Below are 72,089 nucleotides of genomic sequence, written 5' to 3' on the forward strand. Positions count from 1 at the left end.
AATTCTAATTGTTGTGCATGTTGATCCTGTGGCACTGATAGAACGAGCCAATGCATTGCTTGTTTTAAGAATAAATTTCTATTAAAGCTAATTAAATTTAAGTAAAGTGACCACTAACACTTGTTATTACAGTACCAATACAAACCCGCTCGTGAACCGACGTGTGGCCGGAATAGGTTTCTTTAAGGAGGCGTTTGAATGCGCCGAGGGTGCATGTTCTGCCGGGCGTGCAGTGGATGAGGGAGGGGTAGTAACTGTTGTCGCCTGTACACACTCAGTTTACTGTTGAATCCAGTTCCCCAAGAGCTGAAAAACGAACTGCTGCCGCCACCTATCCACTCGTTCACTTGAAGAGACTCCAATGGCGATCCGAGGAGTTCACCTTTGAGTTCACCGTTAAGTCCCATGGCTGCACCAAGTTGAATGTTATGTACACCAACGATCCAGACTCGGTGAAGCTCTGCCTCGCTGAGTTCATGTAGTACCTACAAGACGAGAAAGCACAAGGTCGCAGGACTAGACCTGGTGCCCATCCATTCATCTCCTGACAGGGACCAGCGGATCACGGTCGCCCATGTATGTGTGCGAGACGAGGTTCTCGTCTACCACTGTTTTAGGGCCATCAGAGGTTCTGGAGCATCCGCCCGTTTCATCGGCAGCACTGAGTGCACCTTCACTAAGGTGGAGAGAAGGAAGAACGCGACGATTCGGCCATCTGGTGCAACAAGCTTGTCGACATCCAGAAGCAATACAAGATCATCGGCAACGGGCAGGAGAAGGACTCGTTGGTTGACCTCGCCGAGACCATCATCAACCCCTGCTACGCCAACATGAAAGAAGACAATGGTACCAAGGACCTGAACACGTGGGAGGTACCTCTGAATCTAGCCTACATAACCTACACGGCCAAGGACGCATACGCATGCTACGACATGTATAGGCGGAGCTTGGACAGGAGGGCGTGTCTGCTTCCCGTAACCGACGAGTACACAGACAGCCGCATCGTCTTGATCAAGTGTGCCAGGAAGGTCTAGATGTTGTACTTTATCTGTTTATAAGCACCTTTATCATGTGAGTGTTTCATGCATTAGCCTATGTGTCGTAATTATCTATTTTGTCCGAAATATTTCTTCTAAGAACCCATTAACATGTTTGCTTTTTTAGTGGCTATTTGTTTATGTATGTAATAAGTTCACTCGTCCGTTTAAAAAATAGTTCACTCGGTTGCCGTGCTTTGAATCTCCTTCCTAGCCACATATTCCCCTTCTCAGGTGGACCCAGCAGGTCTCGTACACAGACATATGGGACCAACCACCTATCCATTTGTATTTCTTTATTTTGTTCAATCTTTCGTCCTCTTCCTATACAGCGGCTGGCCATCATAGCCTATGGCGTTGGCCAGACCATCCCTCTACTACCACACAGTGTCCGGCGGCGGCTCCACCGGCCCACCCTGCACCAAAACAAGTCAACCCTCGTACTCCCCTCCGCCTGCGTCTTCCCCCGGTCTGGTTCGTTTGGTCCGAGGTCTCGACGTCGTCCTTCGCCTTGGTGCTCTTGCCGCGGCGCCGCCGTCTGTCGTTCCCAACATGGTCAGCAAAATAAGAGGAATCGGGAGACAACTGTTCGTCGAGAGGCTGACAGTCCCGCGCCCACCAGGTACATGGCCTAGGTTTTGTTGTTTAACATGGGCAGCCCACATGTTTCAAAGTTTTTTGGATCCAGCAGGTATCAAGCAGCCTCTGTGCCTCCCAACCTAGCTTGTCTATAACATCAACAGCCCAAGTTATGTTTGTTTTTTCAAGACCACGCACAGCTCAGTTCTATTTTTTATAAGAATCCAAAACTGAAACTATGTTTTCCCTTCCATAATAGTATATATATATATTCATATTTTATATCTTATTTAATTACATATATATATAATAGAAACAACATAAGGTTCCATTAAACATGTCGTTCCTCCAACCATTTTATAGACCTTCCCATTTCCTTTATTTTTCGTTTTCATTAATCCAATATCTGAATTTTCTCCCACTTTCTTTTTCGATAGTTTTCTCCCATTACTTTTCCCTAGAACCAACTCAACTATCGCACGTCTAGCCTAAAAAATAATAATACCCCACGTCCTATTAACTCATCAAATTAAAAAAGATATTTTATCTCGTAAATCGAAAGTTCTTACAAAATAATAATAATAATTGTTTATATATAACTTGGCACGTTAACTCCTAGTGATTGCATACATAAGCTTGCAAAGATTTTAGTGACCAATGCAGTAATAGATGTGCAATCATGTGTTTATGTTTTTATAACATTTCTCCGTCCAACCCAACATGATATTTTCACCCAGCCCAGCAAGTCTGCGGATTTCGAGAAAAATGCAAATGGGCTTTAAATTCTACCATATATATAAATGGGTTGCATAGATGCTACATCATTGTTTCACTTAGCCCACCAATGGACTAAAAAAATGAACTGGCTAACATGTGGGCCAGTAGGTCGAAGCCTAAGCAAGGCATTGGATTTACATCCAACGACCGACATTCTTCTTCAATCTCTCGTATTCTTCCCCCAGCGCTATCGGGACCGCCTGCTCAAGCCTCCAGTGTCCAGTGGCGTTGTTTTGCACGCCTTGCAGCGAAACGATACCCCGCCGACGGCCAGGCCATCCCTCCACTCCGCACCTCCTGTTATTCTCTGCCGAGTGTAGGACCACCCCGCACCCGAACCAGTCGAGTTTCCCACTCCTCTCCGTCTGCGACTCCACTGCCGCGTCTTCCCCATCTCAGGGTCATTCCAGTCTGGGGCCTCGCCGTCGTCCACTGCCTCGCTGCGCTCGGCGCGGCGTGGTCAACAAAGGAGAGTCATCGGAAGAGGACTGTACATGGAGAGCCTGACGGCTGGGACCCACGAGGTCCATGGTCGCCCGCAAGGAAAGTTCCTCCTTATTAAGCCGTTTCCTCCCCTTGACAGCTGGGACCCACCGGCTGTATCTTCGCATGGAAGGAAGTGCCTCCTTGTTATGCGAAAAGAACTATTCCTCCCGATGACAGCTGGGACCCGACAGATTTGGTGTCTGACTTGTGGGCCTACTAAGCAGACGTGTACGCAGGGCTTTGTCAACTTAATCAACAAATGATTCTAGCAGCTGGACCGTTTGATGTTAATCCAATAGCCGTGCTCCTTCTTCAACCTATGTTCTTGCTCCTGTCTCCCGTGGGCGGCAGTGCTGCCGCGCACCCGAACCAGTCAAGTTTCCCACTCCTCTCCATCTGCGACTCCACTGCCGCGTCTTCCCCATCTCCGGGTCATTCTAGTGTGGGGCCTCACCGTCATCCGTCGGCCTTGGTGTGCTCAGCACGGTGTGGTCAACGTGGTCAACAAACGAGAGTCATCAAAAGATGACTGTACGTGAGAGGCTGACAGTGGGGACGCACCACGCCCATGGACGCATGCATGCAACTGCATCCTTTTTACCCTGAAAATAATGTTTTCTCCCCCTGACTGCTGGGACCCACTGTCGGTGTCAAAACCGGCGGATCTCGGGTAGGGGGTCCCGAACTGTGCGTCTAAGACGGATGGTAACAGGAGGCGGGGGACACGATGTTTACCCAGGTTCGGGCCCTCTCGATGGAGGTAATACCCTACTTCCTGTTTGATTGATCTTGATGATATGAGTATTACAAGAGTTGATCTACCACGAAATTGTGGAGGCTAAACCCTAGAAGCTAGCCTATGGTATGATTGTTGTTGTCCTACGGACTAAACCCTCCGGTTTATATAGACACCGGAGGGGGCTAGGGTTACACAGAGTCGGTTACAAGGAGGAGATCTACATATCCGTATTGCCAAGCTTGCCTTCCACGCCAAGGAGAGTCCCATCCGGACACGGGACGAAGTCTTCAATCTTGTATCTTCATAGTCCAACATTCCGGCTAAAGTATATAGTCCGGCCGTCCAAGGACCCCCTAATCCAGGACTCCCTCAGTAGCCCCTGAACCAGGCTTCAATGACGATGAGTCCGGCGTGCAGATTTGTCTTCGGCATTGCAAGGCAGGTTCTTCCTCCGAATACTCCATAGAAGATCTTGAACACAAGGACAGTGTCCGACTCTGCAAAACAAATTCCACATACCACCGTAGAGAGAATAATATTTCCACAAATCTAATCTGCTGACACGTTCGGCAGCATGACATCATACCCGGCCCGGTCATTATTCGAACCGTTTTTCTCAACCAGCCACTGCACATATTGCGAGGCGGTTTTCTTGGCACGTCTTGTCGAAGCAGAGATCATGTCCCCTTATCACGGGATTCTCATCAATACGGATGTGGGTAACCCAATCGCGCCATCAATTACGGCGCTTGGGGAATAAGCGAGTTTTACTAGGCAGGTGGGGAGGCGTATAGTTTCTTCCGCCCTTATAAAGGGATAAGGATTCCTCTTTTTACCCACGCCTTCTTCCTCCTTGCTCATCCAATCTTGCGCACTCGAGCTCTAGCACCCAAGTTCGTGTTTTTCTCCTCAAACCACTCCAAGCATGTCCGGAGCGGGAGGCAAGTGGATGGTCTCCTCCGTCACGGAGGAGAACATCACAAAGCTACGGGGAGCCGGATATCTGGCCGCGGACATCGCACACCGGCTGCCAGAGGCGGGGCAGATCATCCCTACTCCAGAACCCCATGAGAGGGTGGTTTTTCTTACCCACTTCATCCGCGGACTGGGATTTCCCCTCCACCCGTTTGTCCGCGGGCTCATGTTCTATTACGGGCTGGATTTTCACGATCTGGCCCCCAATTTCATCCTCAACATCTCGGCGTTTATCATTGTGTGCGGGGCCTTCCTCCGCATCAAGCCCCACTTCGGCCTGTGGCAGAAGACCTTGAATGTTAAGCCGAAGGTGGTGGTCGGCCAGCAAGCGGAGTGCGGAGGCGCCATGGTGGGCAAAATGCCTAACGTCACCTGGCTCGAAGGTTCCTATGTGGAGACCATAAAGGGGTGGCAATCGGGGTGGTTCTACATCACCGAGCCGCGCGACACCAACTGGGTGGCGGCCCCCGAATTCCGATCCGGGATCCCCACGCGGCTCACCTCCTGGAAAGAGAAGGGCCTGTCCTGGGGTTCATCGGTGGAGCTGACCGGACTCCAGAAATGTATCAGAAACATGATGAGCAAGAAAATCAAGCTCGTCAACGTGGTCCAGGTCATGCTCTTCCGCCGGATCCTCCCGTGTCAATGACGGGCATTCAATCTGTGGGAGTTTGACCAGGCCGAGCACCAGACGCTGCGAGAGCTCTTCGACACAACGCACAAGGATGTATGGAAGGTACTGTTCAAGGGCGCCGCGGTACCTCCTCCCCTTACCGAGGACCGCGGACTCAGCGCAAAGCGCCCTGCCAACCCGGTAAGTTTTTTATATCTCATAGGATGTTTATTTTCCCAGTTTAATCATGTGCGGGATCTAAGCCTCCACGCCATTTAACAGGACTGGGTAGAGACAGCGGAGCAGATCGATTGCCCAGCCCCCCTGCCTGAAGATCCAGCAAATGCTCTCCTAACGGAGATGCTGGTTCTGGCGCCTTATGAGGTGCCGGTGAAGAAGGCCAAGAAGAAGGCCACGGGGACCCGGAAGGGTCTCCGGCGCAAGGTTATATCGGACTCATCGTCCGAAAACACCGAGGCGCACTCCTCCCACGAAAACGAGGAGGAAGAGGAAAGTTCACCCCCCCCCCAGCCGGGGGAGACAAGAAAAGGAAGGCCGCCCCATCCGAGGAGGCCGAAGGGTCCAAGAAGGGAAGGACCCTCCTCCCGGACTGCTCCATGACGGCCGCCTACAGTGACGACGAGTGGTTGCCCAAGGACAAGCCCCTGGCGAAGTCGTAAGTATCCGGATACCATAGTAATTCATGGTATGTTTTATTGCGCTGCTTCTCATCACGCCGAACATGATTAAGCAGTCCGTCCCGAGCCCATATCGACGTATCTTCGTCGGATGGTTCTTTGGACCCGTCGGATATGAATAGCGATTCACTTCCAACCACCTCCACCCCTCGCCCTACGGACAACGTCGAGGTGTTTTCTCAAAGGGCACCGAGCCGAGGGGAGGTAGTCCTGGAGGCGCCTCAAGGCGACATTCCGGACCCTGGGCGCAAGGGGAGCAAGACTCCCATGGGCTCCGAATTCGGCCCCCAGCCGAACACTGTGCCGGAACCTCCAGTGGTTCTGGACTCTGTCAGGCGATCCCTCGTTAAGAGGGGCAAGCCACCTGTGTTGGTGGCCTCTGTCCATCCAGAGGCACCGGACAACTTGCTGGAAGCGCTTCGCGGCGCTTCCATCGACGAAGAGCACCGCACTATCATGAGTGCGGTGATCGAGAAGGTTCAGTCCGCCAAAGGCGGACTAACTGAAGCATGTGCCAGCCTCCTAACAGGCTTTCAGGTAAGTAATCAAAATTATAAGAAAATATTACCGCATAGACAGTAGCCCATGATGCTCTGTTTGCCGTTCACGAAGAAAGGCCGAATAGAGGATCAAATAATGACCGCAGGAGTCTAATCAGAATATGTCTATGTGTGTATGCAGGCTTCACTGCTGGCCGCTGCCGCACGCACTGCGGAGGTTGCTGCACTGAAGCAGGACCTTGAGCGGTCCAAGGAAGAGCTCGGCCTTACCAAGAGGCAGCTCGAAGAGAACAAAGGTAAGTCATACCCCGTCTGTACATTATTAAGATTTGGTTTTAGAATAATGGGATCGCCATGAATGTTGCTAGGGGCCACGACCGAAGTGGCGACCCTGTAGAAGGCGCTTTCCGAGGCCGAAGACAAAGCGTCCAAGGAGCGCATCGAGCGAGAAAAGCAAGAAGCCCGGGTGGGCGAGGTGCAGCAAGAGCTCCAGGCTCTCGCCAAAAAACACGAGTCCTTGGAGCTTGACTCTAAGACGCGAGAGTCCGAGCTTGCGAAGGCCCTCGAAAGCACACAAAACGCCAAGGCCGAAGCCCAGAAGGCCCTCTAGGAAATTGAGGCAGATAAGAAGATAGCAGCGGGTAAGGCATTCATTATGCAAAGCAAGCATGTGAAGGAAACTTTCCTTTTACTTACCCGAGTTCGGAGCTCTCCAGGAGCGTTCGCAGATCTTCCCCGCAGTGTGTTGGATGCTGCGGAGTTCTACCGGGCTGAGGAGGGGAGCTCGACGGAGAAGTTGTTCTGGTCTCAGTATACTGGGACCAAACACCCAATGCCCTTGAGCGACCAGCTAAAGCAACTGGTCGAGCTTCGCAAGGCGGCCGAACAGGCCATGATGGGTCTTATAGTCCGGATGTGGCCCGGCGAGTCCCTGCCTGATAGCTACTTCGGTCTCGTGAGGCGGCTTGTGAACGCCTGCCCATGGCTTGAAGTCATAAAGCGGTCCGTCTGCATCGAGGGTGCGCGCAGGGCTTTTGCCCGGGCGAAGGTGCACTGGGCGAAGCTGGACGCTGTAAAGCTGGTGAAGGAGGGGCCGCCAGAAGGCAAGGAGCATCGCCACCCCGAAATGTATTATGACAATGTCCTGAAGGGTTCTCGCCTTGTGGCGGAGGAATGTGGTAAAGATGTAATATTCGAATGAATGTACTGATGTGATCCTGCAATGTGAAACGAGTTCATTTGTGCTATGCAACACTTGTTAATTTAAAATACTACCTTCTGTGCGGCCGTTTATGAAATCTGAGGGTTGGCCAGTCGTTGGCTTCTGCCCCCATGTAACTAGTACTGGGGTGTTCGGGTTAAACCTGAACACTCTTTATCCCAATTTTGGGTCCTTCGAAGGAGGTGTTCAGCACAGCGAACCAGGCAATCGGACTATAAAGCTTTATCACCCTCACTTAGCCATAGAAGTCTACAATTTTAAATTTTGGCGAAGCCCCTAGTACTCGGAAGGCCGAATTTGGGGTGCTATATATGCCTAAGTCGGGCAAGGCCGACTCCTCGCCCGAAGCGGAAAAGGTCTTTAAGGACTTGAGACCTCTCGAACAGCGACCGGCTCTCGCCTTATCATGACAGTCAGTTTTTGGCTTTCTCTACTGAGGTGCTCGTCCGGAAGAACCGGGACACAATCGCAGTAGTTCTCCCAGCGCTACCTTAGCCGATATTGCGGAACGTAAGGTACCAAAACATGGGAGCCGGGCAAACCCAACTATTGACCCAAGACATGATTCGGAGCTGATGCATATAGTGCTATAAGTTCGGGGTGCCGCACTATCGAAAGTGTTCGGACTTTTCTCGCCGTGTTTATGGGGTATACTGAAGCCCCTGGCGTACTGGTCGTACCAGAATGTACGGTGCAATCTGTCGTAATTAAGCAGACAAGAGAAAGAAGAAAAAGAAATGGTAATGCAATAATAGGCTAACGCTACGCATTGTTATTAAATAGTACGTCAAAGCGTACGGATACGAGTAGTGCAATAAGCAAGAAATAGGACTATTTGACATATCCTATCCAAGGGCAAGCTGCGTATGGGTATTTAAAACAGGTATTTCGATCGTTATCAGAGACCACCTGGGGATTCCCTTGTACGTCAGAGCTTCTTGCTTCCTTGGTATTTTCTTCTCGTAGTGCGTCCAGCAATCAGACTGCCGAAAAGGGCTTGCAGAGAGTAAGGTCCTGAAAGAGAAAATGATGAAGGTATACGGCTCCTGGGGCGGTTGAGCCGCATTGTGGGATGTGCCGTAGTGGTGCCTCCGCCTATGCCCATGGTATCTTTAGTGCGTAGTTATGTACGCGTGGCACGAATTTCGCCACTTGACTGGGACTAGGACGGAGGCCGAATTGCTAGTCGAGCTCAAAACGTGCCTGTCGATCCGCCTGCGGGGTACTGCGGACTCACTTCAAGGTGTCCGGGGTCTTTTTCTCCGAATTGGTGGTTTGCCTAATAAGGCAGCTTTGCGCTTCTGCTGCGAGGGCTGCAGTGTGCTCCTCCGTGCGGAGCGAGCGCTCTGTGTTTCCGTTGACTGTTATTACCCCATGAGGTCCTGGCATTTTGAGCTTGAGGTATGCATAATGCGGTACCGCATTGAATCTTGCAAATGCGGTTCACCCGAGCAGTGCGTGATAGCCACTGCGGAACGGGACGATATCGAAGATTAACTCCTCGCTTCGGAAGTTGTCCGGAGATCCAAAGACCACTTCCAGTGTGATTGAGCTCGTGCAATGGGCCTCTACACCTGGGATGACGCCTTTAAAGGTGGTTTTAGTGGGTTTGATCCTCGAGGGGCCTATACCCATTTTGCACACTCTATCCTGATAGAGCAGGTTCAGGCTGCTGCCGCCGTCCATAAGGACTCGAGTGAGGTGAAATCCGTCAATGATAGGGTCGAGGACCAATGCGGCAGATCCGCCATGACAGATACTAGTGGGGTGGTCCCTGCGATCGAAGGTGATCGGACAAGAGGACCATGGGTTGAACTTTGGGGCGACTGGCTCCATCACATAGACGTCCCTTAGTGCACGCTTCCGTTCCCTCTTGGGAATGTGGGTTGCGTATATCATGTTCACCGTTTTCACTTGTGGGGGGGACCTCTTCTGTCCTCCTGTGTTCGGCGGCTGGGGCTCCTCCTCGTCGTCGCTATGCAGCCCCTTGTCCTTGTTTTCGGCATTCAACTTGCCGGCCTGCTTGAACACCCAGCATTCTCTGTTGGTGTCATTGGCTAGTTTTATCGGGGGTGCCGTGAATTTGACACGAGCGATCGAGTATGCGGTCCAAACTGGACGGGCCCGAAGTACTTCTTTTGAATGGCTTTTTCCGCTGACCGGATTTAGAGCCACTGAATCCGGCATTGACTGTCGTATCTTCGGCGTTACCGCCGTTGTTGCGGCGCTTGTGTCTGTTGCGACGTGGTCTGCCGTTAGTATCTTTGGTATCTGAAGTGCCAGGATTCCTTGATGTGTTGTTGCTGCGATCCAGCCAGCTATCCTCGCCCACGTAAAAGCGGGTCATGAGTGTCGTGAGGGCTGCCATAGACTTCGGCTTCTCCTGGCCGAGGTGCCGGGCGAGCCACTCGTCACGGATGTTATGCTTGAATGCCGCTAAGGCCTCTGCATCCAGACAGTCAACAATTTGGTTTTTCTTAGTTAGGAACCTGGTCCAGAATTTCCTGGACGATTCCCCTGGCTGCTGAATTATATGGCTCAAGTCATCAGCATCTGGTGGCCGCACATAAGTGCCCTGGAAGTTGTCAAGGAATGCATCTTCCAAGTCCTCCCAACTGCCAATGAAGTCTGCTGGCAAGCTATTCAGCCAATGCCGAGCTGGTCCTTTGAGTTTTAGTGGGAGGTACTTGATGGCATGTAGATCATCACCGCGAGCCATGTGGATGTGGAGGAGGAAATCCTCGATCCATACCGCGGGGTCCGTTGTACCATCATATGATTCAATATTTACGGGTTTAAAACCCTCTGGGAATTCGTGATCCATTACTTCATCAGTGAAACATAGGGGGTGTGCGGTGCCTCTGTGCCGGGCTATATCACGACGCAGTTCATACGAGTCTTGTCTGTTGTATTCGGCCCGGCCGGATTTGCTTTTGGTATATCCGGCGTGACGATCATCGTCCCGCATTGGGGCGCGACCCCGTGATCCGTAGATCGATCTTGTATGCCCTGCTTTGTTTTCCAATACGTCTCGCAGGTCCCGCGTGTTGCCCCGGGCCTTGGTGTTTGTGGTTGAACGGCGGCGGGGTGCGGTCTGGACTTCGGGCTGATATGCCTCTCTGTCTCGGCCACGAGGTGGCCGATCAGCCGCATCATACGCTGGTGATGTGGGTTTTAATGCTTCCTCCTCGAGTCGGGGTAGCAACCTGCGCTTTGGATAACTCTTGGAGGGGCGTTCGAGTTCGTATTCCTCGGCTGCAAGGACTTCGGTCCATCTATCCGCTAGCAGATCTTGATCAGCTCGAAGCTGTTGTTGCTTTTTCTTCAGGCTATTTGTTGTGGCTATAAGCTGGCGCTTGAAGCGCTCCTGCTTGACGGGATCCTCAGGCACGATAAATTCCTCGTTGCCGAGGCTCACCTCGTCTTCGGAGAGAGGCATGTAATTGTCATCCTCCGTTTCTCCATCTGCTGCCTGTTCTGGAGGGCTAGCTTGTTCATCCTCCCGCTCTAAATCTTGCTGGAGGGGATTGTCGTCGTCTTCGGCACTATCCGGAGTGTTATTGTCTCTTGTGCCGGTATCACTACTTTTGCTATGGCGGGACTTAGAGCGGCGCCGCTGACGTCGGTGCTTGGGTTGCTTCTTGGAGGGGTCATCCTCCGTTGTCTTATCGCCATCGCCTTCTTTGGGGGTATCCACCATGTATATATCATATGATGAGGTGGCGGTCCAGCGCCCTGTGGGCGGTGGTTCCTGTTCGTCTCCTGCATCGTCGTCCATACCGTCGATGTCTTTGGAATCGCAGTCGAGCATGTCGATTAAATCGTCGACAGTGGCTATTAAGTGGGTGGTGGGCGGGGAGCGAATTTCTTCGTCGTCCGCATCCCATTCTAGCCGGACATAGTTCGGCCAAGGTTCTCCTGACAAGGAGAGAGACCTTAATGAATTTAGCACATCGCCAAAAGGCGAGTGCTGAAAGATATCCGCGGAGGTAAACTCCATGATCGGTGCCCAATCTGATTCGATAGGCACGGACGCAGGCGGCTCGGAGCCCGTGGCCGGGGACGAATCCAGTGGTTCGGCAACACGGCTCTCGTAGGAGGTGAAGTCAGTATTCGGCTCTATCGCCACTGAGAGTGCGGCCTTCATGGTGGGGTCTATCCACCCGTCCTCAGATGCCGCAATTTGTTCCGGATTGAGGGCCGGGGTAGTTGCAGGTGTGATCTCCCGAACACTGTCCAACAACAGAGTTAAGTCATGCTCGTCGTGATTGTGCGGCGCACCTGACATGGGTTCGAATCCGTCGAAGATTAAGTCTCCGCGGATGTCAGTAGTATAATTCAAGTTTCTGAACTTGACCTGGTGGCCAGGGGCGTAGCTCTCGATCTGCTCCAGATGGCCAAGCGAGTTGGCCCGCAGTACGAAGCCGCCGAATACGAAGATCTGTCCGGGGAGGAAAACCTCACCCTGGATCGCATCGTTGCCGATGATCGAAGGAGCCATCAAGCCTTACGGTGACGGCACACTGGAACTCTCAATGAAAGCACCAATGTCGGTGTCAAAACCGGCGGATCTCAGGTAGGGGGTCCCGAACTGTGCGTCTAAGGCGGATGGTAACAGGAGGCGGGGGACACAATGTTTACCCAGGTTCGGGCCCTCTCGATGGAGGTAATACCCTACTTCCTGCTTGATTGATCTTGATGATATAGTATTACAAGAGTTGATCTACCACGAGATCGTGGAGGCTAAACCTTAGAAGCTAGCCTATGGTATGATTGTTGTTGTCCTATGGACTAAACCCTCCGGTTTATATAGACACCGGAGGGGGCTAGGGTTACACAAAGTCGGTTACAAGGGAGGAGATCTACATATCCGTATTGCCAAGCTTGCCTTCCACGCCAAGGAGAGTCCCATCCGGACACGGGACGAAGTCTTCAATCTTGTATCTTCATAGTCCAACAGTCCGGCTAAAGTATATAGTCCGGCCGTTCGAGGACCCCCTAATCCAAGACTCCCTCACCCACCAGCTACATCTTCACACTCAAGAAAGTGCGTCCTTATTATGGGCAAAAAAATACCCCCTGACAGCTGGGACCCAGCAGCTATATCTTCACACGCAAGGAAGTGCGTCCTTATCCTCCCTGACAGTTGGGACCCACCCGGTCAAAGCGTACGTACCGTTGTCTCTCTTGTCGGAACGTGTATGTACATACTGGTCGATCGGTCACTCTGCAACAATGAACCGTGGCCGAGTAAGTAGCAGCACATGTCATAGTAGAGCCCCCCCACGTAGCATTTCAGGCTGTCCCGTCTAAATCGTGTACACGTACATACAGCCACACGCCAAAAAATACGGCCACGTACGTACATACGGGCGGGGTCTCGAACGCCTACTCGCTCATACGTAGGGCCTGGGCTCGTGTACATGGCTGGGTCGGAACGGAGAAACTGCGTCGTCGTGTTCATCGGGAGGCAACGGAATGTGTCGTGTTCATCAGGAGGCAACGGAATACGTCGTGTTCATCGGGAGCCAACCGGTTTGGACGGAACAGCCGATCGAAACGAGGCATGGCGTACCGCAGAGCGGAGGAAACGGCCTTGTGTTCGACCGGCCACGATCAAAACGGGATCCTATTCATCGAGATTGGTCTGGCGTACCGCAAAACGGAGGAAACGGACTTCTCTTGGACCTCCTACGGTCGAAACGGAGTCCTGTTGATCGAGAGGGGTGTGGCGTACCGCAAACAGAGGAAATGGACTTGTGTTTAGCACTACGATCGAAACGGGGGTCCTGTTCATCGGGAGGGGTGCGGCGTACCGCAAAACGGGACTCCACGGGATATTGTTCATCTCCACCGTCGACCTCCTCCAGCCTTCACGGGCTACTGTTCATCCACCGTCGACCTCCTCCAGCCTCCACCTGCGACTGCCCATCCACGGGCTCCTGTTCATCCAGCCTCCACCGCTCCTCCACCGGCTACTGTTCAACCAGCCCTCTCCACGGGGTCCTGTTCAACCACCCCTCCACGGGCTACTGTTCATCTAGACCTCCACCGTCTACTGTTCAACCAGCCTTCCACGGGGCCGTCCTGTTCATCCAGCCCTCCACGGGGTCTTGTTCATCCACCCCCAACCGGCTCGATCGATCGGGGTCCTGTTCATCCAGCGGCAACGACCTCTACTACCACGGGGTCCTATTCGTCCAACCCCCCACCAGGAACTGTTCATAAAAACTCCCCCAACCACGCTCATTGTTCATCAAGGGAAGGAGGCAGCAGGGTTCGATCGGCTTCAGTTAGCAGCAGTAGCGAAGGAATCGCTCGCTTGGGTTCAGTTAACAGCCATCGATCGATCGCTCGAGTTCAGTAACGCGTAGCCTACAGTGCAATCGCTCGGGTTCAGTAGGCGAACGCCTCGCTCGGGTTCAGTTAGAGCCCAATCCCTCGCACCCACGCGCGTACATGTACGAGAGAAACGCGCATCGCTCGGCCCCCGACCATCCACCGTAACTGGGAACTCCCCGATATTTTCCTCGCCCTTGCTTCTACCACGGTTTTTTCCATCATGGACGACCCAAAGAATGTCATGCAGCTGCATCTCCGGCCCGCCCAGGACGAAAAGCTCATTTTCTGTCATGATTTTTTGTCATAGAAGTAGGAGCCCACCACATCTATGAGGATACCGGGTTTTGTCACAATTATCGTCATAGAAGTGTCATAAGCATGACAGAAAAAAAATCGTTCGGCCCAAAATGTCACGGATATGTCTTTTTTTGTAGTGTGTAGAGCGGTACTGCCGCTTAGCCTGTTCTGACAAGGTTCAAACATAAAGAGGGACAAGCTCAATTGACGGGAAAGAACAAGGGTGCAAAGATATAGTGTACATGTTGATTCCACCCAAACCTTTCCGAAGCAGACCCTCTTAATAGTACAGTGTTCCTACTACTGAAGTCCACCTAAAAAGAAACGCAAGAAAACACCGTCTTCATAAATATCCAGAGGGAACTTCAGCCCATAGCCCCTAGCCCCCCGCTCCCTAGCCCCGCCGGCGGCCACTCTGGCCTCGGCGTCCACCCCCCCCCCCCCTCCTCGCCGCTGGCCATTCCGGCCCCAGCGCCCACCCCCTCTCCTACCGCTGACCTCCCTGGCTCCGGTGTACTTCCTGCTGGCGGTTCCTCATGGCTTTGGGCTCGAGCAGTCCTCCCTCGGTCTCCATGATCCGGCACCGGGAGCAGCCAATTGTTTATGGGTTGGGGATGTCGACGTCCTCGGGCTCTGCGCACTCATCCACGGCGGCGGTGGCGGGCGTGGCCTGGAGCAAGTCGGCTCCTTCCCGTAAGGCCATGTGGTGGCGCCAGCGGGCTCTGCGTCGCCAGTAGGAGGCTGGTGGCCTCGGCGGCCGTGACTCGCCCACGTCCTCGGAGAGGCGCCTCATCCCGCCGGACCTCTACGGGCTCTACTTTCGTTGCTTCAAGGACGGGTACCACAGGCAAGATTGTACCAATGACCCGATGTGCATTCGATGCGGGTTTCCTTGCCACGTTTCCTCCCAGTGCAAGAGGCCTCGGAGCCCCATCTCTAAGGATGAACTCCGGCGGCAGTGATTGCTAAGGTTTCAGCTTCCTTGCCAGGGCGGGAGGATGGGGTGCTGGGCAGGGGAGGGCCGTTGATGGAGCCTAGACAGAGCGTGTCGAGGGCGTCGCCTCTGTCAGTTGCGCCCAACTTCCCTCCGCTGCTTGCAGGACCCTCTTCCCTTCCCCCGGTGGCTGCCTTCGCACCGGTGGTGGCCTTGCCGGAGGTCTGTGTCATGTCTCGGGTGCCGGACATGGATGATCTGGAGCGGCGTCTTCAGTTGGCGGTGGTGATGTATGTGGGTGGCTCATGGCCGTAGGTTTCTTGTGTGGCAGTGGCGGAGGCCATTGCAGGCCAACTTGACATCCAAGGCACCGCTTTTCTGTTCACAAGTATCACCCGGAGGATTTTCTTGTGGTGTTCGCGTCTCATGAGGTCAGGAAGAGGGTGCTGAGTGTGCCGGTGATTCATCATGTCGGTTTCAATCTGCATGTCAAGCCGTGGCTTAGGCAGGCTCAAGCAACGTCTAGATTGATGCGCACTCAGGTGGATATCATGATAGAAGGGGTGCCGTCTCATGCTTGCTCGAGGAAAATGTGGTTGCAAAACTGCTGGGAAAGGCCTGTTTGGTGGAGAGTCTTGCGCCGGAGACGGAGAATAGGGAGGACCTCTCTCTCTCTTCAAGCTTCGCGCCTGGTGTGTGGATCCGGAGGAGATTCTGGTGAGTCGTAGGCTGTGGGTGCTGGAGCCGCCGGAGGTAGATGGGAATGCGGCAGTGAGGAGACCATCTTTCCGTCAACTACTAGAATATCCCACCATCATTCATGTTGGGTGGATGCGGGAATTCTCGGAGCCGCAGCTTTGTCATCGTTCGGGCAGTTCGGATGGAGTAAGCGGCCAAAGCAGCTTCCCGGATAGTTCCAACCGGTCCTTTGCTGGAGGAGAGTGGGTGATTTCACCATGGACACGAGGTGTCTGCGGTAGAATGGTGGCCGGAGCTACTCTGGTGGCGGTGGTGGCCCTGGGAGGTCGTACAAGAAAGTGTTGGAAGGTAGGGTGGGGCCCTCGGACTGGCGCATCCCTCCGATGATGCAAGTGGGGCCCCGCTTGTCTGCGGTAAGCAGGTTGGACTACGGGTCCAGGAATAAGGAGATTCAAACTGAGCAGCTGGCCAGAGCATCTGAGAAGGTTCCGTTGGCTAATGAGGGGTTGCCAGCTGGCTTGGAAAGTGCAAAGGATTTGACTGATATGTCAGGCGAGGGAGCTAGGCAGACCGAGGTGAGGCCGCTGATTAGGAAAGGGGAGGTTGGCTCAGATCCCAATCCGGAAAGACAAGAAGAGTTGGTGCAGGAGGTGGCAACTGAGCTTGTGCCAATAATGCGACCGGCAGCGGATGTCATTGATGGCGCGCTGATCGAGGAAGGGCCCCAGCCATTTCAGGCCACTTGCAATAGGGATGGTGCAGTGGATCGTCTGCGACCAGTTTTGGAGGATCCCCAGGAGGTGTTGCCTGCGCCAGACACGTCTGTGGTTCAGAAAATCTGTTTGGAAGTGCGTGAAGTGGATCAAGACGGATACAGCGGGAATATTCGGAGCGCGGATGGCTGGGATCCGGTGGCACATGTGATTGCCCTGGCCAATGTGTTGTCGGATGCACAGATTTCTACCTCTGATTTGAGGGATCAAGGGCTCGGGAGGAGGCGGATACTACTTTGGATACCGATTTGGCGGGTTCTGCTTTGGAGCCTACTGCGGGCTGCACTGTTGCTGCATGCGAGCGTGATGTGACCACGTCCAGCGCCATGTAGCAGGATGGGCACGTCGATTTGGTGGTTGCCCAGGTTTAGGAAGACAGGCTCTCGAACAAAGAACAGATAGCGATTGGAAACATCAAGTCCTTCTGCGCTGGACTTCTGAAGAAGCTGGCCCCACCGCTGCTTAAGGAGATTAAAACTATGAAAGGAGTTAGGGCAGGGCAAGATCCTTTCACCCCTCGGCGCAACACGAGGTCAGCATGTAACTCGATCAGGTCGAAGTCTAAGGCCACGGCGGTAGAGACAGTGCTTCTTAAAACTTTAGGCATTGCACACGACAATCTTGCGGTGTCGGAGGGGGCTTTGGACATACTCCGCAACATGTTTGACTCGCCCCTCCAAGAATCGCAACTTCGTGCTATTGCGGCCATATTTGGGAAGGCAGTTCTGATTAACCTTTCTGGAGAGTTTGACACGTTGGTGGCCATGTCGGGCTAGTTTGGGAGTGTGGGTTTGTACTGACATTGGAGTCCATCATTCCAAATGTCGTACATGCCGTTGGAGTTGGTGTGTTGGAATGTGCGTGGTCTAAATAGTTCGGCGAGGAGAGATGCTCTTAGAGAACTAGCGGACACGATGAAGGTCGCTATTTGGTGTATATTGGAGACTAAACTTGAACTTGTAGACCAGTTTGTGATCATGCAATATCTTGGGCCATCTTATGATGGTTTTGCCTATCTTCCTGCCTTGGCGACTCGGGGTGGTATTTTTGTTGCTTGGGACACCTCAAGGGTGAGGCTGTCCAACATGGTTAATGACACGAACTTTCTTACGGGCTACGTGACACCTTTGGTTGGGGAGCCATGGTGCATGTCGGTGGTATATGGTCCTCAAGAGGATGCTCAGAAGATTACTTTTCTTCATGAGCTGTCGGAGAGAAGGCAGCTATGCCCGGGCCCGTGGATGGTTATAGGAGATTTCAATATGATCCTCTGTGCTGCGGACAAGAACAATGCTCTTTTGGACAGAAGGATGATGGGGAAGTTTAAGAGGTTTGTGGATGACAATGCGATGAAAGAACTGCATGGGCGCAAATTTACCTGGAGCAACGAGAGGGAGAACCCAACCATGACCAATATTGACCGGGATCTCATCTCTCTGGATTGGGAGCTAGCATACCCTGATTGCTTGCTACAGGCGCTTTCTACCTCCTCCTTAGATCATTGCCCTCTTTTCCTTTCTCTAGAGGACCGGCTGCTGCATCGCAAGCGTTTTCGTTTTGAGACGTTCTGGGTTAAGATAGATGGATTCATGGAGGCAGTACAGGAAGGATGGGTGTGCGATGAGGCCATCACGGACCCATTTGTGCGGCTTGACTCGCTGTTGAGGAACGGTGCTAAGCATTTGACCGCGTGGGGTCAGAGGGAGATTGGCAACATCAAGATGCAAATGGCCGCTGCAAACTTGGTGATCTTAAGGTTTGATTGCGCGCAAGAAGCTAGGGTGCTGACTGAACAAGAAAGATGGCTTCGGAGCTCGCTGAAATGATTGGTGCTAGGTTTGGCCTCGCCGGAGAGGACGATTGCAAGACAGCGGTCTAGGATGAGATGGTTGTAGTCTGGTGATGCTAATACTAACCTATTTCATCTCGTGGCCAATGGAAGGAAGGCTAGGAATTTCATCCCGGCGATATCTATGGCGGGCCAGACCATTACTAATCAAATAGGCAAGGAGGAGGCATTTCATGAGGCCTATAGCGAGTTGCTTGGTAAGACCACACCAAGGCAGCACACATTGGACCTGGACTTTCTAGGCATCGAGGCAATTGATCTATCAGACCAGGATCAGATGTTTCAGGAGGAGGAGATATGGAATGTTATTAAGGAGATGCTTGTCGATTGTGCGCCTGGCCCGGATGGGTTCACAGGCATGTTCTTTCAGAAAGCCTGGCCGATCGTGAAAGGAGATGTGATTGCTGCAATTCACAACTTGCTTCTTGGCGATGGAAGGGGGTTTGATAGGCTCAACCAAGCTTTGATTTCGCTGATCCCTAAGAAGGCAGATGCTAGCCAGATCAATGACTTTAGACCGCTGAGCCTTGTCCATAGCTTGCCTAAGTTCACTTCAAAGCTTTTGGCAACGCGGCTGAGATGGCGCATGGGGGAGTTGGTGAGTGTGAACCAGTCGGCCTTCATAAAGCGGTGCAACATCCATGACAACTTCTTGCTAGTGAGGCAAATGGCGAGGAAATTGCATAAGCATAGGACAAAAGGTGTGTTGCTCAAATTGGACATATCTCGCGCCTTTGACTCTTTGTCCTGGCCATTCCTTTTTGAAGTTCTTAGGGCCAAGTGTTTTTCGAGCACATGGAGATCGTGGATTGCCACTATGTTGAGAACAGCGAGCTCTAGAGTGGTGGTTAATGGCAGCGTTGGGGAGAAAATTATGCATGTCTGTGGCCTCCGACAGGGTGAACCCCTATCCCCACTCCTCTTTGTGATTGCTATTGATGTGCTCACAGGGATGATGATCAAAGCTCAAGAGGGACAGGTTCTTAGCAAGATTCCTGGATGTTTACCTATGCAGCGTCTCTCGCTTTATGCGGATGATGTTGTGTTGTTTATTAGACCGTCGAGACCTGACCTGATGTTTGTCAGCGAGGCAATCATGATGTTTGGAGAGGCCTCGGGTTTGAGGATTAACTTTGCAAAATCGTCGGCCATCATGATTAGAGCGGAAGAGGAAGACGAGGAACTAGTCAAGTAAGATTTACCGTGGAAAATGGAGAAGTTTCCTTTCAGATATCTTGGACTACAATTGGGCATCAGGCAACTCACGCGCTCGGAATGGCAGCCGATTGTGGATAATGTGCTGAGGATTGTTCCAGGTTAGCGGATTGGTCACGAGGCCGGGTCGGCTCATTCTGGTAAATCAAGTGGTTCGAGCTCGCCCCACTCATCACTTAATGGTGGCAGAAGCGCCCAAATGGGCAATTGAGAGGGTGGACAAGGGGTGTCGTGCTTTCTTTTGGGCTGGGCCTGACACTGTCCATGCGGGAAGTGTGTTGTAGCATGGCAACGGGTTTGTCGCCCTAAAGGACTGGGAGGACTTGGTGCGATTGATTTACATAAGCATGGGATTGCGCTTCGTTTGCGGTGGGAATGGCTCAAACGTTCTGACAGCTCGCGGCCTTGGCAGGGTCTGAACTTTTCTTCTGACAAGCAAGTGCAGATAGCGTTTGACAGTTTGGTCAAGTGGCAGCTTGGGGAGGGCTCCAACGTGCTGTTTTGGAGAGATCACTGGCTAAACGGAGCTCGTATTTCTGAAATTGCTCCTCTGGTTGTGGGAAAGGTCAGGACCCAGGTTGTGAACAAAAGAACTGTCAAGGACGCGATGCATCTTCATGCCTGGACCTTGGATATTGTTGGTGAGATGTCGACCGAGGGGTTGAGTCAGTTCATCCATCTCTGGGATAGACTGATTGAAGTGGAACTCACCCCCGATGTGGAGGATAGGCCGATCTGGCAATGGGATGCCTCTGGCACGTATACGGCGAAATCCGCGTACAAGATGTTGTGTGAAGGGGGCATAAAATTCCAATGTGCATCCGCGGTCTGGCGGTGCTGGGTGCCGCTCACCTGCAAGCTTTTCATCTGGCTGGCCTTGCGCTATCGGTTATGTACGTCGGACCGGAGATTCAGACATGGACTACAGGATCAGACCTCTGTCTGCTATCTGTGTGACCAGGAGGACACTGTGGACCACATTCTACTTCAGTGCGTTTTTGCTCGACATGTTTGGTTTCTCAGCTGCACGAGACTCGGCATTGATGTATCCATCTTGCCAACTATGACAGATAACCTGGAGGAGTGGTGGACTAGGTCGAGTAAAAGAATTCACAAGACCTACCGCAAAGGATTTGATGCTTTTTGCATCCTAATTTGTTGGAACTTGTGGAAACAGAGAAATGGTAGGGTTTTTGCGTCACAGGCCATTGCCAACGAATGGGGCACTGCTGAGCTGATTCATCAGGAGCTCTTGCGATGGGTGCTAGTAGGAGGGAGAGGAGTCCAACATCTAATTGAGGAGTAGTGTGTATGTGTTGGAGTGGTGTGTTTGATGTGCCAACCGTTTGTGGATGGCCGTCTATTGTAATTCTTGTATATAACCTCTGCCTTCTATAAATCAATGGTACGCAATTTGTGTACTCTAAAAAAATATCTAGAAGGGTTGAACTCGTCTTGTGCCATAAGATAAATTATTTGAAATACTCAATGCACACACTTATTTCGTAAAAGCATTGTCTTCAATCACCAAAACCACTAAGAAAGTAATATGCCCTAACACCTTCAAATGTGGACTTTTACTTCTCTAACCAGTTTCAAGTTATCAGCTAGAGATGCTCTTAAGTCAAAAAAACAAAGATTCGGCAGTAATTATTTCTGTCTTATGTACGTACAGTAGTACGAAAGCTGACGAAGAACCGTACGTACGTTTGCTGTAGCGAAGTGACAGTATTATTTAAGCCTGAGTAAAACTGTAGTTCCACATCAATCACCAGCTGGCTATGGAGCAGCATGCACGCATAAACACAAAATCTGCCTTCGCACTGACATGTGAACGCTGAAAAGGGCGTAAATCATGAAGAGGTTTGGCCCATTTGGTAGTATTAATATGCGGCTGTCAAGCTCACGCGATGTCACGTTACGCGTAATCATCGGGTAGCTTGACGTGCCATCGGACGTCAGGGAGGCTAATCCAGCCGTGTGTCCACGATCGATCGGTCTGCGCCACGCGCGTCGCCGTCCAGGACTCGAGAGCCATCGCCATGCACGTCGCTCTCGCATAATCTCATTGCTTGGGTACCCTGACGACATGGGCACGTACGGTTACTTAGCCTAAGTAACTTACGCGTGTGCATGTATATATAGGCCATCCGCCAGCCGACTTCTTGGAGCGTTCCCAAATCAGGCCATCTCTTCTTCGTCGGCTCCGGCTCCGAGCTAGTGCGGATCGATCGGTGATGGAAGAAGGGTTTGTGTTTCGGGGGTGCGAGCTGCCGCCGGGGTTCCGGTTCCAGCCCACGGACCAGGAGATCATCGTCTGCTACCTCAAGAGGAAGGTCGCCTCCGCCGCCTCCGCCGTCACCTCCATCATCGCCGACGTCGACATCTACAAGTTCGACCCGTGGGAACTGCCCGGTAAGCATGCACGCATGCATACGTACTGCATACGTAGCCACGCCATGCAACCAATGCAAAGTTTTGTTTCTATCTCTTTGACTCTCGTCCATGCACGAGCTTCCAAGAAAAAAATACCGTTAGCTGCCGACCGGCTATCTACACCCATTTTTAATGTATATATCATCGTGAGGAACAAGAGACAAGGATTATAATGCTGATTGAATATACTGGTAAATGGATGGAAGTTTGACATTTTTGTGCGTGCGTGCAGACAAGGCGCAGTTCGGGGAGGGGGAGTGGTTCTTCTTCAGCCCGAGGGACCGCAAGTACCCCAACGGCGCGCGGCCCAACCGCACGGCGGGCTCGGGGTACTGGAAGGCCACCGGCACCGACAAGCCGATCCTGGCCGCCGGCGGCGCGCGCTGCCTCGGGGTCAAGAAGGCGCTAGTCTTCTACCAGGGCCGCTCCCCGCGGGGCACCAAGACTGAGTGGGTCATGCACGAGTACCGCCTCCTCCACGCCGACGCCGGCGCCGCCACCCGCCACAAGCCCCACGACTCCATGAGGGTACGTACTATTTCCGTAAAAAAAAAATACAAGAGCGTTTATATATCACTAAAGTTAGCAAGGGAGTACCAAACAAACACGCGTGTATTGATGAATCTACGGTACGGACACAGTTGCCGGTCAACTGAATTTCATACTTACATATATACGTTGGGTGCAGCTGGACGACTGGGTCCTGTGCCGCGTCCGCAAGAAGGGCGTCGCCGTCGCGCCGGACATGGATGGCAACCCCGGAGCGCCGAGCCACGCGGAGGTTCAGGCAATTGATAGTACCACCGCAGCGGCACACGGCGCCTTCGGCGACGACTGGACCGACGGCCAGCTCCTGCAGTACCTGATGAGCGGCGGATCCGGACAGGTCGACGGTGCCGGCACCATCAGCGGGGCGGCGGGTCACGTCCATGACGGTGCGCGCCGCGAGAGTGCGCCGGAGGTACAACTGGCGTCGGTGCTGGAGAACATCAAGAGGGACCTCTCCTTCCATGCCATGGACGACGTGTATTTCCTCCAGTCCAGCAAGCGGGCCAACTGCATGGGAGGAGGCGCGGGCCACCACACCGACGGCGACCAGCTGTCGCCGCCGAAGTCCCTGTCCATGTTCGAGGACGATTAGTTAGGTGTTGCCTTGCGCACGAGGGATATGCATGCACACGTAATCTACAGTCGACAGTGTGCGTGCTTAATTCGGTAGCCACGATTGGGAGTGTTTCTACTCTTGCGGATATCAACTGTGATCGATTTTATTTCCTCCACACTTGCAGAACAACTTAATTTATTCTCTATCAGTGCAGCCTTGCTGTGAACCAAAATAACGACGGGCATGTGTGCGTCACCTCTAACAAATACTGCTCACAACTCATAACTCAGGTGGCTATCCGTGCTATGGCACGTGGCATCACTTTGAACTCCTAATCATCATCAAGGTTCTTCCCGCGTCACTTTGAGCTCCTAATAAGGTTCTTCCCGCAAAACAAATACTTATAACGGAGTATGAAATTTTTGTCAAGGCGTCAGTCACGTACTTATAGGGGTTGAAAATAGATGTGCAAGATTGATACTTCCCTATTTTTTTATACACTTAACTCATGGGCGGCAAGTTTCTTTAACCAGCTTTTCCAAAACTAACCTTAATCAGACGGTTCAGATTTAAACTTCCCTATTTGAAGTGTATCCACACGCCCTCGATGACACTAGAAGCACCAATGAGACGGGGGGCGCTAGGTGGAGAGAACCTTATTCCATCTTCAGAGAGCCGCCGCCGCTTCGTCTCTCTGAGCAGGACACAAACCCTAAGAAAACTCGGAAAAACATCCAAAAACGAAGCCCTCCCGCCAGCAAAGGCCGAGATCCACCACGCCTTCATGGCCCTAAAGCCACATGAGACGAGGCAGACCGGGGCCGGCACCGGCGGGAGGCAAGAGGAACCCTAACGGCATCTGGGTACGAGCGCCTCCTGAGAGCGGATCTCTTATTTTATTCCTCTATGACTGTTCATATATAAGTATATGATTGGATCATTTTCTTTTTGTGTTCTTGGTAAACATGTAGGAGTATACAATTTTTTTGTTAGAGCAATGCTAAAGAAAATTATGAATGATTTGGGGATCTTTTTAGTTACATGCTAGCATGGACGTAAAATATGGCGCATATTTGAAAATAATTATTGCTTCTCAAAGAAATATGATATCACGAAACAGAGAAGTTGGATTTGGGCTACAAACAACATTGATAACAGACAAATATATTTGAAATGTGTCTAACAAGTACGAGATAATCAAGCATCATCTGAAAACATAATAGTCCGACAAATATTTGCTAAACTTAGTTCAAAATTTTATAAATAACTCCTTTAGCACAACTAAAACGAAATACCTAACATGTTTTGTACATGCGTATAGATTGATTCAGATTTGGTTCTTTCCCCCTATAAATAAATTGTTTACATGTAACTCATGACAGTTAATAGCAAGTAATGATGTGCAAAAACATCCATAGCCTTGAGAAGGTCAATCGTAATTACCTCTTACCATCTAGATCACCCTAACCATTACATCAAAATAAACAGACGATCCAGAATCATTTGGAACCATCTTAGAAGTTCTCTAATCATTCAGAATCATATTAAGGACATCTTCCTTGCAGGATATAATCATAAGTCATCCAGCAGCGAGTGAGATCGAGCTATTAAAGCGTACATAGATTCATTACACAACAAGATAATTAGAGTCCTCGCATCTTGTTGGAAACTACAACTACTAAATTAGCAAGGGTACGTAGATAGAACCAAAGAGGCCGCAACCAAAAGGACAAGACCATCTTGAGGGACTGGAGACTAAGATAGTACAAAGTTATCTCTCCACGGAGACCCATTGCCTTGCTGATCATACGAGGTATATGCTACCTCAAGATCCCTCCTCACCCTCCTCAAACTCGATCTGCAGATTCACCGCTTCCTCCTGCATGGAGAACACAACAGAAAACCACTGTCATCATCGTTGCTGTGGAAGACAAATATCCGTGTGGTGTGGTGATCGACATCAATAACAAATCTCTGATGAAGCTCACCCGGGAAACAGATGACGCCGGTGGAGTAGACTCTTCGCCGTTGGAACCGCGGCCAACATCAGATGGAAGCGAACCTGCATAAACAGCAACTCGCACACTGTCAAACTAAAAAGTACTTGATCAACATAACCATTGTTGGGATTGCCACCAATATGGAAATAATAACTTGATTGGCATGAACTGTTAACATAACTAATTTTGAAATATATCAATGCTTTATATTATTTTATTTTATTTTACGGGAAAATGCAGCGGGTTAGAAATATGTGAGTATAACTGATAAGTATTTTTTTTGCGGGTTAACATAACTAATAATAACTAATTTTGAAATATGTCAATGCTTTATATATCCTGTTAGAAATATAGTAATTGCATAGGAAAAATGAAAACCAAATCATAAAAAATCAATCCATGTGTCCCTTTGTCAAGTCTCTGATGGCATGGTGACCCATGTTCCGGAAAACCTGTTTGTTTGAAATTAACTGGTGGCACTATTTTGTACATGCAAAGACTAATTGGGTGTATGTATAATAGCCATAGATGAACAAAATAGATGAGATAGTGGCTGCAGGTTTGTACACCTGCAGATATGCTAAGAACAATTGAATGTCTATTACAGTGCCATGAGAAAGAAAAGTATTTACAGTCCACCACTATCCAAATTGATAACAAACAATCAAGAGAATATACGTTGTGACAACTACAAGCTGTCTCCAATATGACAAGTTTAACAGCCTACAAGATAAATTACTTATGCATTGTGAGTTTGTGACCCAGCGTAAACCCTTCTCAAGGAACAATCTGAACCATATGAGCTCTATACTATTCTCATTTACGATGCATCATCCTAAATGTTACAAAATGAGAGTTATAGATGTGGGAGTGCATACTAAACTTCCAGATCTGTTACAAAATGTCCATACTGCTAGATGTGTGCAGGCCCGGTCCTGATGGGGGGGCAGGGGGGGCGGCCGCCCCGGGCCCCCGGAACGGAGGGGCCCCCACCCAGGGACGTACGTGATATATAGAGATATAGCCATATAGGCCTGCCGCTGCGTGCGTCTGCATGGACTGAAAAAACGCACTGCTTGGCCCAAGATTAGTACTATGTGAGGCTGGCCCAAGATGGAGTAATAATTACGCATGGCCGTCGATCATGGATCGAATCAACCTTCTTCGAGAGGCGCATCAGTTACGCACGCACGCGAGGCACGGTGTCGGTGGCCGCCGCCGCCGAACGCCCGGATGGCTTTTCGGCTCTTCGGCTCGAGACCGCGAGAGCCAGTTGAACGACGGCGGACGAGGGACGACCCTTGAGCATGAGCCATGCAATCGCTGCAACTTTAGCGGAGACGCCCCATCAACGATTGCAGAAGTAGATTCTAGATAAGGTACTGTGCCCTATTCCTTTTGCTTTTCCTATGATAATTATTACAAATTATAAATGATAATCAATATTCCCTATTTATTATTGTCATATGGCATTGATAATTCTTTGATTGGGCATGGTTACTGTAGATTTTAGAGGCATTGTCATTACCTCCCTCCGATCCAAAAAAAATGTAGTGGCTTTAGTTCAACTTTACTTCTAATTTGAACTAAAGTCATATGACACTCTTTTTTTTTGAATCGGAGGGAGTAAGATTTTTTGTCCAGTTAATATAGTAGTTTTTTTATAGCTCTGCACTAATTTTCAAATACTAGCGGCACTTCCATAGGGACCTTGATGTGACGCTTACGAAAAATATATAAATAAAGAATAATGTGGCATCTGTCTATGAGCCACTACGTACCTCAGGTTCTAATTGCAATGTATATATGCTTTCCCATTAAATTGATTGGATTGCATCTGTTCTTTGCAATGTCCTATGGAACACGGAGATGCTAGCACTAGTCTAGAAAATACACTAGTCCATGATTATGGTTAATTTGATAGCTCTTCCAATTCCGCATCCTAGTGTATACAATAATTTCATCGGGTATTGAAGGCGAGATTGAATATTGGGATCAACGGAAGCGGGAAAGACCTACAAAATCGATCCCTAAGGCAACGCTCTAAGGGCCCCGAGCTCAAATTTCGCCCCGGGCCCCTAAAATCCTAGGACCGGCCCTGGATGTGTGTGCCAATGCTGATGTGATACCAGTAACGTTAACTGAATTTTGTTTGCATAACAGATAACAGTGAATCTTTTGGGATTTAAAAGGAATGTAGACACGAAGTAAAGGTATTTTCTCTCTCGTTTTAGGCACATTAAGGCAATATAGTTGTGGCTTACTAGAAGATCAATCAGAGGTGAACACATGTATGTCTTTTTCTCGTAACAATTTCAGTTGGAAGCAAACAGAGCATAGGAGCCGAGTAAGCATTAAATGTGCTGTCTAGTATACTTACTAATTTAAACAGATGAATATCTGCCACAAAAAAAAAGAGAAATACAAGAGAAAAATACAACCAAATAACTAGTATAGAAGGATCACTGTAGAAGGCGTACAGAGCTTAAGGACTGCGTCACAGTCAAACGTACGTGAGCAACAGCATAACAACTTAATTAGCACATGTGAATACTAATCCCACAGATGAACTTTGATTGAATTGGGCAAAGTCAGTCCAAAAACTTAGCAAACGAGGGGAGCAATTGAAATGCGATTGCTTGCACGTGTCTAGTGATATTCCAATGCAAATAAGTTAAGTGTTCAACAGCATAGAGGGTAGAAACCATGGAAGGTGTGATGGGTGGCTACCTGCTGAAAGCGCGATCGGCAGCTCCAATGCGCGGACGGAGAAACAGTTGGGGGGCTTCCCTGACGGTGGCACCACCATCTCGTACACGCCGCACTCCACAACCCTCTTGGCGCGCAGGTCCACGCCGAAGAGGTGCTCCTCCAGGAAGAAGTAGAGCACGTCCGGATTCATGGGGTGGACGAGCGCGAACGTGGGGTTCTTCTCCGTCAGGCCGGCAGCCCTGTAGCTGTCGTCGGCCCAGATCTCCTGAAAGCTCACCTTGTAGTCCAGCACCCACTCATTGGCCTCCGGATCACTCAGCGTCCACATGCTGACCGTCATGGGAGCCTCGTCGTCGCTGCGAGAGCTCCACTCCGCGCACCGGAACTTGCCAGCGCTCACCTGCACGAACCGGCGGTGGGCCACCGATCTCCCGGCGCAGTGGGCGCACGAGGCACGAGGCAGATGGCAGTCGCTTTCTGGGAGCGGGATGACGTCCAGCACCGGGGCATCCGCGAAAGCGTCGCAGAAGATGAGCCCCCCGGCGAGATCCACCCACTCGCCGGTGTCGGAAGAGAAGCAGAGGAGCGTGGCGTGTTCGTCTGCAAACATGTAGCGGAACTCGACGACCATGTAGCGCTAGGCGCCGCCTCCGGCTCCGGGGGCGGCGACGACGCCGAGGTTCAGCGCGTTGATCTCCGTAGGTAGCCCGCTAGGGTCGCGGCCGGGTTGCGGGAGGCGGAAGGCGGTGGCGGACGCGACGTCGCAGACGAAGTAGGTCGGCGGGTGGCGCCTGATGTAGGTGACAGCGGGGACCAGCACGCCGTTGCGGAAGGTCGGCGGGGGAGTTGGAGAGTCAGTGGGAGGGGGTGGCGGGGCGCGGAGGAGGAGGAGGCCGGAGGCAGGGTCCGCGGTGACCACCCAGGGGCAGACGCCGCTGGTGGGGTCGGCCTGGACGGGGGACACGCGCCGGGGCACGTTGAGGACGGAGACGCGCGGCGGCGCGGCGAGCTCGAGGGAGAGGTCCGCGTCCTGCTGCTCCGACACGCGCGTGTCGGCGCCCAGGATGATCCACGCCGGCGGAGCCATTTTGGTGGCAGGAGAGCGGAGCGAAAGCAAGCGGGGAAGGGTGGAGCAGTGCAAATGCCCGTGAAGGATGCGAAATATGTGTGGGAGGAAGGGTAGTACTCCAGTAAGTAGTAGTAGGGTTTTAGCCGCCTAATTTCCAGGGGTTTAAGGAATTAAGGCCACTTCTGCCCCGTGTTTTTCTCTCTCACGACGAGAGGCGGAATGATGGGTTGGTACGAGTTTGAATCGTTCAGCTCTCTCTTCTCTTTCGTGGATTTCTGTCGTGGCTTGCAGCGGCACAGCTAGCAGGATGCTGCTAGGTGTTAGAGTAGTCATTATGGTATACGACTTCTAGTTCAAGTCAGTTTTGTACCTCTATCTCAAGTCGGTTTGTACCCTCTTATATACTCTTGTATGCCGCACCAAATAATCAATAAGCAATAATTTTATTCAGCTTTCATGGTATCAGATACCGGTCCCAGGGTTTAGGGTATGGCTCCGCCAACGCCACCGCCGCCGCCGCCGCCCGGCTACTTCAAGCGCCGGGCCGCGCTGATCGCCAAGGTTGCCAACGCCGCGGCCGCTTCTCTCTCGGCCCTCACCATAGCTCCACAAAACTACCCTGCACCCATCCTCGCCGCACCAATATCTCTTGCTGACACAATCTCCGACGTCAGCCCCTACATCCCCATAGTTCTTGATCTCGCCGCCCACAACTACTACCATTGGAGACATCTCTTCGATCTCCACCTCGGCCGCTGCAACCTGCGCTCGCATGTCGCCGCCAACTGTCTTCCCCGCCCCGATGATCCGCAATGGTTGAAAGACGATCTCGCGATCGTCCAGTGGTCTACACCCGCATCATCACCGAGATCTTCAATATGCTCGATCACGACGGCGCCACCGCTGCCAACATCTGGCACTCCCTCCGTCAGCTCTTCCAAAGCAACACCGACGCTCGGAAAAACGCTCTCCACACCAAGCTTCGCAATATGGTGCAAGGAGACGCCCCGGTGAACCTGTTCTGCCAGCGCGTTAAGACCATTGGTGATGAGCTCCGCGAACTCGGCGATACAGTTAGCGACTCACAGCTAATCAATATCGTCGTCGTCGGCCTCAGCGAAGACTTTGACAAGCAAGCCTCGTTCATACCGATGATATGGCCCCCTCCTACCTTCGCTGAAGTTCGTTCCTTGCTACAACTCGCGGCGGAAACACAAGCTCGCAAGGACTCGCGCCCCAAGGTCTTTCATGCTGCGGCTCATCCTCCTCTGTCGTCTACACCAGCGCCGCCTTCCAGGCCGGCTCCTGCCGCCAGGCCGTCCGCATCGTCATCTGTTGAACCGCCCCCAGGCTGGCGTCCTAGTCCGAACTACCGCGGCAAAAACCCTATCTACAGGCCGCCGTCGACTCGTTCGGTTCCGCCTACGACATCACCAGCACCGAGTCCTGCACCACCCACCAGTGCTCCATCTGCGGTTGCATGGCGGCCTCCTCATGATCCTTGGACGGGGCTTGTTCAAGCATGGCCCATGCCCTGGTCCGCTCCGTCCACCCTCGGTGCTCCGCTGGCATACTCAGGTGCCTGGCAACCCGGCCTTCGGCCGCCTACTGGTGCTCCCGGGGTTCTCAACCCCCGACAGCCGGCCAATGCCTATCACGCCGCCCCGACGTATGCTCCTTATGGTCATTACAGCACCGACAGCGGCGCCTACTACACACCTCAGCCGGCCCTGCTCCCGACGCCACCCCCACCACAGCCGGCCAATGCCTACTACACTCCCCAGCCGGCCCTACTGCCTTCACCATCGTATCCGCCGGCACCGCTTCCGACGCCACCCTCACCTGCGACGCCGAGCTGGGATCAAGCTGCCTTTCTCCAGGCCATGAATAACTTTGCTGCACAAGGAAACTCAGGTACGGATTGGATCTTTGATTCAGGGGCCTCCAGTCATATGTCTGCATCTAGTAATTGGTTATCTTCTTGCACTAAATCTCCTTTCCCTTCCATTATCCTTGGAGATGGATCATCTATTCCTATATATTGTGTTGGTCAGGCTCAACTTCCCTCTTCCACCAAACCTCTTTTACTTCGCGATGTTCTAGTTGCACCCGCCCTCATTAAAAATCTTATCTCTGTTCGCCAATTTACTTGCGACAATCTAGTTTCGGCTGAATTTGACCCTTTTGGTTTATCTGTGAAGGATTACCTGACCAAGGCCGAGATCGCTCGCTTCAATAGCTCCGGTGATCTTTATTCTCTTAATGGAGTTCCTGCCGCCACCCCTCCAACATCCATGCTGGCCTCCGTCGATCTCTGGCATCGTCGCTTGGGCCATCCCAACCCCGCCGTCTTAGCTTCTATGCTTAGTGAATTTACCATGTAATAGGGACTCTCATAATTCTGTGTTTTGCGAGTCTTGTAAATTAGGCAAACATGTGCGTCTTCCCTTTAGTTCCTCTAGTTCTTGTAGCACTTATCCCTTTGAATTAATACATTGTGATTTATGGACCTCTCCCATTGCAAGTGTTTCGGGTTTTAAATACTACCTTGTTATCCTAGATGATTTCACCCACTTTGTCTGGACTTTTCCTCTACGCAACAAATCCGAGGTCCATTCTCTTTTCCTTAATTTTCAACGCTATGTGTCTGTTCACTTCTTCCTCCCAATTCGCTTTATCCAATGTGACAATGGTCGCGAGTTTGATAACATTAAAAATCGTACTTTCTTCTTACAACATGGCATCCTGCTTAGGTTCTCATGTCCCTACACCTCCCCTCAAAATGGTAAAGCAGAACGCTCTCTTCGCACCCTCAATGATATAGTTCGCACTCTCCTCATTCAATCATCTATGCCTCCCAAGTTTTGGGCTGAAGCCCTACACATGGCCACCTTCCTTCTAAGTATTCGACCTTATAAAACTAAACCCAACACTACTCCCTATTATTCCCTCTTTCTTTCCCACCCCGACTACTCCGCAGTTCGTGTTTTCGGCTGTCTCTGTTTTCCCAATGCCTACGCCACTTCTGCAAATAAATTGTCACCACGCTCTATCCCATGTGCTTTTCTCGGCTTCTCTGACGAGCACAAAGGCTATCGCTGTCTCGACCTTCACACCGGACACGTTCATGTCTCTCGTCATGTCATGTTTGCTGAGCACATTTTTCCTTTCTCACAACGCACTACTACACCATCCAACACCCCTAGCTCCGCAAACACCCCCTCTCCCCGTCCTTTCCAACTATATACTCCCCTACCTGCCGAACACAACTTATCACCACCACCATTAACACCCACCATAGCCAATCCCAACCATACACTCACCCCACCCGAGACGTCTCCAACACCCCCGACCCCTGCTTCCTCCCCAACACCCCCGGCCCCTACTCCCACTCCACCACCCAGCCCTGCTCCCACTCCACCACCCAGCCCTACTCCTTCGTCCGACTCTTCCGCTGCGCCGGACTCACCAGTACCCACCTTACCCCTTCGTGCTATTCCTACAGCAGCCCCGATTAATGATCATCGCATGCGTACTAGGGCTAAATCAGGATTTCATCAACCCCAAGACCGCCTAAACCTTCATACCTCCGTATCTCTCACTTCTCTTCCAAAGAATTACAAAACTGCTCTACTTGATCCCAATTGGGCCGCTGCCATGCAAGAAGAATATAATGCTTTACTTCAAAACAACACTTGGCAACTTGTTCCTCGTCCTCCCAATACAAATATTGTTTCTGGCAAATGGATTTTTCGCCAAAAGTTCCACTCTGATGGGAGCCTCTCACGATATAAAGCCAGGTGGGTTTGTCGTGGCTTTTCTCAGCAACAAGGAATTGTTTACGAAGAAACCTTCTCTCCTGTTGTTAAACCTAGCACCATTCGCACCGTTCTTAGTGTTGCTGTCTCCTCTTCATGGCCCATTCACCAACTTGATGTTAAAAATGCTTTCCTCCATGGTTCCCTTCAAGAAACTGTCTACTGCCAGCAACCTCTGGGTTTTGAAAATCCATCCTTTCCAACTCATGTATGTCTTCTTCAGAAATCTCTCTACGGTCTTAAACAGGCCCCACGAGCTTGGTTTCAACGCTTCTCCTCCTTCATTCAAACAATAGGCTTCACTCCATCTCTCTCCGACACCTCTCTTTTTGTGTATCATCAAACTTCTGACACTGCCTATTTACTTCTCTATGTAGATGATATCATTCTTACCGCCTCCTCTCAAAAGTTCTTAGATCATATTGTCTCTCTTCTTAGATCTGAATTTTCTATGACTGACCTAGGACTCCTTCATCATTTCTTAGGCATTGCTGCTGTTCGAGATTCCTCCAGCCTTTTTCTTTCCCAACGCCAGTATATTCTTGATCTTCTTAATCGTGTTGGTATGCTTGACTGTCAATCATCTCGCACTCCTGTCGATACTAGTTTTAAACTTTCGGCTACCGGTGAACCCTTTTCCGATCCTACTCTCTATCGTAGCCTAACAGGTGCTCTCCAATATCTCACCATTACTCGTCCTGAAATCTCTTTTGATGTTCAACAAGCATGTCTCTATATGCATGATCCCCGGGTTCCTCACTATAATCATGTTAAACGCATTCTTCGGTATTTAAAAGGAACTCTCAATCATGGTCTCCACCTCAATAATTCTTCTCCAAACTCGCTTACCGCATACTCTGATGCAGACTGGGCTGGTTGTCCTGACACTCGAAGGTCCACTTCCGGTTTTTTTGTTTTTCTTGGTAACAATTTGATTTCTTGATCTTTGAAAAGACAGGTTACAGTCTCACGTTCGTCGGCCGACGCTGAGTATCGCGCTGTGGCACATGCCGTTGCAGATACCATCTGGATTCGGCAGTTACTCTCCGAGCTACACAGGCCTATTGAGCAGGCCACTATTGTCTACTGTGACAACATATCAGCAGTCTACATGACCAGCAATCCAGTTCAACACCGACACACAAAGCATATTGAGATTGATATTCATTTTGTTCGTGAAAAGGTTGCTCTTGGTCAGGTTCGGGTGCTTCATGTTCCCTCTACGGCTCAGTTTGCTGACATTTTCACCAAGGCACTGCCTACTAAGCCGTTTCAAGATATCTGTTTCAGTCTCAATGTCGTCGAGCCTGCCGTTGATACTGCGGGGGGATGTTAGAGTAGTCATTATGGTATACGACTTCTAGTCCAAGTCAGTTTTGTACCCCTACCCCAAGTCGGTTTGTACCCTCTTATATACTCTTGTATGCCGCACCAAATAATCAATAAGCAATAGTTTTATTCAGCTTTCACTAGGAGTAGGACGACGAGACTGGTCGTTGGGCAGAGCTGGGTAGTCTTTACGCAACCGGCCTTTCGCAGTTGCCGTTTCGGTGATTGCGGGGCAGACGAGCTGCTTGGCATTGCCAGGCGTGGTGCGGCACCGCAGCTTTGATCCACGCGGGCGTGGTGAGAGAGGAGAGAAGGGTTGCATGGACACAAGTTTCCCTCTCTCAAACTAAAGACTTTCATTTCATTTTGTTATATCATTTGAATGGCTCACACCAAAAATCCGTTTTTGAAACTATTTACATATTTGAATTCCTGCCCAAGAAACCTTTAAAACAAGACCCAACTTGGTTTGAGGTGTCTCTCCCTTTTCTTTTGCCTTCTTCTGAAAATAAGGCTCTCTCCTCTTAGGAGGCGGAATAGTCTTCTTCGTTATTGCTTCGACTATGCGGATTGCTTTCGATTCCCTATTATGTTTTACAAAACATTTGTTTGGTATCTGCAAAAACTCAGAAAAATCTTTCAAAATTCGTAAAGCAAGGACACTTCCAATATAAAGTTCTTGACGAAGATTTCTCATCTTCTCTAATTTAGAGAAGAATTTAATACTATCATAACCGAGATCAATCTTCTTCTTCTCCTTTCAGCGTATGAACCAACTTTCAGCATTTTGTCACATCATATCGAACAACCCCAAGCTTGAGAAATATTAGTCCCCATAAAGGATCATTGGGGAGCAATGTCTAATGCATGCTTGCTTTGTGAATCAAGTCCCCTATAAAAGAAGTTCACCATTAAGTAATTAGGGTAATAATGTTCAGGACATTCAACGAGTATCTTCCGGTATCTTTTATAAGCATCAACCAAACGCTCACTTGGACGTTGCCCAAAGCAAACCAATCTTTCTTCTTATATTGTATAATTTTCCTTGAGAATAAAAATAAGCGAAGAACACAGACGATAACTTCCTCCAATTATTCAAGGTACCTCCGGGCTGTTCTAGTAGCCATTTAGCGGCTTCCTTCTCAAGAGTACAAGGAAACAATTTTGCTTTAATTTCTTCATGAGTCAAATCCTACAGCTGAAATGTATCACATGTAATTTCAAATTCTCGGGCAGCAGCGACTAAGCCGAGGTTCGACGCGTTGATCTCCGAACCTAGCCCCCTCGGGTCGCGGTCGGGTTGCAGGAGGCGGAAAGCGGTGGCGGAGGCGACGTCGCAGACGAAGTAGGCCGGCGGCCGACGCTCGATGTCGGTGATGTTGAGGACGAGCCTCCCGTTGCGGTAGGCCGGCGGGGGAGGTGGAGTGGGAGCGGGAGGGGGCGGCGGGGCATAGAGGAGGAGGAGGCCGGAGGCAGGGTCCGCGGTGACAACCAGAGGCAGGCGCCGCTGGTGGGGTCGGCCTGGACGGGGGGGACACGCGCGGGGGCACGGTGAGGACGGAGACGCGCGGCGGTGCGGCGAGCTCGAGGGAGAGGTCCGCGTCCTGCTGCTCCGACACGCGCAGGACGGTGCCCAGGATGACCCACGCCGGCGGAGCCATTTTAGCAGGAGACCGGAGAAGGGTGGAGTAGTGGAGTGATGCCGATGCCCGTGAACGATGGGAATGTGTGTCAGGGTAGTAGTAGTAGGGTTTTAGCCGCCTAATTTCCAGGGGTTTAGGTCAACTCCAACGCGAGACCCCATCCTGTTCGCCCACGTCCGTTTAAGGGTAAACGGACAAAGCAAGCCTTCCAACGTGCGGCCGCAAACGGACTGTCGTCCGTTTTCTGTCCTCTTTCGACCCATTCCCGGCCCAAGTTTGGGCCAAGTTTGTGGTCAAACGGACACGCGCGGACGCAAGGGGCGCCTGCCCTTGTCCTGCCCTGGCCCGCCCGTCGGGGAGACATACCCCTCTTTTTTCTTCCTCTACCTCCCTCCGCCCCCGACATTGCCGCCGCCACCACCCTCCCCGGTCGCGTTGTCTTCCACAAGGGCCATCCCAACCAGCACCTCGCCATGCCATAGCCGTCTCCCCACCGGCCTTCTGAAAAGCATTTGGCTGGTGTTCTCCTTGTTGCCGGTGGGAGAGAATCTACGGTCGTCGGCGTCGCCCGTCCTCCCAAACCTCTTCGCCCTCCAGCACCACCGACCCCAAAGCCTTGTTTTGCTGCCTGCGAGGGGAGCAGGGCGTGCACTATCCGGCGGCTTCCCCAGCATGACGGCAAGGCGTTCGACGGATTGCTCAAAAGGTACAATGGATAGTGGTGATGACTTTTTCTTTCATAGCTTCATTTGCTCATCGGATGATTCATCCTCATATGGTGAAGAGCTTGTGGCTACATTGGTCGTACATGAACACATTAGTAGGAAGCGGCCTCGGTACAGGGGATCAATCCCCGGCCATGCTCCGGCCTTAGACCGCAATAGGGAGAAAGGCCACACCCTTCTCTATGCCGATTACTTTAAGGATGGTGCACTCTTCAGGCCACATCAATTTCGTCGCCGATTCCAAGTGAGAAGGCATGTGTTCAATCGTATTCGCGAGGGAGTGGTCGTGCATGAACCATACTTTGAGTGCAAAGAGGATGCCCTAGGCAAGCTTGGTTTCTCTTCATACTAGAAATGCACTGCAGCTATCCGCATACTTGCATATGGAATTCCTGGTGATCTTGTGGATGAGTATGTTCGCATGAGTGAGTCCACATGTCTCCTCTCATTGTATAGTTTTTGCATGGCCGTGGTGGAAGTGTTTGGCCCGGAGTACCCCAGAGAGCCAACTGTCACTGATACAGAGAGGTTGTTGACGATCAATGCCGAGAGGGGCTTTTCCGGGCATGATTGGTAGTATAGATTGTATGCACTGGAAGTGGAAGAACTGTCAATTTGCTTGGCAGGGGCATCACAAGGGGCATGTGAAAGGTGCCACTGTTATACTTGAAGCTGTAGCTTCACAAGATCTCTGGATATGGCATTCTTTCTTCAGCATGACTAGTTCTCAGAATGATATTAGTGTTCTTCAGCGGTCTCCGGTGTTTGCAAGGCTTGCCGAAGGGCACTCCCCGGAGGTCAACTTTGAGGTCAATGGCCACCATTACAACAAGGGATATTACCTAGCTGATGGCATCTATCCTCAGTGGTCCACTCTTGTGAAGACCATACACAATCCGCAAGGAGAGAAGAGACAGAGGTTTGCCCAAATGCAAGAGAGTGCTAGGAAGGATGTGAAGCGTGCTTTCGGTGTGCTCGGGTCTTGGTGGGGTATCATTCGTAACACTGCATTGACATGGAACACGAAGAAGCTTTGGAAGGTGATGACTTCTTGTGTGATCATGCACAAAATGACCGTGGAGGATGAGCGCGACGATACCATCTACGGCCAAGGGAATGTTGAGCCTGAGCATGCACCTCCTGCAACCTTTGAACAATTTGTCAAGTTTTATCGGGAATTGCGTGATTGGCATACTCATGTCCAGCTCCAGGATGACTTGGTTGAGCACGTGTGGACTCACATTGGCAACCAGTACATCTATCAGTTTACTTTCTTGTCATGCGAACAAATTTCGATTGGGTTGTAAGACTATTTGATATTGTTTTCTTGTCATGCAGACAAATTTTGATTGGGTTGTAAGACTATTTCAGATTTCTATGTTTGATTTGAACCATTTCATATGCATCATTTTCATTTTAGTGTGGTGGTGAACGGACGAGATGCGGCCGCGTGTTGGACGCACGGTCGTTGCATCCACAATCCCGGACGGACACGGCCTCAATGCCATCTTAAACGGACGGAAAGCAGATGAAACGCCATCTTAAACGGACAGAAAGCAGATGAAACGTACGTCCGTTTGAGATCGAACATTGAAATTGGCCTCAAGGCTACTTCCACCCCGTGGTTTTCTCCACGAGGGTGTTGATGAACTAAACTGATGAGTGGATGGGGGATTGATGCGTTTGTACTACGACTTTGAATCGCTCCTCTCTTTCTTTTCTCTCTCCGTGGCAACAATTCTTGGGCTTTTGTCGTGGCTTTTGCAGCGGCACAGCTAGGCAAATTTGACAAATTTGACCTATAGACGAAATCAAATCACAGAATGAACTGTCCGTGAAACTATTTCACGCGGCTGACCCGTGGCGCCTAGCTCTCAGGCGCTGCACTAGTGCAACGCCTGGGAGCTAGGCGCCACACTGTGTAGCGCCTAGCTCCCAGGCGCTGCACACTGACTTAGTAATTTTCTGATCGCACGGGTGCGACGCTGGCCGTGTAGCGCCTATCTGTGAGGCGTTGCACAGTGTAGTGTGACGCCTTCGTGTGGCGTCACACAAAAAGGTCAACCGCGTGCAATAGTTTCACGGATAGTTCATTCTGTGATTTGTCAAATTTGTCAAATTTGCCGCGCTGCTGCGACGACGAGACGAGTCGTTGGATGGAGCTCTGTTGCCTTATACACGATGGCCTTTGGCAGTTGCCGTTTTGGAGTCTGCGGGGCAGACGAGCAGCTTGGGAGGCGTGGTGCCGTGCAGGAGTTGGGGCAAACGCAGCTTTGACGGACACAGCCACGCTGTCTCTCACAACTCACAAAAGAACTAGGCGCCCGCGGACCAAATTCGGCCGGTCACGCGCGGCCCGGCAGGTGTCTAGTCCGTCGGATCTGAGAAAAACGGTTCGCCCCAAAGGTCCTTCTTCCTCGCGTAACACAGGTTGCCTTCCGCATCTCGCACAGCTCGTCTGGTGCGCGCGCCGTCCTCTCCCCTCCCCCCCCTGCAGCAACGCGCCGCCCCTGCTGTTCCATGCTAGATCTCATCGCCAGGATTCACGGCAACCCCCCGTTGGTTGTAGCAAAATCAGAAGACCATGGTAGCAAATTTTAGCCTGATTCTAGCAAAAAACAAAACAAGGTGGTAGCCAAAAAACCTTGATGATTCCAACAAAAAAGATGGCTGATTAAAGCAAAATTTCTCGCTGGACGCACCAAAAATTGCAATCCCAGCAATAAAAATACAAATGCTTCTGTACTTGCTTTTATGGAAATCGCTGATTCCAGCAAAATTGCTTAATGGTTCCAGCAAAAAAATGGCTTGTTGAAGCAGAATTTCTGGTCGGTCGCACCAAAAGTTATGATCCCAGAACAAAAAAAATGCTTCTGTACTCGCATACATGGAAATCACAGGTTCCAGCAAAAAAAATTAATGGTTCCAGCAAAATCAATGGCTGTTTGAAGCAAAAAAAAACCTGCCGGAGGCCGCGGCGGTTGGTTCCAACATTTTGCTATCATGGTAGTAGCACCTCCTGCCGCCGGTTCCAGCAAAAAAGCTCGCCGGTTCCAGCATCATCGGCGTCGTCGCAGCTCTTTCAACGCCCCCGGTTGCAGCAAGCCACCATGCGGTCCCAGCTTCCGCCGAGGCCGGTTGCAGCATGTCTCGCTGCGGTTCACATCTTCTCTGGTGACCGGTCGCCACTTGTAGCTCAGCCTCGTCGGAGCAAGTAGCGCGACGCCGAAGGACAACAGATGCATGGGTGGTGCACGGCCAGGCCGTTGCCCCGGGCGCGCGGCTGCCCGTCGTGGCCGATTGCAGCACACAGGCCCAGCCGCCTTCGACGCCCACGACCTCGACTGCCGGCATGGGTAGAGGAGATGGCATGGCGGAGGGCTCTCACCGGCTGGCCAGATTGAAAGAAGGAAGGGAGCGGAAGGGGAGGGGATTGAACAGAGGAAGGAGATGTGCTTCGTTTGGATAAGAAGAAAGCGGTGGTGGAGATAAGGCTTCTGGGCCCGCATTGGACACGTGTGAGGGACGCGACCGGCCGAGCGTCGTCCGTTCCCAAACGATTACCAAAGAACATGCAGTATACCTACAACATCTACAACCGGCCTCCCAAATCCCTACGCCCGCGCGAATGGCATAATGACCGGTCACAAAATTCCAACTCGACTTACCGGCCCTATAAGTATGGGCTAATCATATCCAGCCGAAATCTAGGCTGATATAGGGAGGCCGAGACGCATCCGCTATGTCAGATCCAATCCACGCTGGCCCACCTCGACTCCACACATATTCGTACCCATCCGTATTCCGGATCAAATTTTAGCCATCCCACTTTAGTCCGCCGCAAGCTCCCTTTTAGCAATCTTCGACCTTCTCTGGCATCGCGGGCAGTGGATCGACTCTGGCCACTCCTGATCCATCGACTAGGGCATCGTCTCATGTGGGGAGGAGGAGGCTATGGTCGTCTGCATGACCCTCCGTCGCTGGGAAGAGTGCACCCGACCGAGGTTGGATTTGATCCGAGGAGAATCCGTTGCATCGGCGCAACTGGAGCTCGGATCCGCCAGGGCTGAAGGCTCGAGCTCCGTTTGTCGCCCTATCTCTGGTGCGGAGGCATTTGAGTGTTACAGGGACAGGTGTACCCCGCCGTGTGAAGGAGAGGGCGTGGGAGGCCAAGGCCCACCTCGCTGCCGAAAATGCAGAGGCGAACACGAACGATGCCGCATCGTGCGCTGCCTTGGACGAGGAAGTGGTTCGTGCCCGCATCGTCCAGAAGCGACAAAGGAGGAACACGCATGCCCTCGTCCGAGAGAAAAACTGAGCGGTCCGTGTCATGGTCGGACTGCCCCCTAAAGAGGAGAAGGAGGACAGTGACAACTCGAACAACTTCTACGAGGAGCAGATCCGGCTTGAACCATTTTGCATCTTCGAGCGCAACGCCGCTGAAAGATCGTGGATGTCGCCTAGAGGGGGGGTGAATAGGGGCTTTAAAATAATTACGATTGAGGCTTGAATAAATGCGGAATAAACCTAGCGGTTAATTTTTCAAGCACAAAACCTACAACAACTAGGCTCACCTATGTGCACCAACAACTTATGCTAAGCAAGAAAAACTACTTAGGTGATAGCAAGATATATGACCAGAAACAATATGACTATCACAAAGTAAAGTGCATAAGTAAAGGGCTCGGGTAAGAGATAACCGAGGCACGCGGAGACGACGATGTATCCCGAAGTTCACACCCTTGCGGATGCTAATCTCCGTTTGGAGCGGTGTGGAGGCACAATGCTCCCTAAGAAGCCACTAGGGCCACCGTAATCTCCTCACGCCCTCGCACAATGCAAGATGCCGTGATTCCACTAAGGGACCCTTGAGGGTGGTCACCGAACCCGTACAAATGGCAACCCTTGGGGGCGGTCACCGAACCCGTACACTTTGGCAACCCTTGGGGGCGGTCACCGGAACCCGTCAAATTGCTCGGGGCGATCTCCACAACCTAATTGGAGACCCCGACGCTTGCCCGGAGCTTTACACCACAATGATTGAGCTCCGAACACCACGAACCGTCTAGGGCGCCCAAGCACCCAAGAGGAACAAGCTCAAGGGTACCAAGCACCCAAGAGTAATAAGCTTCTCAACTTGTAAATTCCACGTATCATCGTGGAGAACTCAAACCGATGCACCAAATGCAATGGCAAGGGCACACGGAGTGCCCAAGTCCTTCTCTCTCAAATCCCACCGAAGCAACTAATGCTAGGGAGGAAAATGAGAGGAAGAACAAGAAGGAGAACACCAAGAACTCCAAGATCTAGATCCAAGGGGTTCCCCTCACATAGAGGAGAAAGTGATTGGTGGAAATGTGGATCTAGATCTCCTCTCTCTTTTCCCTCAAAAACTAGCAAGAATCCATGGAGGGATTGAGAGTTAGCAAGCTCGAAGAAGGTCAACAATGGGGGAAGAACACGAGCTCAAAGGATAAGGTTCATTGGGGAAGAAGACCCCCTTTTATAGGAGGGGGAAAATCCAACCGTTACCCCCATAGCAGCCCTGCAGAGAGCGATACTACCGCTTGGCCAGCGGTACTACCGCTCCCCCTCGCGGTACTGCCGCTGGGCCCAAAGCGGTACTACCGCGGCGGTCAGGGCGGTACTACCGCACACGAGCGGTACTACCGCCTCCACTGCCGCGGCTAGTACCGTAAAACCCGACACGGAAAAAGACCCCTCGAATCGAGGCGATACTAGCACAAAGCCGCAGCGGTACTACGGCTGGGGGCTACCAGCGGTACTGCCGCTTGTAGCACCCAAGCGGTACTACCGCTCCGGCCCGCGGTACTACCGCTGGGACCAAACAGAACTGCCAAAACTTCTTCATATGAGCTCCGAATTGAGCAAACTCAAGCTTGTTGGATACAAGACGACGAGTAGCATCAAAAGAGTAAGAATCGGCATAACCTCCAACATTGAAAACATCATAGATGATGCGAGTGAACTCCGTTTTCGATGAACTCAAGCTTGTCATCAAAATGACCATAAGCTCCAAAACTCACAAAGAGAAGAACCAAACAAGAACCAATAAAGATGATGCAAGGATGCAATGGTTTGAGCTCTCTATGAACGATACGATCAAGCTACTCATCAAGAGCCCCCCTTGATAGTACGACAATCAATCCTATAACCCGGTCTCCCAACTACCATCATGAGACCGGTAAAATAGAAAACCTATCAAGAGCAAATCTTTGCCTTGCACATGGTCCACTTGAGCTAGATGATGACGATCTTGACTCCCTCAAGATGGACCACCTTTCTTGATTGCGTTGGCTCGATGAAGACTAGTTGATTGCTCCCCCATACTCCACTATGGGTGAGCCACCCTTCCGCACATCTTCACAAGTCCATTGTCACCACAATGGATGGCAAGCTTCAAGCATTTGATCTCTTCGTGATGCTTTACTTGAACTTGCCCGCTTCACTTGAACTTGCACACCGCAACCTAACCCCACAAAGAACTCTCACGAAGACCATGGGTTAGTACACAAAGCGTAATTGGCAATGCTTACCATACCATGGGATCGCTTGATCCCTCGGTACATCTTGTGCGCTTTGTGTGTTGATCAACTTGATTCACTCTTGACTTAGTCTTGATCAACCTTGACTCTTTCCAACTCTCTTCATTTGGATGATGTCTTGAAGGTAAACATGAATGATCACACAATCTTCTTCTTCAAGACATGCTTGCAATAAGCTCAACTCTCACATGACCAATCTTTGGATAATTCCTTAATAACACCTTGGTCACCACATAAACTCCTTGAAACCAACACATGGACTTCAAGAAATGCCTATGGACAAATCCTTCAAATATAACTTAAGGCAACCATTAGTCCATAGAGATTGTCATCAATTACCAAAACGAAACATGGGGGCACCGCATGTTCTTTCAGCCGCGACAAAGATGCCAAGGACGCTGACACAGGGAAGGGCAAGTGCAGTCGTCAACAATCTTTGTCGATAGCTAGTAGAACATGCCAACTATTTGTAGTCCTATGGCATGTATTGATGTAGTGGCCGGACGCTTTGTGTTGGATCATAGCAATAGTTTACGATGCATGTGGTTGTATGGATTTGAGGTTTGCTAAATGAGGTACCATATTGTGAAAATGATAATTTGTGGGATTACCTGTCACTATTTCGCGCGACCGACCGCGTTCGCGGACGTTTGAAGGGACGGATTAACTATATGCAGTTATCTTCATCGCCGTCCTCCCAAGTCACTATCCGTATGTGGACACGTTGGCGAACATAGATACGGGACTTTCATTCATCGTTGTGTCCAAAACATCGGTCCAGTTCGGCCCCATCTGAATACATTTGAACTGCAAATAATGATTGGTAGCAATTTTGATGAGCAAATAAAAGTGCATATGTATACTTCACAACCAGAAACCAGCGATTGTTCATTAGTTTTTACATGCACCCGATAACAAAAGTTTTAGTTCGGCAGTCAGTGCAAATTATGCCCTCTCAGACCGGCTGGCCATCCCACCTCCATCATCACTTTGTCGCCGGCTCGTCAGCAACTTACACCTCTGTTATCTCTGTCGCTAAGCGTTTCAACATCTTTGCACGGACGGCTTGCACGATTTCGGTCTCATCGGGATCCAACACGTCCATCTTCATGGTCAGCATCTTGGTTTTCTCTGAAGCGGCCATGAGCCAACCCTCCTCTCTTTAATCTTGCTCTTCTTTCTTCAATCTTGCATAAATAACCAAGCCACTGCTACAACTGTACTAAGTTTTCAGGTCAAGAAAGCGGAGGGCTATCTAGGTGTACCAATTGTTAGTGAACCAAAATCTTCCCGTTATTTTGTTTAAACAACTAAGTTCCTTATGGTTGAGTTTTCTTTCTTTCTTGAGGATGATCAATGTTTAAGCTTGGGGAGGTTGATGAGTGATATTTTTGCGCTCATTGCACCATTGTTTAAACCGGATAATTCCGGAATTTCCAAGAAAATCACTCTGATATTGGCAATAATGACTAATGAATGTGAGAGATCGTGAAACCCTTTTATTTAATGTGATTCTGCGGGAAAAGGGACTAAACATTGAAGGATATCATCATATACAAGGAAATACAAAGTTAGGTAGAAGAGGAAAGTCAACAGGAGGCGCAATAGGTTTCATGGAGCACAAGAGGGCGCATGGTACGAGCGCACCCGCTCGCACCACACACCGCCGGCTCCAAATTGTCCACGTGACCAATTTCTATAAAGGGGTCAATGCTAGAATATCAACATGGAGAGCATCATTTGTGAAATGTAGAACCAAAACCCGTCTTCCAACCCTAGCCGCCGCCATTTCCCATTTCGTCTTCATAGCCTCTGCCACTGTCATCACCGCAGCCATCCATCTTAAATTGTAATCAGTGTATCGCATCTAGCAACTATTGTAAGGATAATTCATCCTGGAGCCCGGGCTCAGATGTACCCGATGAACAGTAACGCGATAAAAAATACAAAAAGTGTTCAAAAAAATTCAAATTTTTTCGTGGTACAAGATGTTTGAGTGCATGATGTGCGTGCAAATTTTCATCCCATTTGAACATCTGTGGAGCTCGTGGCAAAAAAGTGAAAACCGGCCAAAACCGTTCATGAACAGTAACCTTACTCACATAGATGGATTTTGTCTTTTTTGTCGCGCGCTCCTCGAATGTCAAAACTGCACCAAATTCTGGACGAACATCACGCATACAAGCATCTTTCTTGCAAAAAAAAATTCAGAGTTTTTTGAATTTTTTTTCTATTTTTTTGATTTTTTCATTTGGCCCGGGCTCATCTGAGCCCGGGAGCCAAATCGCCGCACTCCTATTGTAAGACATATTATCAATCAATAATTTATCTTGATGTCATCTTCAATGAGTTCATCTTGCGGTCCGATAGCTGCGTGTGAATAATTCGGTAAGGCAATGTATTGATGCAAGGCCTTGCAACCCTATGTATTTGTGCATGTGATTATTGGAATGACTTTGCGTATTTGTGCATGTGATTACTGGAATGACTTTGCGTATTTGATGTTATTTGTATTTATCTGATTCCAACGGGGTTGTGTCTTGTCATCTTCTCGTTCTAAGGCCCTGTAGGTACCCAAGATCACGTAGATCGATCAGGGAGAAGGTAAAGAGCAAGGATAACATGGAATGCTATCCCGAACAGCAGCGAGAGAGGGGGTTAGTATGGTAGCAGAAAAAAAATTCCTTGGGGACAAATGAGGTTTAGGCATTAAACGCCCAATATTTTGCCTGAATATTTCACTACAGGAAATAGATACATCCGTGACATTATGGCCCGAACGAAAAAAATGTCTATCATGAAAGTGATGATAACTGTGACAACACGTATCATCATGGATATGGTGGGCACCTATTCTATGACAAAAATGGGTTTTTCGTCCTGGGCAGGCCGGAGGCGCACCTGCATGAAGTTCTTTGGGTCGTCAATGACCTAAAAATGGTACTCCCTCCGTTCCCAAATATTTGTCTTTCTAGACATTTCAAATGGACTACAACATACGGATGTATGTAGACATATTTTAGAGTGTAGATTCACTCATTTTGCTTTGTATGTAGTCACTCATTGAAATCTCTAGAAATACAAATATTTGGGAACGGAGGAAGTAGAAGTGAGGGCAATAATTTTTCGAGGATTTCCTGGTATACGGTGGGTGCTCGGGAGGGGTGGTTTGCGTGTTTCTCGCTAACACTTTATGAAACTGCAAAACATAAATACAGAAGGCCTCAAGTTCAAATAGCGACCAAACAATCATTTCATGGAGGTTTGGAAAAAAATAATGTGCCAAAAAGACTATTGTTGGAAGCATTTTGAAGCATCGATTTTGTTATTTTTGCCAGACCTACACCAATGTTATTTCATCACAAAACTTTGCGGGCAGTTAAAACACTCATCAATATTTATCACAAAAAGAAATAAGAATTTATTTTGAATTTGTTTACTATTTTTTCAGATTTTACTGTTCTATCAGGGAGCATGTGAGCTCAAAATCAAAAGAGCACTTTCGGGTTTGTTCACTCATTTTGGACTGTATGTAGTCCATATTGAAATATCCAAAACATCTTATATCCCTGAACCGAGGGAGTACCAGTGAATGAATAAAAGGAGATTGTGTTGTCAAAAAAGTAAGTAGAGGCATATAACAATAACAAACTTATAGATCCTTCCACATTGTCAGGGCAGCTCGTGAAATGAGCCATACAGTACCATGAGCCATAGTATCAGTACATATTGGTCCAGGTCGAAAAGGAAACTACCATGGACACAAGTAGCAAAACATATCGAGTTGTTCACAGGCAAACGGAGCCCATTACATGATAACCAGTCATGACACGCAACAAACTTCACTTGGCTCGGAGCTTCTTACAATGCAAGAGGAATGCCCACCCTGCTAAACTATGTTGCATCCGGATGGAGCAGAAGCCGTTGAGGTTGACGCTGCTTCAGTCACGGCATCTCCAGTACTCAACCCTGATAAACCTTCAACCAAAGCTTCAGTCACGCCATCTCCAGCACTCAGCCCTGATGAACCTTCGCAAAAAAAAAGCTAAGAGATGTTAGGCAAAATACTGGATACATGCAATGTATTTGAACAAAACACGCTAGTTTCCAGTTATGGAAATACTAGTAGAAACTGTAATCCGATACAACAGAAACTTGGTACAGTATATAAGAGTGACACTGTCTCAAGAACTAATAATAATAATAATTCAAATATACCAATCAGTGGAGACGAACAGGTTGCCTGATAATTCAAACTTTTTTAGGAAAACATTTAAACAACTTGACATAATGCCAGGAAAATGAGTTTCAAAATGTCAGTGTTTTGCCCAAAAGAAGAATAAAATCAGCAACTGCTTCCTATCAATTAATCTCCTCCTCACTAGAATTTAATTATCTTTATATAATGTACGTACATGCTTTCCTATCACTCTAATCTAGTCTGAACCCCTAGTTTCATAGCTTGTACTACTTAGTTTACACATAAGCATTAACAAGGTAACATCTATAAATTGGCGATAGCAGTAGCAGATAACAATTGCCAATAATGAAATAAGATGCATGCACTCAGTTTCAGCTTTGGATCAAAAACCAACAACGAAGAGTAGGATGGTTTATACAAAGATTCATCAATCACCAAACTGATTATATCCAGTCAATAAACTAGCTCTCATGAGACACAAAATGTTAGTGCATGCCCCTGTATGCCTAACTACTGCCCATATGCTAACACTCAAAACCGATATAATGGCACTTGGCTTCCCAAATAGGTGAAGTACTGATACATGTACTGTTAGTCTGTTACTGAAGTAAAGAGTATTCATGAGAATATGCCTTTCTCAGGAAACTCAAATTGGGTAATTCAAGGTGCTGTGTTTCTAAACAAATGTTCATGAGAATATGTCTTTCTCAAGAAATTCAAATTGGGCAACCAAAACAACACAAAAGCCGGTTAAAGTGTTGTGATACTCCCTCCATTCCCTTATACAAGGCCACAAACTCAAATTACAGGTACCAAGGTAAAATCAAAAGAAAAGGTTTGAAAGGCAATGAAAAGTGTCCCTCATGGATTTCCTGGTGACAATTTGTTACTTCGGAATCAAAGGTATATAAGGACCAACTGGCACTGAAGACAATTTCCGGGGTGAGCTGACTCCACTACCTAAGTCTGTCTTAAGGTAGATTGGTAAACAAAAGGAACTGATGGTAGTTTATTCTGAAGGCAAATTCACTACAACTATAGTAGTAGTAGTGCTTAAAAAAATTGGATAAAGATGCAAAACAAACAAGGTGGCAGCAAACGATAAGATAACAGTTATAAAATCATGCATCTTATGTAATACCATAGTTTTAAATAGCGGGAAAATGGCAAATAGCGCTAAAAGCATTAGCACCCTAAATTGGAGCTATAGCATGCTAAATGGCACAAAACGGCTTAGCATGATGCCCCTCCAAATGCTATAGCATCGAGATAGCGCCCTATTTAAAAGTTAAAACTATGATGTATATACACATTGCTCATGACCTGACACTTGATAACGAAGCGGCAAATGAATTATGCAGCACTGAAATAACATACAAAGATAATACAGGAACCATGACATCAAGCTAGCTAATGCCTCTAATGGTACCACACAGTCACAGGCACATCACACATTAGAACAAGTAGCTAAATTAGCCATTCAATCCACATGCACATGGCCCTGTAAACTAGATATATGATTCACACTTCTATTCCTAGCTCAGACTAAAGTGCCAGCAAATACGTCAATTAAGCCTCGTGGGAAATTTCAGCAAAATAAATGAAGTTTCTCACTGGAAATAAATGAGGAATAAATAGATGGCTTGGAGGAAACATCCACATACTACTCCCTCCGGTCCTTTTTACTTCGCATATAAGATTTGTCTGAAATCAAACCTCGTAAAGTTTGACCAATTTTATAGGAAAAAATATGAACATTCACAATGTGAAATCATTATCGTTAGATGCGTCGTGACTTAAATTTTCATATTGTATAACTTTAGCGTTGTAGATGTTGATATTTTTTCATATAAATATAGTCAAACTTTACGAAGTTTGACTTCAGACAATTCTTATATGCAGAGTAAAAAGGACCTGAGGGAGTACTAGCTCAACGGTATATGGTAATTAAGCTCTGAGCAGTAGACCAATCCACACTCTACAGCAGTCGAACCTAATGTAAGCTTGTTTGTTATGCATAATTACATACGCACACGCCACATGATCATGTTCTGTAACAGAGGGCATAACATCCAGTAGAAGAGCAACACAATAATTGACAGAAAGTGCTAGCGCGGGGAAGAGTTCCATGCAAGCTAGTAGGGAGATAAATCACCTGCGGAGAACATGGGAGGAAGCTCAAATGGGAAAACGAGCCCGGAAGAGTAGCAGCCCGGAAGAGTAGCTGCCTTTCTTCTGCGACTTGGCCGGGTCCAAGGGCTCGCACTCCACGACCTCCCTAGCGCGCATGTTGACGCCGAAGAGGCGCTGTTGCAGGAAGAAGTATACCACGTCTGGATTGTTGGGGTGGACGAGAGCGAGTACGGGAGCCTTCTTCGGCAGCCCCGCCGCCTTGTACGAGTCACCGGCCCAGATCTCAGAAAAGCTCGCCTCGTACTCAAACGTCCATTCTGCGGTGCTCGGGTCAGCCAGCGTGCGCATGGAAACCTTGGGAGCGCCGTGGCTTGCACAGCTCATCTCGACGCACCGGAAGACGCCGTTGCTGACCTGCACGACGCGGCGGGAGCCGAGCTCTCTCTCGGCGCAGTAGCCGCAACCATGGCCGTGCTGAACGTCCCCAGCCGGGAGCTGGACATACTCCATGGCCGGCTCATCGGCGAAGGGATCGCACGCGAGAAGGCCCGCCACGCAATCCACCCACCAGAGCTTGCCGCCGTGGGAGACGATGTCGGAGAAGGTCCACATCCAACGCGGCAGGGGGTTGGCGACCTTCTTCCTGGCCCACTTGCCGCTCTCGGACGAGAAGCAGAGGAGGGTGGCTTCGCGGCCGCCGACGATGGTCTGGAACTCGACCACCATGAATTGGCCGCCGCCCCCTGGCGCGGCGATGACGCCGAGGTCGTTGTTGAAGATGAGATCGTGGGGGTCGGGGACGGGCGAGGCGGTGGCGGTGGCGGAGGAGAGGTCGCAGACGACGTAGCGCGGCCTGGGGACACGGCCGATGCGGATGGTGCGCTCGACGCCTCTGGCGTCACGGCTGGTGCGCAGCTCCCCGTCGTCCCGCTCGGAGAGGGGCGGCGGGGTGAGGAGGAGGAGGAGGCCGGAGGGGTCGGCGGCGAGGACGCAGGGGGACTTGTGCCTGCAGGCGGGGTCCGGCTCGACGGTGCAGGCGGCCGGGCGCAGCTTGACGGTGGTGACCCGCGGCGGCGCGGCGAGGGCGAGGGAGAGCGCGGCGGCCTGCGGGAGGCCGTCGTCGCCGGCGGCGGGCGCGGTCGCCTTCCGGCTCAGGATGACCCACGACGGGGACGCCATCGGCTCGGAGGGAGAGCGGAGGAGCTGGGCGCTTTGGTTGGGTGGGAATGGGGACCGGGGGGTAGGGTTTAGGGGTTTGGTTGTTGAAGTACTAGTAGTAATACGAGTTTGAACTCTGTCGGGTTGCGGAGACCGCGGGGTGGCGAGTTGAGACGGTAGGAGGGGGGAAGGGAGGAAGAGAGCGAAGCAGGCGAGGAGGAGGTGTACGCTAGCTATCTTTTGCGTGCGGAATCTTTTGGCAGTTGGGGTTGCAGAGCTACGGCGGAGGAACTGCGGAGGTGCAGGGCGGTGACAGGCAGGCAGCCTTTGAACGGCCCGGGCATACCGCCGTGCTGGGCTGCTCTGCTGGCCAGCGCAAACAGCACGGAGATCGATCGGCGAGCGAATGTTTGTAACGTGCGCACGTTTGTACCTATATACTGTGCTGGTCATTTCTCGATAGCAACATTGTGCGCTTCATCAAAGCTCAAAAGCCTAAGAGCAACTCCCACGTGCCGACTTGAAGGGACGATGTTTTTGTCCGCTTTTTATTCGTTTGGGTCGGTCACCCGCTCGGCGTCCTCCTCTTTAAAATTTGGGTCAGCAGTGCGTCCAACGCTCGATACCCATTTCATGTTCCTACGCAAATTTCGAAAAACCCCTGCGGCCATAGATTATGCCAGCGGCCATGTCGTCGCCCGAAGTTCATGCCAGCACCATGTCAGCGTCGGCATACAATGCCAGCTTCAGAAAAACATCACACAGTTCAGCTGGCGCACTTGCCAGCAGTCGGCACACATGCCAGCACATAAAAAGGGGCGGGAGTTCGACCACGCCATCGCGACCGTGGTCATGCCAACACACTTGCCAGCGGACAAAAAAGGATGGCGCTCGCCGTATAGGTCACTCGTCGTCGAACTTGAGCATGTCGGCCTGCATCTTCTCGAACCACGGCCTCTTCCTTGGCGACACGGTGTTGAGATCCACCTTCATGATCTCCACCCCCGTTGAGGGAGTCCTGAACTAAGGGGTCCTCGGGTGTCCGACCTGTTGGACGTGGGCCGGACTGATGGGCTATGAAGATACGAGACCGAAGACTCTTCCCGTGTCCGGACGGGACTCTCCTTGGCGTGGAGGGAAAGCTTGGCGACCGGCTATGAAGATTCCTTTCCCTGTAACCGACTTTGTACAACCCTAGTCCCCTCCGGTGTCTATATAAACCGGAGGGCTTAGTCCGTAGAGGGCAATCATAATCATACAGGCTAGACTTCTAGGGTTTTAGCCATTACGATCTCGTGGTAGATCAACTCTTGTAATATTCATATTCATCAAGATCAATCAAGCAGGAAGTAGGGTATTACCTCCATAGAGAGGGCCCGAACCTGGGTAAACAAAGTGTCCCCTGTCTCCTGTTACCATCGACCTTAGACTCACAGTTCGGGACCCCCTACCTGAGATCCGCCGGTTTTGACATCGACACTGGTGCTTTCATTGAGAGTTCCGCTGTGACGTCAAAGACGGGATCGATGACTCGCCTTGTTATCAAGGACAATATCACCTCCGGAGGAGCACTGGCCCCAGGCCAAACCCTTCGGCTGGGAGGCTTTACCATGACCGCCCGTTCGGCCGTCAAGCCGACGATGACTTCTCGGGTCATCGAAAACTTCCTTCGTGTTGACTCCAAATACTCCAAGCAGATGGATCCGGTAGAGTTGTCGTCTTTAAACGAGCTTCTAGATCGCATCGCCGCCCTGGGGTCGCTACAGACTACGATCGGATTGGGCTTAAACCCGACCAGAGAGAAATTAAATCTCCACCGATCACCCATCAGATAGCAGTAGTAGAGGAGCAAGACGACAACTCTTCCTCTATACTGAGGATGGACTATGTCCGGATCTCCGAGTTTGAAAATCGGACACCCGCCTGCGGAAAGACACGCCCTGCCCTCCGAACCTAGAATCGGACGACGGGCCTAAAAAATCAATTGATATCCCGAAGCCCGAACTATTAAGTTCGGAAGTTTTTCAAACTCCGGATCCCAAATTGGGTCAGGGTTCGGATTTAAATCCACCCACCCGCCCAGATATAAGCGATCTCATGTGCATAGGACAGCAGTCTTAGGAAGCGGTCCATCACTTCTGGGCCAGATTCCTCCTTGTCAAAAACAAGATTGAAGATTGCCGCGACGAAGACGCGATCTCAGTATTCCGCAACAATTGCACGGACGAAGGAATCCTCAACGCCATCAACCGCCGTCGCGTATTACACTTCGCTGACTTGGCAACCATAGTACAGAAGTACTGCGCAATGGAAAGCACCTGAAAAACTCAGGCAGCTCACTGGTAACCACAGGTTTCCACTCAGCCCCTCGCCCGGGCAAAAAGGATGCACCCTCCTGGGGCGCCCGACCTAATAGTAAAGAAATCTAAGCCCATTACGGGGTGCGGAACCGTTCTGGAGGGATGGCTTGATAGGCCATGTAAAATACACACAACACCAGATACCACACCAACCCACAGCCTTAGAGCATGTTGGATACTCCGGCAAGTGGCCAAGAGCGGCGAGGATCTCCTCACCAAAAACACCTCAGAACAACAACCCCCGGAAGGCGACGACCTCAGAATATTAACGGTTGATGACCCACAAGTATAGGGGATCTATCGTAGTCCTTTCGATAAGTAAGAGTGTCGAACCCAACGAGGAGCAGAAGGAAATGATAAGCGGTTTTCAGCAAGGTACTCTCTGCAAGCACTGAAATTATCGGTAACAGATAGTTTTGTGATAAGGTAATTTGTAACGGGTAACAAGTAATGAAAGTAAACAAGGTGCAGCAAGATGGCCCAATCCTTTTTGTAGCAAAGGACAAGCCTGGACAAACTCTTATATAGAGAAAAGCGCTCCCGAGGACACATGGGAATTATCGTCAAGCTAGTTTTCATCACGCTCATATGATTCGCGTTCGTTACTTTGATAATTTGGTATGTGGGTGGACCGGTGCTTGGGTGTTGCCCTTTCTTGGACAAGCATCCCACTTATGATTAACCCCTATTGAAAGCATCCGCAACTACAAAATAAGTATTAAGGTAAACCTAACCATAGCATGAAACATATGGATCCAAATCAGCCCCTTACGAAGCAACGCATAAACTAGGGTTTAAGCTTCTGTCACTCTAGCAACCCATCATCTACTTATTACTTCCCAATGCCTTCCTCTAGGCCCAAATAATGGTGAATTGTCATGTAGTCGACGTTCACATAACACCACTAGAGGAGAGACAACATACATCTCATCAAAATATCGAACGAATACCAAATTCACATGACTACTTATAGCAAGACTTCTGCCATGTCCTCGGGATCAACATAACTACACACAAATCATATTCATGTTCATAATCAGAGGGGTATTAATATGCATAAAGGATCTGAACATATGATCTTCCACCAAATAAACCAACTAGCATCAACTACAAGGAGTAATCAACACTACTAGCAACCCACAGGTACCAATCTGAGGCTTTGGGACAAAGATTGGATACAAGAGATGAACTAGGGTTTGAGAGGAGATGGTGCTGGCGAAGATGTTGATGGAGATTGACCCCCTCCCGATGAGAGGATCGTTGGTGATGACGATGGCGATGATTTCCCCCTCCCGGAGGGAAGTTTCCCCGGCAGAACAGCTCTGCCGGAGCCCTAGATTGGTTCCGCCAAGGTTCTGCCTCGTGGCGGCGGAGTTTCTTCCCGAAAGCTTGCTTATGATTTTTTCCAGGGTAAAAGACTTCATGTAGCAGAAGATGGGCACCGGAGGCCTGCCAGGGGGCCCACGAGGCAGGGGGCGCCCAGTTGGGTAGGGCGCGCCCCCAGCCTCGTGGCCAGGGTGTGGGCCCCCTCTGGTACTTTCTTCGCTCAGTATTTTTTATTAATTCCAAAAATGACTTCCGTGAAGTTTCAGGACTTTTGGAGCTGTGCAGAATAGGTCTCTAATATTTGCTCCTTTTCCAACCCAGAATTCCAGCTGTCGACATTCTCCCTCTTCATGCAAACCTTGTAAAATAAGAGAGAATAGGCATAAGTATTGTGACATAACGTGTAATAACAGCCCATAATGCGATAAATATCGATATAAAAGCATGATGCAAAATGGACGTATCAACTCCCCCAAGCTTAGACCTCGCTTGTCCTCAAGCGGAAGCCGATAATGATAAATATGTCCACATGTTTAGAGATAGAGGTGTCGATAAAATAAAATACGGACATGAGGGCATCATGATCATTCTTATAACAGCAACATATATGGATATTGTCATATGATTTCTTATGCTCAAGTAATAATCTATTCACAATGTCAAGTATGAATTAGAAACTTCATTGAAAACCAACAAACTATAATCTCAGCCATTGAAGCAATTGCAAAAAGAGCTTTTCAGGAAGGCACATACTCAACTATCATTTAGTCTTTCACAATTGCTAACACTCATGCAATACTTATGGTTATGGAGTTTTAATCGGACACAGAGAAAGATAGGGGCTTATAGTGTTGCCTCCCAACCTTTTACCTCAAGGGTAATGTCAACCATAATAATTCATGCTAACTTACATCCAATTGGATATATATATATCAGGATCTTTCCAACACAAGGTGCTTGCCAAAGGATAAAATGTAAAAAGGAAAGGTGAAGATCACCATGACTCTTGTAAAAGGTATAAGGCAAAAGTAAAAGATAGGCCCTTCGCAGAGGGAAGCAGAGGTTGTCATGTGCTTTTAGGGTTGGATGCACGAAATCTTAATGCAAAAGAACGTCACTTTACATTGCCACTTGTGATATGGACTTTTATTATGCAGTCCGTCGCTTTTTTCTTCCACATCACAAGATCGTATAAAGCTTATATTCTCCACACTAATAAATCATACATATTTAGAAAGCAATTTTTATTGCACGCAACATGACAACTTACTTGAAGGATCTTACTCAATCCATAGGTACATATGGTGGACTCTCATGGCAAAACTGGGTTTAAGGATATTCGGAAGCACAAGTAGTATCTCTACTTGGTGCAAAGAATTTGGCTAGCATGAGGGAGAAAGGCAAGCTCAACATGTTGGATGATCCATGACAATATACTTTATTTCAGATATAAGAAAACATAACCCATTACGTTGTCTTCCTTGTCCAACATCAACTCTTTAGCATGTCATATTTTAATGAGTGCTCACAATCATAAAAGATGTCCAAGATAGTATATTTATATGTGAAAACTTTTCTTTCTTTATTACTTCCTATTAATTGCAACGATGACCAAAACTATGTTTGTGAACTCTCAACAACTTTTATTCATCATACTCTTATATGTGAAGTCATTACTCTCCATAAGATCAATATGATCTCTTTACTTCTTTTTATTCTTTCTTTTTCTTTTATTCCCTCACGATCATAGCAAAATAATCAAGCCCTTGACTCAACACTAATCTTTATTATATATAGCTCACGGACTCGATTACATAGAAGGATCATAAGGCAAAGCTCAAAACTAGATCATGCTACAACTTTATTCTACTAGATCAAGATAATACCAAAAGGATCAAACTAAGAAAAACGCTAAAGATAGGAGTGTGATGGTGATACGATACCGGGGCACCTCCCCCAAGCTTAGCAGTTGCCAAGGGGAGTGCCCATACCCATGTGTTTATATTTCTTTCTTCGGAGATGGTGATGTGATATTCTTGGCGATGATGCCCCTCAAGATACGATTCTCCTCCTCGAGCTTATTGACTTGCTGCTTGAGATCCATTATTTCCTTATGGAGCTTACCCATGACGGTTGAAGCTCCTTTCACCCATGGATGTTGCATAGCTGCGGAAGAACAAGTAACACTCTTTTTCATATTTTCATAAGAGAGAAATTTAACATTGGAAGGGATGACCGATGTTGGAATGGCTGAGCTCTGTAGTTCCCCCATCATGAATCCGGCTCGGAAACGGGAAGTAACTTCTTGATCCTCTTCCATGGCATCTATCCTTTTCAAGTCGGCCTCCATCTCTTCCTCCGTTGATGGCCCAAAGTGGTCAGCATCACTGTTTGCTCTTGGTCCCGGTGTCGGATTAGACACCCGGCTTTCCCCGACCGACTCTTGAGAAGACATCTTGCTCTAATCTGCGGCAGAAACAGCTCGAAACACAAACATAGCATATTTGCGTGGTACGGTGGTCAAAACCTTCGGGAGATTATATAATGAATTTTTATCGACCAAAAGAAGTATCGTGCAAGAAAACGGAGTCCGGAGAGCACACGAGGTGCCCACGAGGCAGGGGGCGCGCCCTCCACCCTCGTGGAAGCCTCATGTCCTTCCCGTACTACTTCTTATTTTCCTATTTTCTTAAATATTTCAAAACAGAGAAAAATTGCCATTAGAACTGTTTTGGAGTCGGTTTACTTACCGTACCACATACCTATTCCTTTTCGGAGTCTGAAACGTTCTGGAAAGTGTCCCTTATGTATTCCTTCGGGGTTACGGTTTCAATAACATTGGTTTCAACATTTATAGGATTACCTGAGATATAATGTTTGATTCTTTGACCGTTCACCACCTTCGGATTTGTGCCTTCAAAGTTGTTGATTTTTATGGCACCGGCGATAGAACTCCTCGATAACGTAAGGACCTTCCCATTTAGAGAGAAGTTTTCCTGCAAAAAATCTTAAATGAGAGTTGAATAGTAACACATAATCACCTACATTAAACTCACGCTTTTGTATCCTTTTGTCATGCCATCTTTTGACTTTTTCTTTAAACAGTTTGGCATTCTCATAGGCTTGGGTTCTCCATTCATCAAGTGAGCTAATGTCAAATAGCCTCTTCTCACCGGCAAGTTTGAAATCATAATTGAGCTCCTTAATGGCCCAATATGCCTTATGTTCTAGTTCGAGAGGTAAGTGACATGCTTTTCCATAAACCATTTTATACGGAGACATACCCATAGGATTTTTATATGCAGTTCTATAGGCCCATAATACATCATCAAGTTTCTTGGACCAATTCTTTCTAGATCTATTAACAGTCTTTTGCAAAATTAATTTGAGCTCTCTATTACTCAATTTTACTTGACCACTAGACTGTGGGTGATATGGAGATACAATTCTACGATTAACATCATACTTAGCAAGCATTTTACAAAAGGCACCATGAATAAAATGTGAACCACCATCAGTCATTAAATATCTAGGGACTCCAAACCTCGGGAAAATAACTTCTTTAAGCAATATTAATAGAGGTGTTATGATCAACACTACTAGTTGGAATAGCTTCTACCCACTTAGTAACGTAATCAACAGCAACTAATATGTGTATACCCATTAGAGGAAGGAAACGGATCCATGTAATCAAAGCCCCAAACATCAAATGGTTCAATAACGAGTGAATAATTCATAGGCATTTCTTGAGGTCTACTAATATTACCAATTCTTGGACATTCATCAGAAGATAAGACAAACTTACGGGCATCTTTGAAGAGAGTAGGCCAATAAAAACCGGATTGCAATACCTTATGCGCAGTTCTATCTCCAGCGTGGTGTCCTCCATAAGCTTCGGAGTGACACTTGTGTAGGATCTGTTCCTGTTCATGCTCAGGTATACAACGTCTAATAACACCATCCACTCCTTCTTTATAAAGATGTGGGTCATCCCAGAAGTAATGTCTTAAATCATAGAAAAACTTTTTATTTTGCTGGTATGTGAAACTAGGTGGTATAAATTTAGCAACAATGTAATTAGCATAATCAGCATACCATGGAGCAGTGCGAGAAGCATTTATGACAGCCAATTGTTCATCAGGAAAGCTATCATCAATAGGTAGTGGGTCATCAAGAACATTCTCTAACCTAGACAAGTTGTCTGCAACGGGGTTCTCAGCTCCCTTTCTATCAATAATATGCTAATCAAATTCTTGTAGCAAGAGAACCCATCTAATGAGTCTAGGTTTAGCATCTTTCTTTTCCATAAGATATTTAATAGCAGCATGATCAGTGTGAACAGTTACTTTAGAATCAACAATATAAGGTCGGAACTTATCACAAGCAAATAAAACTGCTAAAAATTCTTTTTCAGTAGTAGCATAATTTCTCTGAGCATTGTCTAGAGTTTTACTAGCATATTGGATAACATTTAATTTCTTATCAACTCTTTGTCCTAGAACAGCACCTACAGCATAATCACTAGCATCACACATAATTTCAAAGGGTAAATTCCAATCAGGTGGCTGAACAATAGGTGCCGAAATCAATGCTTTCTTAAGTATTTCAAATGCTTCTACACAATCATCATCAAAGACAAAAGGAATATCTTTTTGTAAGAGATTAGTCAGAGGCCTGGAGATTTTCGAGAAGTCCTTAATGAACCTCCTATAAAAACCGGCATGACCAAGGAAACTTCTTATACCTTTAATGTCCTTGGGACATGACATCTTTTCAATAGCATCAACTTTAGCTTCGTCAACTTCAATACCTCTTTCAGAAATTTTATGCCCCAAGACAATACCTTCATTAACCATAAAGTGACACTTCCCCCAATTCAAGACAAGATTTGTTTCCTCACATCTCTGCAAAACTTGATCAAGGTTGCTCAAGCAATCATCAAAAGAAGTTCCATATACGGAGAAATCATCCATGAAAACCTCAACAATCTTTTCACAAAAATCAGAGAATATAGCCATCATGCATCTTTGAAAGGTAGCAGGTGCGTTACATAAACCAAAAGGCATACGTCTATAAGCAAAGGTATCGAAAGGGCAAGGAAAAGTGGTCTTTTCTTGATCCTCTTTGGACACAGGTATTTGAGAGAAACCAGAATAACCATCTAGAAAGCAAAAATGTGTATGTTTGGATAGTCTTTCTAGCATTTGATCAATAAAAGGTAAAGGGTAATGATCCTTTTTAGTAGCTTTATTTAGTTTGCGGAAATCAATTACCATCCTATAACCTGTAATAATTCTTTGTGGGATCAATTCATCTTTATCATTAGGAACAACAGTAATACCTCCCTTCTTAGGGACACAATGGACATGACTTACCCACTGACTATCAGCAACGTGATAAATTATACCTGCCTCTAGAAGCTTTAGTATTTCTTTCCTTACCACTTCTTTCATCTTAGGATCTAACCGTCGTTGGTGATCAACAACTGGTTTAGCGTCTTTCTCCAATTTTATTTTGTGCTGGCATAGAGTGGGACTAATGCCCTTAAGATCATCAAGAGTATATCCAATAGCAGCACGGTGCTTCTTCAGTGTTTTCAATAATTTCTTTTCTTCATGCTCTGAAAGGTTAGCACTGATAATAACAAGATATATCTTCTTTTCATCAAGATAAGCATATTTAAGAGTATCAGGTAATGGTTTAAGCTCAAACACGGGATCCCCCTTGGGTGGAGGAGGAACCCCTAGGATTTCAACAGGCAAGTTGTGTTTCAAAATAGGTCCCTGTTTAAAGAATACTTCATCTATTTCCCTTCTTTCATTCATAAACATATCATTTTCATGGTCTAGCAAATATTGTTCTAAAGGATCATTAGGAGGCACGGCAATAGAAGCAAGACCAATAATTTCATCTTTACTAGGCAATTCCTCGTCACGGGGTTGTCTACGAAATTTAGCAAAATTAAACTCATGAGACATATCCCCCAAACCAATAGTAACAACATCCTTTTCACAGTCTATCCTAGCATTAACAGTATTCAAGAAGGGTCTACCAAATATAATGGGACAAAAGTTATCTTGTGGGGAACCAAGAACAAGAAAATCAGCAGGATATTTAACTTTCCCACACAAGACTTCAACATCTCTAACAATCCCAACTAGTGAAATAGTATCTCTATTGGCAAGCTTAATTGTAACATCAATTTCTTCTATCTCAGCAGGTGCAATATCATGCATAATTTCTTTGTATAAGGAATGAGGTATTGCACTTGCACTAGCACCCATATCACATAAGCCATGATAACAATGATCTCCTATTTTAACAGAAATAACAGGCATGCCTACAACAGGTCTATGTTTATTTTTAGTATCAGGTCTAGCAATTCTAGCAGTTTCCTCACATAAGTAAATAACATGCCCATCAATATTATCAGCCAATAGATCTTTAACCATAGCAATACTAGGTTCAACTTTAATTTGCTCAGGGGGTTTGGGTGTCTTAATATTACTTTTGTTGACTACAGTTGAAGCTTTAGCATGATCCTTTATTCTAACAGGGAAAGGTGGTTTCTCAATACAAGCAGTAGGAACAATAGGATCATTATAAGTGATAGTCATTTCTTCAACTTTAATAGGTGCAACCAGTTTTACTTCAATGGGAGGATTATATTTAAACCATTTCTCCTTAGGGAGATCAACATGAGTAGCAAATGATTCATTGAAAGAAGCTACTATCTCAGAGTCAAGTCCATATTTAGTGCTAAATTCACAGAAAACATCAGTATCCATAAAAGATTTTAACACAATCAAACTTAGGTGTTATACCTGACTCCTTACCTCCGTCGAGATCCCAATCTTCAGAGCTGCATTTAATTCTTTCCAATAAATCTCATTTGAATTCAATAGTCTTCATCATAAAAGAGCCAGTACAAGAAGTATCGAGCATGGAGCGATTATTGAGAGAAAGCCGAGCATAAAATTTTTGAATAATCATTTCTCTTGAGAGCTCATGATTGGGGCATGAATATAACATTGACTTAAGCCTCCCCCAAGATTGAGCGATGCATTCTCCTTCGCGAGGCCAAAAATTATATATATAATTACGATCACGATGAACAAGATGCATAGGATAAAACTTCTGATGAAATTCCAATTTCAATCGGTTGTAGTTCCATGATCCCATATCATCACATAGCCTAAACCATGCCAATGCCTCTCCCTTGAAAGATAAAGGGAAGACCTTCTTCTTGATAAAATCCTCGGGCATACCTGCAAGCTTAAATAATCCACAAACTTCATCCACATAGATTAGGTGCAAATCGGGATGTAATGTTCCATCTCCTGTAAAAGGATTAGCTAGCAGTTTCTCTATCATACCCGAAGGAATTTCAAAGTAAACATTTTCAATAGGTTCAGTAGGCCGAGGAGCAACTCTTTGCTCTACTGGTCGGGGTGAAGATACCCCGAACAAGCCCCTCAAAGGATTATGTTCCATAGTAACAAGTGACAGTAAATTTCAGCACACCATATAATTTTTCCCTACCAAATTCCACCTACCAAAGGCACTTCACCCCCCGGCAATGGCGCCAGAAAAGAGTCTTGATGACCCACAAGTATAGGGGATCTATCGTAGTCCTTTCGATAAGTAAGAGTGTCGAACCCAACGAGGATCAGAAGGAAATGATAAGCGGTTTCCAGCAAGGTACACTCTGCAAGCACTGAAATTATCGGTAACAGATAGTTTTGTGATAAGGTAATTTGTAATGGGTAACAAGTAATGAAAGTAAACAAGGTGCAGCAAGATGGCCCAATCTTTTTGTAGCAAAGGACAAGCCTGGACAAACTCTTATATAGAGAAAAGCGCTCCCGAGGACACACAGGAATTATCGTCAAGCTATTTTCATCACGCTCATATGATTCGTGTTCGTTACTTTGATAATTTGGTATGTGGGTGGACCGGTGCTTGGGTGCTGCCCTTTCTTGGACAAGCATCCCACTTATGATTAACCCCTATTGCAAGCATCCGCAACTACAAAAGAAGTATTAAGGTAAACCTAACCATAGCATGAAACATATGGATCCAAATCAGCCCCTTACGAAGCAACGCATAAACTAGGGTTTAAGCTTCTGTCACTCTAGCAACCCATCATCTACTTATTACTTCCCAATGCCTTCCTCTAGGCCCAAATAATGGTGAACTGTCATGTAGTCGACGTTCACATAACACCACTAGAGGAGACACCACATACATCTCATCAAAATATCGAACGAATACCAAATTCACATGACTACTTATAGCAAGACTTCTCCCATGTCCTCAGGAACAAACGTAACTACTCACAAATCATATTCATGTTCATAATCATAGGGGTATTAATATGCATAAAGGATCTGAACATATGATCTTCCACCAAATAAACCAACTAGCATCAACTACAAGGAGTAATCAACACTACTAGCAACCCACAGGTACCAATCTGAGGCTTTGGGACAAAGATTGGATACAAGAGATGAACTAGGGTTTGAGAGGAGATGGTGCTGGCGAAGATGTTGATGGAGATTGACCCCCTCCCAATGAGAGGATCGTTGGTGATGACGATGGCGATGATTTCCCCCTCCCGGAGGGAAGTTTCCCCGACAGAACAGCTCTGCCGGAGCCCTAGATTGGTTTCGCCAAGGTTCCGCCTCGTGGCGGCGGAGTTTCTTCCCGAAAGCTTGCTTATGATTTTTTCCAGGGTAAAAGACTTCATATAGCAGAAGATGGGCACCGGAGGCCTGCCAAGGGGCCCACGAGGCAGGGGGGCGTGCCCAGGGGGGTTGGGCGCGCCCCCCAGCCTCGTGGCCAGGGTGTGCGCCCCCTCTGGTACTTTCTTCGCTCAGTATTTTTTATTAATTTCAAAAATGACTTCCGTGAAGTTTCGGGACTTTTGGAGCTGTGCAGAATAGGTCTCTAATATTTGCTCCTTTTCCAGCCCAGAATTCCAGCTGCCGGCATTCTCCCTCTTCATGTAAACCTTGTAAAATAAGAGAGAATAGGCATAAGTATTGTGACATAGCGTGTAATAACAGCCCATAATGCGATAAATATCGATATAAAAGCATGATGCAAAATGGACGTATCAACGGTCTTCGAGACTTTTGCTTGAAACAATAGGCGCAAAAGGGCACTCCGTGGCCTCGCCGAAGTTTGCCAGGTCGCAACAATAAACCCCTGGAACAACACGGTTATAACTTTCAATGCCAATGACGAACCAAAACTCAGGACAGTCCGGGCTCCAGCCGCCTTGGTCCTTAGTCCAATCGTGGATGGCTTTCGGCTTACCAAAGTGCTCATGGACGGCGGCAGCGGATTAAACCTCATTTACGAGGACACACTCAACAAAATTGAAATAGACAAGAGCTGCATCGAGCAAAGTAGCACGACCTTCCGAGGAATTATTCCCAGTCAGGAGGCGCGATGCGCGGGAAAAATCACACTCGACGTGGTATTCGGCACGCCCGAGAATTATCGGTCCGAATAAATAACCTTCCAAGTGGCCCCTTTCAATAGTGGATATCACGCCCTATTTGGGCGAGATGCATTTACACGCTTCCAGGCTATACCTCATTACGAGTACATGAAGCTTAAGATGCCTGGGCCCAATGGCATAATCACTCTTGCCAGTGATCCGGACATAGCACTCCGCGCCGAAAATAAAACCGCATCCCTGGGCCTCGAGGCCTTGTCTGAAGCCCTCGCAGCCGAAGAATTAACCGCACTACGCTCCACGGTGGATAGGGACGATGTAATCCTGGATAAACGGCCCAAATCCACCTCCTTTAAACCAGCAGATGAAATAGTCAAATTTCAAGTCCATCCAACGGACCCCAAGAAGACAGCATCCATCGGGGCACAACTAGACCCAACGGTCGACGCCGTGCTACGAGAGTTCCTGCGCGCGAACTGGGACATATTCGCTTGGCATCCTTCGATATGCCAGGAATCCCACGTAGGTTGGCCGAACAGAGGCTCAATATATTGAAGGGATATAAACCGGTCAAACAAACACTGCGGCGCTTTTACGAGCCCAAACGTCAAGCTATGGGGGAGGAGCTAGCCAAGTTAATCGAGGCCGGATTCATTAGAGAAATAAAACACCCGGACTGGCTAGCAAACCTGGTGATGGTGCTGAAAAAGGATAAATCCTGGCGCTTGTGCGTCGATTTCAAAGACCTTAATAAGGCTTGCCCTAAGGATCCCTTCCCCCTCCCCCGCATCGACCAGATTATCGATGCTACCGCAGGACACGACTCACTGTGCTTCCTCGACGCATATTCCGGATACCATCAAATCAAAATGAAGGAATCCGACCAAGCCGCAACGACATTCATTACCCCATATGGGCCATTCTGCTTCAACACCATGCCCTTCGGGCTCAAAAACGTCGGGGCTACCTACCAACGCATGATTCAAACATGCCTGGAGAAACAGATCGGCAAGACAATTGAAGCATATGTGGATGACGCCGTCATCAAAACGAAGTGCGTTGAGTCATTGATAGACGATCTACGTCTCACATTCGACAACCTCCGTACATATGACATCAAGCTCAATCCGGAAAAGTGTGTTTTCGGCGTCCCCGCTGGAAAACTGTCGGGCTTCATCGTTTCCAATAGAGGAATTGAGGCAAATCCAGCCAAAATCCGAGCTTTGTCACAATTGGCTACGCCAACGGACCTTAAACAGGTCCAGAAACTCGCCGGATGCGTGGCAGCTTTAAGCCGCTTTATCTCCAGATTGGGAGAAAAAGCATTGCCACTTCATCGCCTTCTCCGACGCACCGACCACTTTGAGTGGACGGATGCGGCAACGGCTAGACTGGAAGAAATAAAGGCCCTTTTAGTGAGCAACCCAATCCTGGCCGCGCTAAACGTCCGCGAACCCATGTTATTATACATATCGGCAACACACCAGGTGGTGAGCGCCGTGCTCGTCGTTGAGCGAGAGCAGGACGAACACAAGTTCACGCTCCAGAAACCAGTATACTACGTATCCACTGTCCTCACACCATGCAAATCCCGATACCCTCATTACCAAAAGATAGCATACGCGGTCTTCATGGCATCCCGAAGCTGCGACACTACTTTCAAGAGTGCTCGATTACGGTGGCTTCTGAGGTACCACTCAACGACATAATAAACAACTGCGATGCCATGGGCTGGATTGCCAAGTGGGCTATTGAGATCCTTCCATTCGACATAACATACAAACCGCGCCGAGCCATTAAATCCCAAGTACTGGCTGACTTCGTCGCCGAATAGAAAGAGGCCGAACTCCCTAAAGAGTACGACACATATTCCAACTGGGTTATGTACTTAGATGGTTCCAAAATGTTGGCGGGGTTAGGGGCGGGTGTTATCTTAGCGTCCCCCACTGGAGACGTAGTTCAGTACGTACTCCAAATATTATACACAGACTCCAACAATGCAGCCGAATATGAGGCCTTATTGCATGGTCTTCGGATGGCTGTCTCCATAGCATACAACGCCTGGAAGTGCGCGGGGACTCAAACCTCACAATATCCCAAATAAATGGATATTTCGATGCCAAAGATTCGAAGATGGCAGCTTACCGTAATGCCGTTCTCAAAATGCCAGCTCGGTTCGAGGGGCTCGAGTTTCATCATGTGGCTCAAGAAAGCAATCAAGCGGCGGATGTCCTTGCTCGCATCGGCGCCAAGCGCGACCCCGTCCCACCTAACATCTATCTGGAAAGGCTTTTCAAGCCATCGAGGTGTGGCAAGTGGGGAGCGGCAACACCAGTCCGAATCCTACCATAACCCCAGATTCCGAACACACTGATATCATCAGGGGCTCAGCCACCGAAATAACATCGTCGGCCCATCTCATCATGGCAGTCATTGCCCCATGGACCGAACCCTTCTTGGCCTACCTTAATAGGCGAGAACTCCCTGAGGATCAGAATGAGGCTCGCCGCATTGTCCGGCGTTCGAAAGCCTACAAGGTTCACGACGGAGAACTCTGTAAGAAAAGTGCTACCGGAGTACTTCAACGATGTATCTCTGAGGCGGCAACTCTTGGCTGAAATTCATGCCGGTCTCGGTGGTCACCACGCCGCGGCTCGGGCCCTTGTAAGCAAGGCCTTCCATACATGTTTCTATTGGCCGACGTCCCGAGCAGATGCACATGACCTTGTCCAACGCTGCGTCGGATGCCAGCTTTTCGCCAACCAAAGCCATATGCCACCCACTGCTCTACAAACAATCCCCATCACTTGGCCTTTCACGGTCTGGGGGCTTGATATGGTCGGACCCCTTATTACGGTGTTCCACACAGCATCATCACTGATAATGGCTCCAATTTCACAGCCGATGAGGAGAAAACCTGGTGCGCTAATCCGGGCATTAAGCTTGATTACGCCTTTGTCGATCACCCGCAAACAAACGTCAAGTTGAACGAGCCAATGGTCTTATTATGAGCGGCATTAAACCCAGACTAGTGCAGTCTTTGAAAGAATCGGACAAGCACTGGGTTGAGGAGCCCGACTCCGTACTCTGGGGGCTGCGGACAATGCCCAACCGCACTACCGGATATACACCTTTCTTCATGGTGTATGGCGCAGAGGCTATGTTACCCTGCGACATTATTCATGACTCACCTCGAGTGCGCATGTACGAAGAGAGAGAGACCGAGCTTGATCGGCAGGACAACCTAGATGCCCTGGAGGAGGAGCGCGATGTTGCAAAAGCCCGTTCCGCATTCTATCAACAACAGGCCTGCAGATATCAAAGCAGAGAGGTGCGGGCCAAGACTTATGATGTTGGCGAACGCGTTCTACGCCTGCTGGAGAAGAAAAAGGACAAACTCAAGCCCAAGTGGGAGGGTCCCTTCATCATTGACGAAGTTCTCACGGGAGGAGCGTACCGCCTGCGTGATACATCAGACGATCTCCTAGAGCCGAACCCCTGGAACGCGGCCAGACTCCGAGGATTCTATGCCTAGCGATGAACTCTTTGTTCGTCTCCTTCTCCCTATTGTTTCCATTATTTTTTCCTCTCTTTTCGCTCTCTTTTTTTAGATTTATAGCTTTTGTGCGGCTAAACCGCGCACCTATGATGAACACATCCTTAAATATGTACGTCCATTATACCTGGGTGCTTCTGGCACAGAAGCTTGTTATTGTTATTTTTCGAGCACCAAGCTCATCACATATGCGTTTTTTCCTCATACGTACCTTTTCTTCGCCACTATGTGCATCGATATGACTTAAGTTTTGGCCAACCTGGGTTGCCTGGCTCCTGTGCTTATGCCCTACGTTCCCGTTAGTTCGGCTAGGGCATAAAGGGAGCACCTCTGCGATTGTTGCTGCCGGGTCATCCGGATGTGTACCTCAGACTGGGTGAAGCCGAAAGCTAGCGTTCTTAAGGGAATATTCGGTCGGCGGACTAAAGATGTTTTTGCATTCACCCCATTGTGAACCCCCAGATGTTACATATACTGTGATTTTTTTCAATCGCAGTTCGGACATGCACATTAACGCATGTGCACCCAGGGAAAGGAACCCTTAATGGAACTATTCTCTCTGGAAGATGTTTCTTACAATCACAATGTAATATAACATAGCTAGCCGGATACAACTTGTCTGTTCAAGCAACTATGACCCCTAGCCTGGTTTCCATGCATACCCCGGTCTATTTTCCCGCTCAGGTATTCGGAAACACTCCGCACCTTCGGGTCCTCGGGTCGAAGCGAAAAGGTCTGCCATGACAATCGTTTTACAATTCGGCTAGGGAAAAATATGTCAAGGAAAGTACATAGTCACTTGGACTAAAAAATTTCCTCCTCTATACCGTCTAACAGGCTGTCTAACTTACAATCCTGTTGGGAATATTTGGCGGCTACTTCTACTTTGTCATATACCAAATTAACGGGAATTTCTTTTCCATCTGACCCTAGAGGTCCGACCCGGGCCATATGATTCGGATCAAGCTTGGTATACCATGTTTTCACCATGGCCCAGTCCTCTTGCGCACCTTCCCGGCAGGCCGATATCTTCCAGAATCGGAAACGCCGCCGCACTCCCTTGAATAGCGGTATAAGCTCCTCCATACTTCCTGGAGGGGAGGCGGATGGCCATAAGGCCTTGGCAATACTTCGCATCACCTGCCGAGCTTGCTCGTGCATTTGCGATAGCTCTTGTAGCAGATCGTCCAAGGATCCGGACATCTCCTCTTCGGGACGGCCAGTCGGCATACCTACAAACATAACTCTGTCAGTTCCTTTCGTCTCTGAACTACACGGTGATAAGTTTGAACACATACTAAATATGCCGCCTCGCAGCCTCTTATTTTCCTTCACGGCGTCAGCCAACTGGGCCCGTACATCTTTCAGTTCTTCGCCCAGCTGGGTATTGGAATCCTGGAGCTTGTTTTTCTCCTCCCTGACTCGTGTCAGCACACGTTCGCCCACGGCCAGTAGCCTTTTGGCTTCTTGTTCTCTGGCTTGAACGGCTTTCAGTTGCTCCTCCAGTTGGTCTAACGATCCTGCCATGAGACGAGCAACAGTGTTAGGATTGCTGGTATATAATTATGTTTCCTCGATGGAGGGGAACATTACCAGGTGACGCCTTCTTGGATTTCTCCAGTTCCGCGGCAACAGCAGTTAGGTGGGTCCGATACTTTTCTAGTTCTTGAGACAACAGGTTGTTCTTCTCTGTAAGCACCTGGTTATACAATGATCCTTAAAATAGTTGTATCAACTGCTTCAAGTCTCGGGGGCTACTGGTATATGAGGGAGTCCTGGACTAAGGGGTCCTCGGGCGCCCGGCCTATTAGCCGTGGGCCGGACTGATGGGTTGTGAAGATACAAAGACCGAAGACTCTTACCCGTGTCCGGATGGGACTCTCCTTGGCGTGGAGGGCAAGCTTGGCGTCCGAATATGAAGATTCCTTTCTCTCTAACCAACTTTATGTAACCCTAGATCCCTCCGGTGTCTATATAAACTGGAGGGCTAGGTCCATAGAGGCCAATCATCATAATCATAGTCATACAGGCTAGACTTCTAGGGTTTTAGCCATTACGATCTCGTGGTAGATCAACTCTTGTAATACTCATATTCATCAAGATCAATCAAGCAGGAAGTAGGATATTACCTCCATAGAGAGGGCCCAAACCTGGGTAAACATTGTGTCCCCTGCCTCCTATTACCATCGACCCTAGACGCACAGTTCGGGACCCCCTACCCGAGAGCCGCCGGTTTTGACACCGACATTGGTGCTTTCATTGAGAGTTCCGCTGTGACTTCGAAAGATAGGATCGATGGCTCGCCTTGTTCTCAAGAACAATGTCACCTCCGGAGGAGCACTGGCCCCAAGCCAAACCCTCCGGCTGGGCGGCTTTACCATGACCGCCCGTTCGGCCGTTAAGCCGACGATGACTTCTCGGGTCATCGAAAATTCCCTCCATGTTGACTCCAAATACTCCAAGCAGATGGATCCGACGGAGTTGTCGTCTTTAAACGAGCTCCTAGATCGCATCGCCGCCCTGGGGGTCACCACAGACTATGATCAGATTGGGCTAAAACCCGACCAGAGAGAAATTAAAACTCTACCGATCACCCATCAGATAGCGGTAATAGAAGAGCAAGACGACAACTCTTCCTCTGTACTGAGGACGAACTATATTCGGATCTTCGAGCTTGAAGAGCCGGACACCTGCCTACAGAAAGACACGTCCCGTCCTCCAAACATAGAATCGGACGACAAGCCTAAAAAATCAGTTGATATCCCGGAGCCTGAACTATTAAGTTCAGAAGTTCTTCAGACTCCGGATCCCAAATTGGGTCAGGATTCGGATTTAAATCCACCCACCCACCTAGATATAAGCGCTCTCATGGGCATACGACAACAGTCTCAGGAAATGGTCCATCACTTCTAGGCCAAATTCCTCCTTGTCAAAGACAAGATTAAAGATTGCCACGACGGAGACGCGATCTCAGTGTTCTGCAACAATTGCACAGATGAAGAATTCTCAACGCCATCAACCGCTGTCGCGTATCATAGTTCGCAGACTTGGCAACCATAGTACACAAGTACTGCGCAATGGAAAGCGCCTGGAAAACTCAGGCAGACCGCCAGGAACCACCAGTTTCCACCCAACCCCTCATTCAGGCGAAAGGACGCACCTCATGGCACGCCCGGCCCAATAATAAAGAAATATAAGCCCGTTACGGGGCACGGTACCGTTATGGAGGGATGGCTCGATGGGCCATGTAAATACACACAACACCGGATACCATATCAACCCACAGCCTTAGAGCATGTTGGATACTCCGGCAAGTGGCCAAAAGCGGCGAGGATATCCTCGCCAAAAACACCCCAGAGCAACACCCCCCAGAAGACGACGACCTCAGAGTATTGACGGTCTTCAAGACCTTCGCTTCAAACAATAAGCGCAAGAGGGCACTCTGCGACCTCGCCGTAGTCTGCCAAATCGCAGCAATAGACCCTTCGAACGACACGGCTATAACTTTTAATGCCGGTGACGAACCAAAATTTAGGACAGTCCGGGCACTAGCCGCCTTGGTCCTCAGTCCGATCGTGGATGGCTTTCGGCTCACCAAGGTTCGCATGGACGGTGGAAGCGGACTAAACCTCATTTACGAGGATACACTCAGCAAAATGGAAATAGACAGGAGCCGCATCGACCAAAGTAGCAGGACCTTCCGAGGAATTATTCCCAGTCAGGAGGCGCGATGCGCGGGAAAAAACACGCTCGACATGGTATTCGGCACACCGGAGAACTATCGGTCCGAAGAAATAACCTTCCAAGCGGCCCCTTTCAACAGTGGATATCACACCCTATTGGGGCGAGATGCATTTACACGCTTCCAAGCTATACCTGACTACGGGTATATGAATCTCAAGATGCCCGGGCCCAACGGCATAATCACTCTCGCCAGTGATCTGGACATGCACTCCGCACCGAAAATAAAACCGCATCCATGGCCCTTGAGGCATTATCTGAAGCCCTCGCGGCCGAAGAACTAACCACATTGCGCTACACGGTGGATAGGGACGATGTAATCCTAGACAAACGACCCAAATCCACCTCCTTCAAACCAGCAGAAGAAATAGTCAAATTTCAAGTCCATCCAACGGACCCCAAGAAGACAGCATCTATCGGGGCACAACTAGAACCAACGGTCGACGCCGCGCTACGAGAGTTCCTGCGCGAGAACTGGGATATATTCGCCTGGCACCCTTCTGATATACCAGGAATCCCACGTAGTTTGGCCGAACACAACCTCAATATATTGAAGGGATATAAACCGGTGAAGCAAACACTGCGGTGCTTTTCCGAACCCAAACGTCAAGCTATGGGAGAGGAGCTAGCCAAGCTAATCGAGGCCGGATTCATTAGAGAAATAAAACACCCGGACTGGCTAGCAAACTTGGTGATGGTGCCAAAGAAGGATAAATCTGGCACCTGTGCGTCGATTTCAAAGACCTCAATAAGGCCTGCCCTAAGGATCCCTCCCCCTCCCCCGCATGGACCAGATCATTGATGCTACCGCAGGACACGACTCACTGTGCTTCCTCGGAGCATATTTCGGATACCATCAAATCAAAATGAAGGAGTCCGATCAAGCCGCAACAGCATTCATTACCCCATATGGGCCATTCTGCTTCAACACCATGCCCTTCGGGCTCAAGAACGCCGGGGCAACCTACCAACGCATGATTCAAACATGCCTGGAGAAACAGATCGGCAAG

At 48.9% G+C, this 72,089-nt stretch overlaps 3 protein-coding genes and 1 pseudogene across 3 annotated transcripts; 2 read left to right on the top strand and 2 right to left on the bottom strand.

Moving 5' to 3' along the window:
* Window positions 1-21,972: 21,972 nt before the first annotated feature.
* LOC109786551 (NAC transcription factor 32-like) lies at window positions 21,973-23,441 on the top strand. The gene is made up of 3 exons (XM_020345122.3): window positions 21,973-22,150; window positions 22,404-22,699; window positions 22,860-23,441. Exons 1-3 carry the CDS (start codon window positions 21,973-21,975, stop codon window positions 23,310-23,312), a joined length of 927 nt encoding a protein of 308 aa, XP_020200711.2. The 3' UTR covers window positions 23,313-23,441.
* Window positions 23,442-24,895: 1,454 nt separating this feature from the next.
* LOC109786550 (uncharacterized) lies at window positions 24,896-29,119 on the bottom strand (annotated as a pseudogene).
* An 8,019-nt stretch (window positions 29,120-37,138) lies between these two features.
* On the top strand, window positions 37,139-37,879 carry LOC109769020 (uncharacterized). Its single transcript, XM_020327759.1, has one exon. The coding sequence runs from the start codon at window positions 37,139-37,141 to the stop codon at window positions 37,877-37,879; it is 741 nt and encodes a 246-aa protein (XP_020183348.1).
* An 8,897-nt stretch (window positions 37,880-46,776) lies between these two features.
* Window positions 46,777-50,809, bottom strand: LOC120976577 (uncharacterized). Its single transcript, XM_040403707.3, has 2 exons — window positions 49,495-50,809; window positions 46,777-47,167 (listed from the first exon to the last, which is right to left on the bottom strand). Exon 1 carries the CDS (start codon window positions 50,649-50,651, stop codon window positions 49,518-49,520), a length of 1,134 nt encoding a protein of 377 aa, XP_040259641.1. The 5' UTR covers window positions 50,652-50,809; the 3' UTR covers window positions 46,777-47,167; window positions 49,495-49,517.
* Window positions 50,810-72,089: the final 21,280 nt, after the last annotated feature.

Source organism: Aegilops tauschii, chromosome 3, assembly GCF_002575655.3.
Source record: "Aegilops tauschii subsp. strangulata cultivar AL8/78 chromosome 3, Aet v6.0, whole genome shotgun sequence".
NCBI lineage: Eukaryota > Viridiplantae > Streptophyta > Magnoliopsida > Poales > Poaceae > Aegilops > Aegilops tauschii.

Bases quoted from the DNA above. Each gene is read 5' to 3' on its own strand.
- LOC109769020 (XM_020327759.1), top strand. From the start codon at position 37,139: ATGATTGGTAGTATAGATTGTATGCACTGGAAGTGGAAGAACTGTCAA.
- LOC120976577 (XM_040403707.3), bottom strand. From the start codon at position 50,651: ATGGCGTCCCCGTCGTGGGTCATCCTGAGCCGGAAGGCGACCGCGCCC.
- LOC109786551 (XM_020345122.3), top strand. From the start codon at position 21,973: ATGGAAGAAGGGTTTGTGTTTCGGGGGTGCGAGCTGCCGCCGGGGTTC. The intron at 22,151-22,403 runs GTAAGCATGCAC...GCGTGCGTGCAG, and splicing joins CGACCCGTGGGAACTGCCCG to ACAAGGCGCAGTTCGGGGAG. The intron at 22,700-22,859 runs GTACGTACTATT...CGTTGGGTGCAG, and splicing joins AGCCCCACGACTCCATGAGG to CTGGACGACTGGGTCCTGTG.